The sequence below is a fragment of the Anopheles maculipalpis genome, chromosome 2RL, assembly GCF_943734695.1.
Source record: "Anopheles maculipalpis chromosome 2RL, idAnoMacuDA_375_x, whole genome shotgun sequence".
In the NCBI taxonomy this organism is placed as follows: domain Eukaryota; kingdom Metazoa; phylum Arthropoda; class Insecta; order Diptera; family Culicidae; genus Anopheles; species Anopheles maculipalpis.
In genome coordinates, this window is record NC_064871.1 from 26,788,256 (window position 1) to 26,857,929 (window position 69,674).

The following is a 69,674-nucleotide window of genomic DNA, read 5'->3' on the forward strand; positions in this document are numbered from 1 at the left end:
ATGATCGTCCCATACTATTTTTTGTTGTTTTTGTTTCATTTTTTCGTTTGTTTTAATCTCCTTGTTAATGTTTAATGGCGCGTGAAGTTGGTTGTCAGTAATGTATCGGCACTTTATGAACTTATGGAAAGCAAGTACGATTTGCGTGATTAGTGGGGGGGTAGTAGTAAGCAAAAGGGCGCGTGCGTGAGATGAAATAACAAGAAAAAAAAACCAGTCGTTTAAATCGAGATCGTGATAGTGATGTGTAAAAGTGCGCATGAGAATATGAATGAGAGATTTTTCATGCTGAATGAATGGTGTACAGTGGATAGGCCAGCATTAGTTAGGTGGCTGCAGCGTGGTAGAATTAATGGCGTGGCGTAATCGTACGAATGATTCTGAAGCAAGGTAGAGCAATTCGAACCGACCAACACACACATGCAGGGGGAGTCCTCGCAATATCTGCCCATTGTTCGTGGAAATTTTTAACTCAACTGTCTTAAGCCCGAAAATTGGGAAAGAATTCGCTCTTTTCATTCGTCGGAATGAATCCTTTTCGGAAGCTTTTCCCTGGGCGCTTTCCTACACATAAACACTAACAACAAATACACAGAGAAGCTCATAAAGAAGGAGAGTAGCAGAAATAGCAATTTAATTTTTATCCTGAACAAAACAGACAAGACCGTGGTGCTTCTACATCCGGGCAGCTCCCAGTGGCTTGCCCATTCTCATTCTCAACTCTTTAATTCTAGTTCCCCCAATTTTAACCCACCTTCATCTCATCCCTAGGCTCTCGGCGCTAGTTAAAGAAAAAGAAAAAAAGGCTCGACAATTTCATGCACCTAATTTTGTTCTTTATTTTCTCGGAGCGGTTCCATTTGCTTAATGGTTAAAATTTTCATTTCATTTTATTTTATAGTCATAGTAGGTGTGTTGATGTATCCGCTACGTTCTTTTGCGTACTGTGGTTGCAACCGGATTTGTGTTTTAAATGTTTCAAGCGCAATAGAGTTACAAACACACACCCACACATAGACAGGCTCACACATACCCATACACATGCATACACACAGACACATCTTTACCTATATGTAGATAGATTTTTTTTTAAATAATTTTATTATGTTGTACGTTAATAAAACCGAAAAGTAACCGATGAGTTTATTGTCTCAACCCAACCCGTGTTGTGTGTATGTGTGTACGTGTGACATTAACATCGTCGTCGTCGCCGCCACCGTTGCCATTGGTTGCGCTTTTGTATGGTGCATCTGGTAGTAATCGGGAATGCAGTAAAACCATGACATATTGCTCTTTCTCATATTCTTTCCGTTGCCATAATTTCCTCTATGAATGATCCCGTTTTTCCCCTTCTCTTTCCTCCCAAAACAAAAAAAAAAACGTTTTTCCTTCCACTCCCCCCAGCAGATGCGTGCGGTGCGGCCGTTTTGCTTCAGCTTCGTCTTAAGCACGAGCAGCAACAAGCCAAAAAGAAGCTAATGAAATCCAAATCCTTGCCCGACATGAAGACAATAAGTTAGCTGCTTTACGCACGCACAACCCATCATATCCCCCTACCGCCGATCGTTTGGCACTCCCCACAGCGAGAAGATAACCATTTTGCGTGCGCGTGCCTGTGTAATATCTCTTATTTCCTTTTTGCATCCGTTTGAAAATAAACTTCATCTTGTGAGACACGTCTTTCTGTACTATTCTCTCATCGAATAAATTGGTGTTTTTTTATAAAAATCAGCAGCATACCCGAAGAAAGAAAACGCAGGCGGATGGTGTTTTTTTTTTGCTATCTCGCTATCTCTCTATTTCCCCTTCACTTCCGCTTGTTCTTCTTGTTCCAGCTTCTTCATGAGCGTTTCCCGCTCGACCGCTAGTTGAATTTTTCGCTTTTCCGCTTCGATTGCCTCGAGATCGATATTGGCCGTTCCGAACTTGCTGTGGTGATGTTTTAGCAGTGGTTCCTCCTCCACATCGGTTTGCTTTTTGAGTGAATCGCGTATAACCTGGTCCCGGTTCGTGTGCCATTTGTACTGCCAGAATCGTACCTCCTCCATCGTAGTGCCGGTCGCACGCATAATCCCAAGCGAAAGACCACCGGCTAGACCGCCGAGTACCAGGCCCACCAGCCCACCGGATGCCATCCCGTGGAGACCCATGCTAAATTTGTACATAGCACCCGTAACGCTACCGGCAGCCATGTATTCGTACAGCGAGGACTTTCCCCGGTACACCGAAACCATCGTCTGGATGCCACTGGAAAGGGTATGGATGCGAAACTTAATGTTGAAGCAAATGAACGGATCGTTTGTGATACTAACACGTAGCTCGTGGTAAAGAGTGCCAATCGCCAACCCCATCGGAATGCACCCTTGGCAAAGTTAAGCGTAACCTGGTCTTGTAACTTTTTCTTCGCCTCAAAGCTAGACTGAAACGCCGTTGCCTGGTTACGTTCGAGAAAGTTCATGTACGCGACGCGTGAATTAACGAACCCACCGTAGCAGGCACCGAACAGAAAACCAACAAAACCGGCTTGGTAGATGGAATTAAGCTCGCTCGAAACACGACCAAATTCACTAAAAGGACATAGTTGCGGAAGCATATTAACAAAAGGAGTGGTAGGTGGTGAGTATAAAAGGCAATGTTTCTACTTACTCAATCGTAAACATCATTTGTAACCGCTCCATGCCGGTTTGTTTATCACCGGGCGCCTCCTCGTACATGCTCTGTACGGTTTTGGTGTCAATTTTAATCTGATCATGATCGTTCGCGGTGAATGGCAACAGTCCAGCCGACACGATACTACCCGGGACGCAAATTTTGCGGAATTTCCGCCACAGTAGTATCCTGGATTGCATGGTGCAGAGAAAAACGGAACCGAATCACTACCGTGGAATAGTTTGCATAACAACAAAGCGCGCGTGTGTGTGTTTTCTTTGCTCAACACAATTTTGACAATCAGCTGTTATTGAGCACCGCTGTAATAAGAGTTTAAAGGCCGTACCGCATAGGCAGCCGCTGTAAAAAAGCTCCTCGGTTTTTTAAATCGGGATGATATATTTTTATTTATTTTATTTATTTATAATTAATAAAATCGGGATGATATACTAGCGGTATTTTTAATGTTAGATTGTGCCACTTTTGTAGAATGGTTAGAACAATTTCAAAGTCATGTCCGCACCCAAAATAAGAACTCTTTTTGACCCAATAATACGATCTGGTACATCCATCTTGAAGCTATGAAAGAGTTAACCAATGTCGATCCTCGCCTGTGTAATTGAAGTGGCGATGGAATCCATCCAGTTCCGTCAATATTTTCTTATAAATTCCTTTCCCTACTACCATAAAACCATTTTTCTAAAGCAATCTCACAAAAGAAATGAAAAGTAAGTACACATGGTTGCAGAGAGACATTCTCTTTTGTTTGACCACCTGAATGGTAGGCGGAAGTTACATCGATCGCTGTACACCAATATTGAACTTGATCTCAACTCTCTTCCTGCGTAGAGCATACAAAAACCACACAAGATCGCACATTATAATTATGCGGTGGAAACACATTTTACTCTCCCTCTCTTGTTCGAATTGGACACTTCCAACGGCGTTGTGTCGGAACTGTGTCAACAAGTAACTTTCTCTCGCGGGCCCAAAATGAAACTCAAAGTGTGAACCCACCTTCGTGTGCACCTCTGTCCGGTCAGCATATTTTGGCCAATGGAACCAACGATGATGACGGTGATGATTGTTGTTAACGGCTCTGGCAGTCCTAGGGAGCGTGTCCCATTCAGTTTCGTTTTCGATTTCATTGTCGGTGGATGTGAATCTCGGGTAAATCAGCTACGGAATCGAAAAAAATTAACGAGATGGCTTTCCCCTACAGCATAGACTTTGTGGAGCCTGAACAGAACGAACAGTTGCTGAAAGATTTTCATGGTTTGTGAAAAAAAACACCATCCGCCTGCGTTTTCTTTTTTCGAGTACATCAACTATTAAAATGCTACTTAATGCTTCTTTTGTTTTAGGTGAACGTACCGGATTTGTGCAAGTTGGAGAAAAGCGATGGTTTTTCCCGTCCCGTTTTAAGCAGTATGCGGAAAGTTTGTACTCGTTCGAAGCACGATCAGACGATACTTGGGTAGTGAACGTTTTGCAATGTAGTAAAAAAAAGAAAAATTTGAAATGCTAAAAATGCATTGTTTTCCGCAGATCGTCACCTTTCCACGATCGGGCACAACGTGGTCGCAGGAGATGGTTTGGTTGATATGCAACGAGCTTGACTTTGACACCGCCAAAAGCATACCGTTGACGCAGCGATTTCCCTTTTTCGAGTACGTACAACCGTCTCAGATGAGTGACGGCACTTTAAACTTTCTTATTATTAAAGGTTCCACCTGTTTGTGCATGATGAGATGAAGAAGGAATTTATGAAGGAAAACGCAAACGATGAGGAAAGCATAAAATTCATCCATCAGATTGCTCAGCCCGTCGGTCAGATGCTGTCGGAAATGAAGACTCCTCGGTACATAAAGACTCATCTGCCCATTTCGTTGCTACCACCAAGTGTGTTTGAGAAGAAAGCCAAGGTAGAGATAATGAGCAGCAAAAACAAAAATACATAACATATGCAAATGATAACAATTCTCTTTCGTTATAGATCATTTATGTCGCTCGTAACCCTTCCGATGTGGTTGTCTCCTACTACCATCTGAATCGTTTGTACCGGACCCAGGGATATGTTGGAGATTTTGAAACATTTTACAACTATTTTGAGAAGGATTTAAGTAAGTTTGGTACTTCGTTGTAAGCACTTCGCATGTATTTGTGTAACAATTTGTTGTTTTTTTCCCCTGCTTTCAGCTCCCTGGTCACCGTACTGGACCCACATTAAGGAAGGTTGGGAAGAGAAGAATCGTGAAAATGTGCTCTTCATGTACTATGAAGATATGAAACGGAATCTGCCTGATACCATCCGCAAGACGGCTGCGTTCCTAGATAAATCGTTAACCGATGAGCAAATCGAAACCATGTGCACCCATCTGGACATTCGAAACTTTCGCAACAACAAATCGGTCACGTGCGAGGAGCTAAAGACGGTTGGTATCCTGAACAGTGGCGAGCAGGGATTTGTGCGTAACGGGCAGGTACGGGGCAATGCGGAAGAGATGACCGACGAGATTAGACGGCGGATTAATGAATGGACCGAGCGCAATTTGGATGGAACCGATATCAAATTCCCGGACTGTTAAAGGACGTATCGTTAACAATTAGCAGGTTGTGGGCTCAACATCTAGGATACACTCGAGTGCCTTGAGGATAAAAAAAATATAAAATATAAAATCTTCACTATTACTTGTTTTTATGCTTGGGAATAATATAAAATGTTTTACAAAAAATTGAACAGTAATATTTTAAAGGTGCACAATGAAACTGTTAGGAAGGAAAATGACAGTTGGGGAACTGACGTACGAGGGACAGCTGTCAGAACAATGGTTGGGACAGGTAGCTGTCAAAGATGGGTCAACCCGGCAGTAGCGAGATAAACGGGGGAATAGGTGGCACCGTTTTAAAGTTTTGGACAAAATAAATAACTAAAACCATCACCAAGTATTCTCCGTGCTATTCATTTGGAAGTTGTGACAACATAAAAGCCTTTAAAACGGTGAAAAAAAGGTGAAATGGAAGTGGATCGGAAGGATTGCTGCCAGGCTTGCAGTGATCAAGTGGACGATGCAACTTTTGTGGCGTGTGATAGTTGCGACTCATGGTGGCATTTTTCGTGCGTCGGTATAACGGAATCGCCGGAAGCCGTGGAAAAGCGGAAGTGGTTGTGCGTCGCGTGCACGGGCAGAGAGCGTTCTGGAGCGGTAAAAAGGACGCCGATCAAGCACGTGGCGGCACCAACAGGTCCAGCAACACATAACCTCAAACGGGTTGAGGTTATGATGCCCACGGTAGAAAGCGTCAATCTTTCTCCGCGTGAAACAAGCGACGGCGTGTTGGAAAATCCTAACCTCAAGTTGGTTGAGGTTACGAAACGCTTGGCGGAAGGCTTCAACCTGCACTCACGGAATACAACCGACAGCGTGGCGGCAAATTCTAACCTCACTCTTGCTAAGGGATCCGACAGTATGGCAAACAGGCTAGCCATAATGAAGCGACGGCAAGAAGCGGAGAAGAAACGGGTGGAACTGGAGTTGCAGCTGCGGTTCGTGAAGGAAGAGGAGCAGATTTTGGCTGAGGAACTGGGCGTGCAAGTGACCGCTGAGACATCGACAGTGATACCATCCTGTGCGGAGGGTGGTTCGATGGAACGTGTGAGACGTGAGGAGCGCGGTTATGCCCAGCAGGAGGTGAATGTGCATCGCAACATACCAACCGAATTACCCGTGTTTGCCGGGGACCCGGCGGACTGGCCAATATTCATCGCGCATTATGAGTATACTACGGACAAATTCGGCTTTTCCAACTGGGAAAATATGTTGCGTTTGCAAAAGGCGCTGAAGGGTCCCGCTCTAGAGGCAGTGCGTAGCCGTTTACTTTTGCCGGAAGTGGTACCGCAAGTGATAGCAACGCTGCGCTCACGTTATGGTCGGCCAACGCATCTCATCTCGGCGTTAATCGAGAAAGTGCGTAGGATGGCTGCACCCTGCATGGAGAAGCCCGACACCATCGTGGCGTTCGGTGAAGCGGTGCAAAGCATGGTGGACCATATGAAGGCCGCTGGACGAGAGGCGCATCTGACTAACCCGTTGCTGCTACAGGAGATCGTGGACAAGCTACCGATGACCGAGAAATATAATTGGGTGCGATTTGTACGGCACATCGACGAACCAGACCTCCGGATGTTTGCAGAGTACATGGCCGAGTTGCAGAGCGCTGCGGAGACGTTAACCAACCGGGAGTTACCATCGTGGAAGGCGGCGGAAAGGAAGAAGCCCAGCACCAAGGCTTATGTGCACGCACATGTCGATCATCAGGAATCAACAACATCTGGGAATAACTCAACGCAGGTAGGGAAATCATTGCGTTGTTTTATTTGCGATAAAAGGGGACACGATGTGGGAAAATGTTTTGAGTTTGTAGCAATGTCGGTTAAGGAACGGTGGAATAAGGCTCGTGCACATTCTTTGTGCTTCGGCTGCCTGGGCAAGCACAACTGGCGGACGTGCCGCAACAGGCCAGTGTGTGGCAAAGAAGGGTGTACGTACCGACATCATGCGTTGCTGCACGGAGTGGAGGAGTCTCGGCGAGTCAGCAATGAGATCGGCGCTTCGGAACCCGGGGTTGGAAGGAACAATGGTGGTGCTATTGCGGAAAGCAACCATCATCAGTACGCATCGTCTTCGTCGAAGGCACTCTTCCGGATTGTGCCTGTCACCGTGTATGGTCCGGCTGGAGCGGTGGCAACGTTTGCCTTTTTGGATGAAGGTTCATCCATGACGTTGGTTGACGAGGATTTGGCAGAGAAATTAGGTGTCAAGGGTGTGGTGGAGCCTCTTTGCATTCGTTGGACCGGCAATACAACAAGGGTCGAGGCTGGGTCCAGACGCGTAAATCTCGAGGTGGGTCCGATTGGTTCTACAAGGCGTTTTGCGGTCAATTCGGTACGTACGGTTCCAGCCATGAACCTACCGCGGCAATCCTTCGTACAGGACGAAGGGAGGTGGGAACATCTGAAGCAGCTGCCGATACAGGAATATAAGGATGCGGAACCCAAGATGCTTATTGGGTTAGACAACCTGAGGCTGACGGTTCCCCTCAGGACGGTAGAGGGCGGAGATGGTGATCCAATCGCAGTCAAAACGCGTTTAGGATGGTGTATCTACGGGAAGCCGACGAACCAGGGGGGTGATAGACTACTGCACATCTGCGAGTGCAATAGCCCAAACAATCTTCACGACGCGATTGGCAAATTCTACGAACTGGAGCAAATGGGGGTGGCGTACACACACGTTCAGGATGACCCGGATACCCAACGTGCTCAACATCTATTGGAGGTTACCACGGTTCGTGTTGGAAGACGTTTCGAGTCGGGTTTATTGTGGAAGGTGGATCATTCAGAGCTTCCTTCAAGCCTCGCTATGGCGAAACGTAGGTTCGATTGTTTGGAGAAAAGGATGGAACGAGATGGTCAGCTCAAGCTGCAGGTACACCGTCAGATTCGCGAGCTGCTGGACAAACAGTATGTGCACAAGGCAACGAAACAGGAACTGTCGGAGGCTAACCCGAAACGAATTTGGTATTTACCAATAGGAGTGGTTACTAACCCAAACAAACCTGGAAAGGTGCGTTTGATTTGGGACGCTGCAGCTAAGGCACATGGCACATCACTTAACGACATGCTGCTTAAGGGTCCTGACGAGGTTATGTCTTTACTTGGAGTACTATTCCGTTTTCGTCTGTATGCAGTGGCGGTGTGTGCAGACGTAAAGGAGATGTTTCTACAGATAAGAGTGCGGAGAGAGGACAAGCATGCACAGCGCTTCTTATGGCGGTACAATCCTTCGGACGAGCTGGATACCTACATCGTGGACGTTGTGACATTTGGCTCTACATGTTCACCCGCGACAGCGCAGTATGTCAAGAACCGGAACGCGAAAGAGCATGCCGAGAAATTCCCACGTGCGGTTGAGGGAATCCTTGAGAGCACATATGTGGACGATTTCTTAGACAGCTTTGGGACGACGGAGGAGGCGTGTCGAGTGTCTAACGAGGTCCGGAAAGTATTCAGCAATGGCGGATTCGAGCTAAGGAATTGGAGCTCGAATAGTGCAGAGGTAATTAAACACCTCGGTGAGCAGAACAGCGGAAACATCAAATATTTATCAACCATGGGGGATGATATCGAACGCGTATTAGGAATGCGTTGGCATCCTGCATCCGATACATTGGGATTCTGCACACGGGCGTGTACGGTGATAGCTGACTTCCTAAAGGCAGAGCGGATTCCAACGAAGAGAGAGGTATTACGATGTGTGATGTCATTGTATGATCCTCTTGGGTTGTTGGCGATATTCGTGATTCACGGCAAAATCCTGATACAAGATCTATGGCGAACCGGCACGCAGTGGGATGAAGAAATAAATGGCATCCAATACAGCGAATGGCGCAGATGGATAGAACTTCTCCCAACGATTGGCGACATACGCATTCCGCGTTGTTACTTTACCGAAGCATCGAAGAAAACGTACGAGAATGCCGAATGGCATGTGTTCGTCGATGCCAGCCAGCACGCATATGCATGCGCTCTTTATCTTCGCACGATCGATGAGTCCGGTGAACCGCAGTGCACCCTGGTTGGAGGAAAGGCTAAGGTGGCGCCATTAAAGCCCCTTACGATACCGAAGCTAGAACTCCAAGGTTGCGTGTTAGGCGCACGGTTCTTGCGCTACACGCAGGAACACCATCCAATTCGTGTGACACGACGAGTGCTCTGGACTGATAGCACGGTCGCTCTGTCATGGATAAGAGCGGATCCCCGAAACTACAAACCCTTCGTTGCCCATAGAGTAGTCGAGATTCTGGAGAGCACGGCAGTGGATGAGTGGCGATGGGTGCCGACAGACCACAACCCAGCGGATGAGGCAACGAAGTGGAAGGGTAGGCCGAACTTCGACTACGACGGAATCTGGTTTAAAGGGCCGGAATTCTTGCTGAACGGAGAGGACGACTGGCCGCAACAAAGATCGACCGACACAGGCACGGGAGAAGAAATACGGCGGGTAAATCTTCACACCGAGGGCCCTGATACCAGACTGTTACTCATACCTTATGAACGGTTTAGCAGGCTGGAGAGACTGCAACGGACAATTGGGTGGCTTGTGCGTTATGTAGGCAACCTGGACAAGAAGAGGAGAAGCGAGCCAGTTCTGGAAGGAGTTCTCAGCCACGAGGAACTCTATAAGGCTAACATCATCTTGTGGAAACAGACCCAGTGGACATTCTACTCGGAGGAAATTCGTGTCCTGAGCACCCAAAATGGCGATGAGGTACCCCGCGGGACGGTAGCTAAACAAAGCCGTATATACAAGCTATTGCCATTTCTGGATGAAGAAGGCGTTTTACGGATGCGAGGAAGAATAGGAGAAGCGGCGGAAGTACCCTATTCCGCAAAGTATCCAGTAATTCTACCGGGGAACTCTAAATTGGCTGAGCTAATAGTGGAGCGTTATCATCGAGTCTATCGCCACGCCAATAACGAAACAGTAGTGAACGAGGTACGACAACAGTTCCAGATCCCGAGGCTGCGAGCGTTGGTTGCGAAAACGGTGAGGAATTGTGTGTTCTGTGCAATCCGGCGGGCACTACCACAAGTACCACCAATGGCACCGCTACCAAAGGAGAGACTGGCACCGTTCGTCCGGGCGTTTACCTTCGTTGGACTCGACTACTTTGGCCCGGTATTGGTAAAGAGAGGAAGGTCGAATGAAAAGAGATGGGTTGCCGTATTCACCTGTTTGACCATACGAGCGATCCATTTGGAGGTAGTGCATAGCCTAGCGACAGAATCATGCATAATGGCGGTCAGGCGATTCGTGGCGAGGCGAGGTGCACCGATAGAAATCTTCAGTGACAACGGGACCAACTTCGTGGGCGCTAGCAGACAACTTCGGAAAGAAATCGAGCAGCGTAATGAAATCCTGGCAACGACTTTCACCAATGAACACACCCGTTGGAACTTCAACCCGCCTGGTGCTCCCCATATGGGAGGCGCATGGGAGCGTATGGTGCGCTCAGTGAAGGCTGCGATCAGCACGGTAATGGAGGTGAGGAATTTACCGAATGACGAGACATTCGAGACCATATTGTACGATGCTGAGGCCATGATCAACTCTAGACCGTTGACGTACGTACCGTTAGATCCGGAGAACCGAGAGGCGATTACACCAAATCACTTCCTGTTGGGAAGTTCTTCGGGAGTTAAACAACGGCCGGTACTACCCACTAACTATAGAGACAGCCTAAGGGGGAATTGGAAGTTAGCGCAACATATCCTAGATAGGATGTGGAGAAGGTGGATTAAGGAGTACCTTCCGGTAATCACGCGTCGATGTAAGTGGTTTGAAAATGTCCGAGAGGTAAGGACAGGGGATTTGGTACTGATAGTAGAAGGGACAATTAGGAACAACTGGAAGAGGGGTATGGTAGAAGGAGTTATTACAGGAGTTGATGGGCATGCGCGACAAGCGTGGGTTCGCACCACCACAGGAACGCTAAGAAGACCGGTAGCGAAACTAGCATTACTCGACATAAATACAGGGTGACCATACATAGTTGGTCACGGGCTGGGGGAATGTTAGGAAGGAAAATGACAGTTGGGGAACTGACGTACGAGGGACAGCTGTCAGAACAATGGTTGGGACAGGTAGCTGTCAAAGATGGGTCAACCCGGCAGTAGCGAGATAAACGGGGGAATAGGTGGCACCGTTTTAAAGTTTTGGACAAAATAAATAACTAAAACCATCACCAAGTATTCTCCGTGCTATTCATTTGGAAGTTGTGACAACAGAAACCTTGTTTGAAATGTAATGGGAGGGGAAGGAACAATGAATGAAGCGTTACTTTAGCGTTTCGCTAGAGCTTTTCGATTGACAGTTGTGCGTGCTTACTGGCGGTTCAGTGACGCTTCCTTATTTGAGGTTGAATTGAAATGTTACACTTTAAAAAATTGTTTAAATATACTCTATTTTTCAATTGTAGTTTCGGATGTGAATGTTGTGTTAACTATAATGAAAAATTTTACAATGTGTTTCCAAAACGATAACATAAGATAAGCACTTAAATTAGGTAATGCCTACAAACATCCACTTCATGTCTCGTGTGAAAAACATGCGAGACATGAAAACGCTTACGACCTTGCGCTGTGTACAGGTACCCTATTTGCTAGAAGCCTGATTTGGACCAATCAGCGTTCGCCAAATATTCTTGAAAGCACCACGTAAGAAGGTCGTTCCATACGAGACACTGCAAAAGCACGGGCTACTGTGACGTCTTCAGCTTCAAAGCGTGAGAGTGAATACAACCGCATGATGCACTGTACGCAATCCGGCCTGTAGGTTCGTCTATGGCCGACGGCTTGGCTGGTAGTTTATTTGACAGCGGCTTTCCGTACGGCAAAGTGTATTCGTTTGTTAACTCGCCGAGAGGTAAGCGGCCTAATCCGCGATTCTCGCCGTTCAATTCCCGACCGCGATATTTCATTCTCTGTGTCGTTTCCGGTGGGTGTATAATTGTGTGTAAACTTGGTCTTTGAAAAACGGTGCCACTATGAAGTACTTGCTACTTCTAGTACTGGGTGTGTTCCTGATCTCAGGTAAGTGAGGGTGAATCCCGGTTTTTCTGGCTTTTCCATCACCCTTCGGGTGGTGTACGTGGCCAATCGAACGTTCGAGATGTGTTGCAATGTTCCAGCGCCATAGCGGATTATGTTGACGTGGTTCTGAACTACATATGGGATTAATGCAATTGCAGGAGCTCACCATGTGCGTGCGGAAGCCGATGATGACGACGACACACTGCCATTGGTGGACAATAACCTCGGTGCATCGAAGGAAGGCTCGCGTACTGATGCGGAAGCGGTCAAGCGCGAGGAGGAAGCGATCAAACTAGACGGTCTGAACGTGGCCCAGATGAAGGAGCTACGGGAAAAGTCGGAAAAGTTCACGTTCCAGGCGGAGGTGAACCGTATGATGAAGCTCATCATCAACTCGCTCTATCGCAACAAGGAAATCTTCCTCCGCGAGTTGATCTCGAACGCGTCGGACGCACTGGACAAGATTCGGCTGCTTTCGCTTACCGATCCGTCCGTGTTGGACAGCAATCGAAATCTAGAGGTAAAGATTAAGGCCGATAAGGAGGGCAAGGTGCTGCACATCATCGACACCGGTATCGGTATGACGAAGCAGGATCTGGTGAACAATCTTGGCACGATCGCGAAATCCGGAACAGCCGACTTCCTGTCCAAGATGCAGGAAAAGGAGAAGGCCGAAGGACAGGACGTGAACGATATGATTGGACAGTTCGGTGTCGGTTTCTATTCGGCGTTCCTCGTTGCGGACCGGGTCGTGGTGACGACGAAGCACAACGACGACAAGCAGTACATTTGGGAGTCTGATGCGGCCAGCTTTAGCATTGTGGAGGATCCGCGCGGTAACACGCTGGAGCGTGGTTCACAGATTTCGCTGCACTTGAAGGAGGAAGCGCTCGACTTCCTGGAGGACGATACGGTTAAGCAGTTGATCAAGAAGTACTCGCAGTTCATCAACTTCCCCATTTACATGTGGACGAGCAAGGAGGTCGAGGAAGAGGTGGTCGTCGAGGAGGAAACCACCGAGAAGCCAGCTGATACGAAGGAGGACAGCACGGACGAGGAGGAGGACGTGAAGGTGGAGGAAGAAGAAACGACTGACAGCGACAAACCGAAGACGAAGAAGGTGAAGAAAACGGTCTGGAACTGGGAGATCATGAACGACAGCAAACCGATCTGGACGCGCAAGGTGAGCGAAGTGACGGACGAAGAGTACACCGAGTTCTACAAGAGCCTCACGAAGGACACGTCGGAACCGCTTACTCAAACGCACTTCATCGCCGAAGGTGAGGTCACGTTCAAGTCGCTCCTGTACGTACCGAAGGTACAGCCATCCGAGAGCTTCAACAAGTACGGTACGAAAGCGGACAACATTAAGCTGTACGTGCGCCGTGTGTTCATTACGGACGAGTTCAACGACATGATGCCGAACTATCTGAACTTTATTCGCGGTGTAGTTGATTCGGATGATCTCCCGTTGAACGTGTCGCGTGAAACGCTCCAACAGCACAAACTGATCAAGGTGATCAAGAAGAAGCTTGTCCGCAAAGCGCTCGATATGATCAAGAAGATCGACAAGGAGGAGTACGATAAGTTCTGGAAGGAATACTCCACCAACATTAAGCTCGGTATCATGGAGGACCCAAGCAATCGCTCCCGGTTGGCTAAGCTGCTTCGCTTCCAGTCGTCCTCCACCAAGAACAAAGAGTACACCAGCCTGTCTGACTATGTTGCACGCATGAAGCCGAAGCAAGACAACATCTACTTCATCGCCGGTCCGAACCGTGCCGAGATTGAAAAGTCTCCGTTCGTTGAGCGGCTACTGTCGCGCGGATACGAAGTCCTGTTCCTGGTGGAAGCCGTCGATGAGTACAGCATCTCGGCACTGCCCGAGTTTGATGGCAAACGGTTCCAGAACGTCGCCAAGGAAGGCTTTACGCTGAATGAGTCGGAAGAATCGAAGGCACGGTTCGAAGAGCTGAAGACGGAATACGAACCACTGCTCAAGTGGTTGAACGATGTTGCGCTGAAGGACAAAATTGCTAAAGCCCAACTGTCCGAACGATTGGCCAACTCACCGTGCGCACTTGTTGCTTCGATGTTCGGCTGGACGGGTAACATGGAGCGTTTGGCACTGGCCAATGCGCATCAGAAAACGGACGATCCGCAACGCCATTATTATCTGAATCAGAAGAAAACGCTCGAAATCAATCCACGCCATCCGCTGATGCGTGAACTGTTGCGTCGGGTTGAGGTCGATACGGATGATCTGGTGGCGAAGGATATGGCGGTGCTGATGTTTAATACGGCCACACTGCGTTCGGGCTTCCAGCTGCCGGAAACGGCTGACTTTGCGGACAGTATCGAGCGCATGATGCGCCAAACGTTGGGTGTATCGCTGGACGAGAAACCCGAACAGGAGGTGTTTGTGGACGAACCGGCAGAGGATGCGGATGCTGGTGCGGACGAGGAAGAAGAAGCGATCGATGCGGACGCAGATGGAGAGCATGACGAGCTGTAAAATGCCCAAGAGCCGAGACAGACAACCGAGAAGCGCATTGTTTTTGCATGACTGAGATGATTGATTGAGTGTGTGTATGACTGGAGGCGGTGTTTATGGATGTGTAATTGTATTGTGTATGTAAGTCGCATATGTGTGAACTATAATGTAAGAATTCTAGTGTGTAGCGCGTCGGGCAAAGGACAAAGGACTGAGACATGAACCCATCCGTTTACTTCCGTTCCGTTCTCTGGAAGCCGGAAGCGAGATTCAGAAGACGAAAGCAACAACACAAATCGGGCAACAGCCCACACACCCACACTCACAGATACAGCTAGGTCCAGATAATCGAGTGGGACAAATTTTATTGTCCATAGTGACCCGAAAAAAGAAGAAGCTGAACAAACACTGCTAAACACTCCTTACTAGGATTACGTTTAAGAGTTAATTCCTTGTTTCCCTCCATTAGCTTTGTTCCTCGATGTTTTGTGTAATGAAAATGTGCAATTGATATCTGCACTGCATTTTGTGTTCATCGTGGTGTGGTGTACATGAGTAAAAGACTACTGAAAAATATTTTCCACCCTTTCTTTGCGATTTCCAAGAACAACAACAAAGTCAAGAAGCGAGAGTAATAGTTAAATTAAAGGAAAAACAACAGAGATGTAAAACAGAAGAAGACGACGAACCGTAAATAAAATTATCGTCAAAAATTATAATTGCTGTTTGATTTCTGTTTTCTAGGTTTAATGTGCATCATCCGATACGGTGGTGTATGGCAGAAAAAGGAAATTTATGCACAAAAACCACAAAGCCTCTATAATTATGTTTGTTTATTTTGTTTTAAAATTCAACGGACCACGTGAAGTCACGTGGTCAATATTTAAAATTCAACGGACCACGTGAAGCCACGTGTCAATATTATGTGGTCAGTCACAATAAATGAATAAACGCGGACGAAATAAATTAAAAACGTGGTGCGCGACATGTCCGGTTGGTGACGATTATAAAACAACGTTAAATTCACGGCACATAAAAATGGGTCATAGGGTCGCCAATTCGGGTACGGCGATCCTCCAGGTCGAGCATCGATCTTACGCGGAGCGATCACGGCAGGGCGTATAGGCTAAGAAAAGATAGTAGCACCTTGTGGTAGTAAACCGGGTTAGTTTACGCTCCAGCCGGGCCACCGGACGAACAGCTGATGGCCAACATACAACTGAAGCGTTTTCCAAAGCTCCATTTCTATTTAGGCCTGCCATGGACGGAGGAACGATCCATTTGGTCACCATAAAAAGAGTGTAAAACTAGAGTGTGGCTCTTTAGGTTCCTGTAAGAAATTGTTCCAGCTTCTTCCATGGCGACTGTAACTAACTTCTCACTATAGTGAGATGAGCCTATTCACTATAGTGAGAAATTGCCTGCGATCGTTTTGCCACCCAGCGAGCTAAATCATGCTTCTCACTAGTGTGACCAGATGCTTTTCACTCTAGCGAGAATCAAGATTTTGTTCGCTGTGAAGTGATCGCTCCAAAGGAATGGAAAGAGAGGGCGATAGGGTGCTACATCCTTTCTCTATTCACGCTCACAAGTTCTCCAGCATCAATCATCGCCGTCTATTCCACCTTAACAAACGTAAATTAACCTCACCAAATACCAATCAAGCGCCTTGCTCCAATGTGCTGGAGATATTCCGTTGCTTTTGTCGCTGAATGCTGTGAGTAGCAAGCAAGTGTGGTTTTGATTTGTAACCTGATCCTTTGATCTGTTGCGGGTTTGTCCTGAGCTGCTTCACCCTGTTGTGTGATCTTCCCTTGTAAAAAAGCATCCTGAATCTAAAACAAGTGAGTAAAACACATCAACCGGTTAACGTTGTTAGTGGAAAGCATGTCCAGCTTCTGCATGTATTACAACAAACAATCCCTAACCTCCAAAATTAACCTCCCGGTACATTAGTTCAGCTTAGCTAGCGACAATTAATTCTATCAGCATATTGGCACTATTGCCTGTGCAACTAAACCCCTTCCGGGAAGAGTGATAGATTGGCACAACGTCTCTTCCTCTCTCTCTCTATCTCTCCGGCAAGGACGGCCCGTTGGCAACGCCGTGTCTCCCCCCTCTCTAACAGGCCAACAATAACGAGGGCGCTGATAAGGCGCCCCCGGGAAATGTTTGTTGTTATTGTACAGCCGGATCATACGCTATCGATCTTGTTCTGTATAGTTGCTTTCGATTCGTTTTCTAGCGCTCCGTTTGTGGCCCTTCGGGAACAGTCTACGCGTGACTTCGGTAGTGAAAGGTTTGAAACGACGATACAGCAACACAACTACCATGGCTAGTGGAAAGATTGGTAAGTTTTTTTACTTCTTTGTCCGCTCGGACCGGCCAAACACGCCATCTGTAATCGAATTTCCATTTGCAGCCCTCGTTAGTGTATCGGACAAGTCCGGATTGGTGGAGTTCGCTAAGGGACTAAATGAGCTCGGCCTAAAGCTGGTAGCTAGCGGTGGCACAGCGAAAGCGATCCGTGATCAAGGTATCCCGGTGCGCGATGTTTCCGAGGTTACCGGAGCGCCCGAAATGTTGGGTGGTCGCGTGAAAACTCTTCACCCCGCCGTGCATGCCGGCATTCTGGCCCGTATGAACGAATCCGACCAGCGGGACATTCGCCAGCACAACTTCGAGCTGGCCCAGATCGTCGTGTGCAATCTGTATCCGTTTGGGTTGACCATCTCCAAGCAGGGCGTATCGGTAGCGGATGCGGTAGAACAGATTGACATTGGTGGGGTAACGTTGCTGCGTGCCGCTGCCAAAAATCACGACCGTGTCACGGTACTTTGCGATCCGAAGGACTACCCGAAGATATTGGACGAGATTCGCCAGCACGGCGATACGAAAAAGACCACCCGGCAGCAGTTGGCACTGAAAGCGTTCACACACACCGCCGAATACGACACGCTCATTTCGGACTACTTCCGCAAGCAGTACTCGTCAGGTGTGTCCCAGCTAAATCTACGGTACGGTATGAACCCGCACCAAAAACCGGCACAGATCTTTACCACGCTCGAACGGTTGCCGCTGAAGGTAGTGAATGCGGCACCGGGCTTTATTAATCTGTGTGACGCCCTAAACGGTTGGCAGCTGGTCCGTGAACTGAAGCGAGCGCTCGGCCTTCCGGCAGCTACCAGCTTCAAGCACGTTTCGCCGGCCGGTGCTGCGGTCGGTGTGCCACTCACCCTCGAACAGGCCAAACTCTGCATGGTGGACGATATGTACGACAGTCTAACACCGCTAGCTACGGCCTATGCCCGTGCCCGTGGTGCCGATCGTATGTCCTCGTTCGGGGACTTTGTCGCCCTGTCCGATACGTGCGATCTGGCCACGGCCAAAATTATCTCGCGCGAAGTCTCAGACGGCATTATTGCACCCGGCTACACGGAAGAAGCCCTCAGCGTACTGTGCAAAAAGAAGAACGGTTCCTACTGCGTACTGCAGATCGATCCCACCTACGAACCGGGTCCGGTCGAGCGTAAAACACTGTTCGGATTGCAACTCGAACAGCGCCGTAACGATGCTGACGTCAACAAGGCACTGTTTACGAACATTGTAACCCAGAACAAAACGCTACCGGAAGGTGCGGTACGTGATCTGATCGTGGCCACGATCGCACTCAAGTACACGCAAAGTAATTCCGTCTGTTACGCCAAAGACGGACAGGTGGTAGGAATTGGGGCAGGCCAGCAGTCACGCATCCACTGTACGCGTCTCGCGGGCGATAAGGCCGACAATTGGTGGCTGCGGCAGCATCCACGCGTTACCGGCATGCAGTTCCGGGCGGGAGTAAAGCGGGCAGAAATTTCGAACGCAATCGACAACTACGTGAATGGGACGGTTGGCAAGGACATGCCGGTAGCACAGTTTGAAGCGATGCTGCAAACGGTACCGGCACCGCTGACGGCGTCCGACAAGGAACAGTGGACACGGCAGCTAACGGGCGTTTCGCTCGGTTCGGACGCATTTTTCCCCTTCCGGGACAATGTGGATCGGGCAAAGCTGAGCGGCGTGTCGTACATTGCTAGCCCGGCCGGTTCGACGAACGATGCGGGCGTGATCGAGGCCTGCAACGAGCACGGTATCGTGATGGTGCACACGAATTTGCGCCTGTTCCACCATTAGAAACATTTAGAGAGGATTTTTAAAATCATATCGCAACAAATTGAATTTGTAAAAAAAAGAAAAGAATAAAACAAAACAAAAAATAACAGATTAAAATGGGAAAATAGCTTTCACTTCAAAGAACTACGTCACTAAAAAAAGGTTACGTATGTTGTTGTTTTTCACTTTCGTTTTTGCAAAGCAACCCGGCTATTGCTAGGCAGGGCCTACTGATGCGACCTTATCAACCGATCACCGGTCTTCCGTGTAGTTAGCAACGCAAGATTGAACCGACATTATCAAACTGTATGGCATGCATGTCTGGTGCAGTTGACCGAAAGGGCTGCCACTCTTTCTTACCGGTTCTCGGTGAGTGGAGGACTCAAGTCGCCCCGGGGATATCATATTACACTAAACCACACACGCCGGACTAACTGTAGCCTATGGCAGTGGTTGGCAAACCGTAAGTATTTTCTTATGGTATTGACCAGTACATTAAAAATTTCCTTAAGAGGAAAAACTGAGGCGGAAGACTGTGGTTTTTATTTTCCACTTCCATAGCTGTAATCTTCATGTATCTACGATAAACGATTGTTCGCCGATCGCTGAGAGTTTAGAAGTTACAACCGCTTTGCGATCTTGGCCTGCCGCAGCAGAGTCCGGAACCGGTCGCGGTCCAGCACCGTCGTCCGCCAATCCGTTAATTAAACAATAATGGATGAATAAAACGGAATATGCATTTTTTTTCAAAAACTACTGTTAATATATATACTACAAGCTGTGAAAACAAAAAAAGTAAATAGAAGGCGATTTTGTAATTCTCAAAATTTTTTAAAATTCTCAAAAGTTGTTAGCTTTCGTAACCGGTAAAATGCAAAACTCCCGTACAAAATGTATGAACTACCCGGGGGGGTAGGTGGTTCTAGTGGTTAAGAGTGTATTTTTGGTAATTGAAACGAAGGTTAAACCAAATGCCAGAAACAAGATCCACTAAGATGAGCCTAAACGGTCGGAGAATCAACGACGGGTTATTTAGATAAGATCAAGAAAAGGTAGAAGAATAATTTTCAAGTTCAACGTTGCACTACTAAATTTATATAAAATTACTGAAAACTTCGCAGACCGCAGGTTGTTAGAAATTTAAATATTTTATTGTGGTCCCCTAGCTAGCAAGGAATTGCTCCATATGGCTAAACATTGCTAACCACTGGGTACCCACTAGAGAAAACGGTAGCTAGCCATTCAGCCAGACAACCTTTAGGACGGCCATTCTATAAAATGGTGAAGCAAAAGGAGCAGCAAACACACATGCAGGAGGAATCACTTCAAGTGACGAATGAAGCGAAACGCGTTTGCTGTCTACCCGATCCGAACGTTCCAGGGGTTTCCTGTCCATACTTTAGTTCATTCCCTCGCGAAGGTACGAGGCAACGGGCCGGTCTTATTGTACGCGAAGCGCGATCAAGCAAAAAAGTTGTGTGTTAAAACAAATAAAACAGCATTATTCGACTGATAAGCAGCCATCCCAAAGCATCCCATAACAACAACAACCAACGCACCGCACCGGTGACGAAATCTAGCGCCCAGGGCAGGAGATCTTGATAGTGATGCCTCGAAGTTAGATGAATAAGCGACAGTACAGCGACAACAACACAGCAAGAAATCCCATTCGAAAGACACATTGTTGCGTTTCTTGAGGCCTTTTTGGCTTTTTAAAACCAATCTTACGAGAGTTTAACCGAACCGAAACGAATCTCAAGAAACCCGCTCGTACTCGCCGGCCAACAGACCGTGTGCTGGTGTAGTTAGTTGGCTGATAAGAAGGACACACACAGCACGCCGGCCTTAATCGTGTGGGCAAATATAGGCACCCCTAACGGCCGAAGACAATTCCGGCCAGCGAGCTACGCACACGAACCGACGGGGACAAGTGTAATCGACCGCCCTTCTCAGTATCGCCGATCAGTATCATCTCCGACTTCCCTAGCCAGTAGTGTCCAGCGATGCAACAACCATTTGCTCAGTGCAAATACTAGTCCCGTGCTTCGTTGTGCAGTGATGCCATATTACCAATATTAGTCGGCCAAGAATAGTAACGACGCGGGAGCAGTTTTCGACGGTCGATCGTACGTGTTGATTTCACAATCCAGACAATTTCGACACTGCAATAGTTGGTTGGTCCGGAGCGTAGATTTGTTTGCCGGTTCGCTCGATTATCGCGTGCGGGGACATTCCCGTGCACTAGTCAGCCAGTTGGTCAAACTCGGTGGAATACGTCCCGCCCATCTTACTATCGTGCCAATGTTGCTAACGCAGCTCGAGATTGCAGTCGGAAATCCAACGCTCAAGCGGAAGTACAGTGGGGACTACGGTGCGCTCAAGAAAAAGATGGAAGCCATCAATTGGAACAAGATCATGTACATCGCCCAGGAGGAAAAGGTAAAGAAACAAACGAAATGTTCTTTCCTCCAGTACATTAGCAGTGTTGACCGTTCCGGATTGATCCTAGCCGTAAAGGTCCGTTCCGATCGTTTTTTTAATTGCTCCTTTCTGAACCGATCCTTTGCGATACTTTCATTTCGTTTCGTTTGTTCCGGCTGGAGAGTTTCATGCTTTCCATAATCCCAGTTTGGTCCGATTGTCGTATTATAGTAGAAAAAATGTTGCCGCCAAACCTGCGAAAAGAATGAATTAAAAAGAAAAGACGGTTCCCCTTTTCCATTTCTTTCGCGGCAGCTCATATACTTCGACCAGAAAACGTACCGACTGCCGGAAGCGATAGTGACCATGTATGCCGATCGGGTGATGCATCTCGATCTGAGCCACAACAAACTTTCGGCCTTCGATGCACTCGAACGGTTTCCATTCCTTGTGGAGCTGGTGCTGGACAATAACTACCTAACGGATGAGATTATCTTCCCCGCCCAGCTGAACAATGTGAAGCTGCTTTCGCTGAACAACAACAAGGTAAGTGCGCTGTGATAAGCCCCACAGGCGCAAAAGGCTATCGCACGAACGCAGTTCGCGGCAAACTGCAATTGCAACCGTTCAGTACAGAGGGACTACAGCCGAGCCACCATTCCTCTTTTGCCGGTCTTGGTTTTGCAGTTCAAAAATTTGGATCTACTGCTTACGAAACTTTCGCTGTGCTTTCCCGAGCTGGAATATCTCAGTCTGCTGGGCAATCCGGCCTGTCCTTGCCATCTGCTCAACCTGAAGTACACCGAGTACGACTACCAGAAGTATAGGTAAGCGTAGGATAAGATCCCTTTCAAGCATCCTCCTGAGGCTCCGGTTTTATTTCGCACAGACTGTACATCATCCGACACCTGCCCAAGCTGCGCATCCTTGACGGTCAACGGGTGAAGAAAATGGAGCGCGACTTTGTACGCTGCCAGCTGGAGAATTACGGTGAAACGCTTGACCACGATCCGAACACACTATCCGGCACGGTCAAGCAGCAACAGCAGCAAAACGTCCGCAAGAGCAACACCTTAAAGCATCTCTACACGACCGTTAGCAGTGGGCTGGGACTACGTCGGAAGACTCCGCCGGTTTACAGCCCGCTGCCGGAAACGTTGCGCGAAATAGGGGATCATCGGGGTGCGTATGGCCGGTGCCGTTACCGGTACGTTGGCGCACAATCCGAGGGAAATCGATTCATACTCAACAATGACTTATGATTAATAGTAGTGCGACCGATGCCGCATTTTTATTATGTGTGTGTGTGTGTACTTAACGATTATTAGAGAAAGAGAGGGACAAAACATATCATTTTAAATGGAAAGAAAGATGGAATATTCATACACGAAAACGAAGCGCGGTTGTTTTTAGTTCTTTCCTACACCGGTCAGCTCCTCGATGCTTTTGATAAGCAGCGCATTGTACTCCTTGTGGTCTACCGGGCCCGCACTAACCACCGACGTTTTGTTTCGTGGCTGCTCACCAAAGTATTCCACCTTGGTGCGGAGCTTAAACACGAACGACTTGAAGCTGATCGAGGAGAATATCTTTTCCGCCTCGTCCTTCTGATACTCGAGGATGCTGCCGATCTCCTGTGACGTTTTGCCCAGCATCTCCTCCGCCAGCTCGGTAAACACCGTTACCCAGCGATTCGAGGTCCAATCGCCAATAAGCATCTGGAAGACAAAAGATGGGAAATTTGTGAGACACTAGGGTCGGGAAAAATAGTCGCCAGAGACTCGATTCACAAGGAATGTTTAAACTCATTTGGGATTCGAAACGCAAAGAGTTTTAAAACTCTTTTAGGATTCGAATCAACGTAGAATTCCGAAAGCGAGTTTTTGCAACTGTTATGAGAGGTGATCTGGATGTAACTCCGGATTACTCCCATAGTAAACTTCGTTATTAGAATAAAGTCCCAATAGGGTGGGGCAATTCCTTTAAAGAATTCCCTGTCTTTCTCATCCCTAGTACTTAGACTTACATTGACCAGCAGACGGTATTTAAAGTTCGGAAACTCGGCGTTACACTTCTCGCACCGGTACTGTCCATTCTCCTGATCGATCACCTTCTTGTTGCAGTCCGTCTGCGGGCACGCCTTGTACACCGCGTTGGCCGATCGGATCGTGTGTACCATTGCCTTCACCTGGAAGTAGTCCGGCTTATCGCCCGCTCCCAGGTTCCGGTCCTTTGCCTCCTGGAACGATAACCACTCGGTGGAGAGTCCCGCTGCACCACCACCAGTACGGGCCGACACACTGCTAACCGACGCCTCACTACCACCGCTTTCGAACCAACCGCGAACTTTGTGGGCCATCTCAATGTCCGGATTAAGCTTCATCACACTGCCACCAATCAGGCCGAGCGTTTTGCCGCCTCCGAACTCGCTCACCCGCGCACCCTTCAGCATTACGACCGGGTTCGTTGTGGTGGGGAAATTTTGGGCATCATCACCCCACAGCGTTAGCTGCACGGATGCAGCACTCGAGTCGACCAGCGTTATCTCACGCTTGCGTAGTTCGCGGCCGGATGTTTTCGCGGTAAACTGTACCACCTCGCTCGCCTCCTTGCACATCCCGACCACGTCCACCATTGCGTTCGGTTCCATGTTGGCGATCTGCGAAATTGGCACAAAGTTGTACTGTATTTCCGGCATCGTGCCATCCACGTCCTTGCACTCCTGCACGATCGTATCGTTCGTCATAGTCATCTCGTAGTCGTTCTTCAGGCTCGAGTACTGCTTGTTGGCCGGCTTTAGCTGGCATTTGGAGATGAAGTACACCTTGTCGACCTCGATCATGTCGTAGTACCGGTCGCACTGTTCCTTAAACGCCGTCACACGTATCTCGCCCGACTCGTCCATCACGTCCATGCTGAACAGTTTCCCTTCACCCTTCGCATTACTCCACGTGCGGATGCCCGACTTGGACATTACGCGTGCCTTTATGACCCACTTGTTTTGGTACGGACTGAGCGAGGAAATGGGATGTGTTAGGGAATCGCTAATGGATGCGGTTGGCCCAGAGCTCGATGCCGACATGGAACGGTTCGCGCTGCCATATAACGATCCGTTGCTAATTGTACCGGCGTTTGTGTCCTGCGGACGGGATGCTCCCATGGATAATGAGCCACTGTTGGTAGCCGGCTGCGATGGGGTGTCTGTTATTGGTTGTGGATCACCGATCTTTTCACCAACCAAACTACCCTCCTTCAGTACGGTCAGTTCCACGATGATCAACACCCGCTTTTCACCCTTCTCGTTCCGGTTCACGACCGAGGTGGTGTAGCGATCGATCCGGATAATGGTGTACTGGGGCAGTTTGTCCTGCTTTTGTAGATCGTTCAGCTGCGTGGCAAGCATAGCGAAGCTGTACAGTGACTTCCCATCCGATATGAGCAAACGGAAGCGCTCGGACTGTTCGCCGCTGCCGGCGATACGCTTCGAGCCAAGGATCTGTACGACCGGATTTTGCAGCTCGTTGCCCTGCATTACTTCCTGAGGGAGGGGAAAGATCCTGAATGGTAGTAAGGTGACACAATGCTTATACCCAAACCGACACTTACCGCTAGGAATCCGATCGTCAATTCGGGGGAACTCATCTTGTGCTAAGCGGTATCACTTTTCCTTCGAATATACGAATGTTCAGCTTGTAATTCAAGCAAGAAAGATTCGTTTTTTTTCTGGTGCTACGAATAATTTAACTCTCGATTCTATTTAACAGCACGAGAAACTAGCTTTTTCTTACTACAATCGCAACACAAACCGAATCGTTTTGCTGTACGCGGTCTGCAGAGAAACAAATGAAGAAGGCGCCAAAAAATTTGAAAACTGTCATCGACATGACGCGACAGGAACATTCATGGAAAAACATAACAAACGCGCTGTTGCGCAGAATGTGCTAATTGAAAGTTTATTTTTAGCTTAAAAACATTGGCAAAATATGCTTGTTGATGTGAAGAAGAGTTTTTACATAAATAATGCAGGATAATTCCAAGAAATATGAAAATTAAATATTTGTCGTCCACGCTACCAGCTCTTGCACCACGAGTTTTTGTAAACAAACCAAACGTCAATCGCTGACAGTTGAGCGATGCTAAATTTGGTGACCTTCACCGAAAGGCAAAAGGTCGTCGTTTCAGAGTTTGCTCCTGCACTCCTTTAGCATTTACGGTGCTATTCGTATCCTTACCGGGTTTGCTCGAAACCAGCCCAGTTTTAAAACAAGTGAAAAATTTCGCTACTAAAAAGAATGGCCGGAAAGTATCGTATTGTGATGGTTCGCCACGGTGAATCGGAATGGAACCAGAAAAATCTATTCTGTGGTTGGTTCGATGCTAACCTTAGCGACAAGGGTAAGGACTGCACGGTGATAAGGTGGCTCGTGTTTTGTTGTGATGTAACTATGTTGTAATGTTGCACCCTACATCCGTTCTCACAGGCAAGGAAGAAGCGCTGGCCGCCGGAAAAGCCGTGAAGGAGGCTGGTCTCAAGTTTGACATTGCCCACACGTCGCTCCTAACCCGCGCCCAGGTTACGCTCGATTCGATCCTGAAGGAGTCGGGTCAAACGGCCATTCCGATCCAGAAGACCTGGCGGCTAAACGAGCGCCACTACGGTGGGCTAACCGGGCTAAACAAATCGGAAACGGCCGCCAAATACGGTGAGGATCAGGTGCTGATTTGGCGCCGTAGCTTCGATGTACCTCCACCAAACATGGAACCGGACCACGCGTACTACGATGCGATCGTGAAGGACGAACGGTACAAGGACGATCCGAAGCCAAACGAGTTCCCGATGGCGGAATCGCTGAAGCTCACCATTGCCCGTACGCTGCCGTACTGGAACGACGTTATCATTCCGCAGCTGAAGGAGGGCAAGAACATTATTATCGCGGCCCACGGTAACAGTCTGCGCGGTATTGTCAAGCATCTGGACGAGATGACGGACGAGGCGATTATGGGCCTGAACCTTCCGACCGGTATTCCGTTCGTGTACGAGCTGGACGAAAACCTGAAGCCGGTCGTGTCGATGAAGTTCCTCGGCGATGAGGAAACGGTTCGTAAAGCGATTGAGTCCGTCGCTAACCAGGGCAAGGCAAAGTAAGGTGAATGCCCGGAGGATGCTGTATTCGAACATATGCTCTGTTTTGTGTTTTTCGTTCCGTTTTGTGATGCGTCCATCGTTAAAATCGTTGTTGAGGAAGACCCGAACAGCAGTCAGCCAGTCTGCCAAGTCAGTAATTTATTTATAGCGTAGTCGTGTTATATAGAGTGCACCACTCTAGTAAACGTGCATCTACGGCGTGTGTTCGGGTGCGTACGTACGTACGTACCGAGACCAGATTCCACGAATCGTAATCTTAATAATGTATTGTTGAGGAAAAAACCACGAAATAAAAATTTCATTTGTTGACTGTCTGTAAACCACTAGGCGTTTATTATTCGAAGATTCAAGCAGTTTTTCAAATAGCACTTACAATGAAAAATAGACTTATTTTAACCTTCTTTCCATATGATAGACTTGAGTACTATATGTGGGTCAGCCCGGTGGTAAGGGCAACAGCGGCGCCGGTTTTGCAGCGCTGGGGTTCAAATCCCATCCGGACCCGTACATCCTTAGTGAGGACTGACCATTCAATTACGGTGATATGAATACTGCTGTTCGTAAACCATTAGAAAAGGCTGGTATGACCTAGCAGGTCGTTAAGCCCAGTGGCAGATTAACCTATGGTGTAGGGCGGGGTTTTTAACCTAGGGGTGTAGGCGGACATGGGTTCCCGGCGGCCAGAGAACCCCTTTAGCTTTAGAACGATTGAACCAAATCAGACCGCCAGAGCAGTTATGGATCCAACAAAGACCTGGCCTTTGACCCAGTAAGGGCCTCCAGTCGTACGGTGAAGATCTACAGGCTTGCCCTTGGCTTGCCAACTGCCCACCCCCGGTCAATTTTTTTGATTTCCATGGGCCGTGATTTCTATTCCGCCTAGAGCCTCTGAACAGCTTAATCCGGTACTGGTTAAACCAAGAAGCCAATGATCGATCACTATGTGTTGCAGGTGCGCTACCATTTCGTTTTTAGTTCGTCAGACAAAAAACTTCCGACATTTTCGCAGAATGGGTTCCAGACGCTCCTGGAAACCACACAACGTTGGCCTCTACGAATGCGTACTCAACCACGGTTCGAACCAGCGAGCAGTAGAGTATTCCAACCAATTTCGGATCTCGTAGATCCCGCGCCAGGTCGCGCCTAATGCGATAACCACCGATAGATCTCCCATTTCCCGCATAAGCGGAGTAGTCATGAGTCATAAGCAGCATAATAAGAGGCGAATCTTCCTATAAGCGGACTGAGCGACTGCGTGATGACCTACCTCGAAAGGGTAGATGAGACCATAGACGAATTAGTAAATTATGGCGAATTTTATGGCATCACACGATGCACTCTAGTAGCGGCCGGATTTTTTCTCACATTAGAAGTGTATATTGTGAGAACCTTTCAAGAAGACAGAAAGTGATGTAATTTGCTAGGACACACTGTCATCAAATAATAAAGAAAATGTTTAAAGTCAGGTAATGTTCTTTCACATTTATTTACAAATTTACATACAAACTTTATTTTCATGGCAGTATAAATTGGGTCCGTTTTTTTTTTTAAATTTAAATCTAAAGTGAAGTAAAGAAAGAACACAGTTCGATTATTATAACATTTATTTTTTATTTTTAGTTTTCTTTCGTATATAGAGCAGTTTACAAAGGTGGTTGATCTTTTTCTTTTATTTCTGTCCCTTCCCTAGCTAGCTCCTACGGTGTTCCCTTCTCTTGCTAATCCTGCGCGTTGGCCATTTCCACCGTTTCCCTACTAAACTGCCCCCTTACCTAAAACGCATCCTTTCCTCGCTCCCTACAACTGCTGCCTGCGTGGCGACTCTTTCGCCTCCTCCTGTCGTCTGTCGGTTGTAGTGTTTCTGTTTGTATGTATTTGGGTGAGTATGTGTGGTGGTTGTTTTTGTTTTGTTTTATTTGCTTCGTTCATTAATTTATTCATTTTTTGTTTCCACTGTTCGGAAGTGTTTCAAATCTGTCTCACGCCATTTTTTTGGGGATCACACCATATCACACTACTTCTGATTATTTCGCCATTTGTGTTTGTGTGTGTGTGTTTTTTTTTCTCTGGTTGCATGCATTTTATTAGTTGGTGTGTGTGTATTTTTTTTGTTACTTTTTTACTGTTTACATATTTTTTTGTATGTAAAGTTGTTAATTAGGGCAAATTGCTCCTGTCTGCTGTCTGTTTTACCAGTATTATTTACTACTATTTTTTGTTATCCATTTCTTTTGTCCTGTTGTTTGGTTTGCTCGCAGGCTTCCGTTCTTTTGTACAACAGCCGACTGTTGTTCAACAAAAAAAAAAAAAAAATTAACTCATACTTTAATTCATTGTACAATAACGTGTTATTAGTATACCTCGGGAGCTTTCTCTCTAAAAAGCCTGTGTTTCTCAGTACTCTCCTGCAGTATTGATCATTCAATTGCCGTTTGAATTTGATTAGAATTTGCAAATAAATTTCGCGTAGGGCTGTTTGATGTAATCATTTTGTTTTTTTTTCAGTCGGAAAAAGAGCTGTCCGAGTCAACGGATACGAGTACAATTTCTGTCCTTACATCAGTACACGTTGTTTTCGCTTAGCTTACAGGCAGTTACAGCCATACAGCCAGGCTTCAAAATGGCAAATGAGATGTTTCCTAACCGATCGTGTAGAATCGTTAAAAAAAAAAGATATAATATGATGAAAATGTATAAATGGCGACATCCCTCGACTCGACTGCCGTTGTGACAGACACTACTACCACTGCCCGATAGTGTCTCCGTGGGTCCTCACTGGTCTCTCTCTCTCTCTGTTGGTCTCGTTGGTATTTGTTTTTATTTCTTCGCGGATTTAATCAAGGGGACGTTGGGGCTGATTATGCTCTGCATCTGCAACCTCTATCTCTTGCTCGACTATACCTTCTCGTTTCTTACATTAATATGTTTTCATGTTTATGTAAAGATGCGGACCTTTCTGATGAAAGACTTCAAACTAAAAGGGCAAGACTTCAATAGGAAAACCACTGATCTGCAACATCCTCTGCTGGTTGTGGATTTTGGAGAACAAACGGAAAACGAACCATATCGCCATTTGCGTTCTTCTATGTGTTAATGTGAATTGCGTGTTTTTTTGTTAAGCCTATGTAAAGACGGGGGACATTTGGGGGTGTTTTAGTTTTTACTATTGTTTGTTCTAGTTTTGCTTGTTAGTTGCCGGCTGACTGCAAACTATTACATGGGGGGAAGGACAAAAAAAAAAAACTTAACATAAATGCTTATTACAAGAGAGTACTGTTAAAATGAATGTGTATGCGGGCAAAGCGATCCTCCGAATCGTGGGATTGCTTTTTTGTTTTGCGTCCTATTTTCGATTAAATATATTGAAGTTAGAAGAAAAATTTCTTCAGCCTAGCTAAATGTGTGGCGTTTGTTATGTATGAAACTTAGTACTGTTTCTGTTTATTTTTTTCCATCAGTTTTGTTGAACAAAAAACCTCTCGCTGCTCTTTCCATTTGCTTGCTACTGCTTGCTCATGGCTTTTTTTAAAGGTTTGTTTTTCTCTAACTAAGATTTTTGTTTCCTCTTTCCCTCTCTACTCCTTCTGTCACCACCAAGATGCTGCTGCTGAGCTAGTATAATCTTATATAAAAGTGAAAAAAAAAACAAAATCAACGATCATATATATATTATATGTAGGGTGTAAGATTTATATATAAAAAAAACATAATCGCAACACGTACAAAGTGTCGCAAGATGGAAAATAAGATATAAAATACAAAAAAAATATTTATATGTATGTAGCAAATTGGACAAAAAGGCGTTTGCTTTCTTCTGCATGAACATTATACTTTTGCAATGTTTTCGTTAATTGTATGTTTACGTTTTGCTACTGCTAATTAATGAAAATCTCAAACTGGTAATTGTTCCATTAATGCTTCCCAAATGATAAGATTTTCTAATCGAGAGCCGACACTAGAGGAGTTCAAGTTTGATTTTAAATTTTCATTCGCAAAGACCCTGCTCAGCACTGCTTATAATTGCTTGACCGTTTAATGATAATAGTTATAGAAATGGTGTAACACTCAAATATTTAAATTCTATGTGATTATACAGCAAACACACAGGTGTGTGCACACACATGATTTATCGTACTTTAGTGTGGTATTCTCAATCTGTAATGTTTACTGGGGCGTACGCACAGTGGCTCTCCGGATAGCGGTTGATTATTTTGCTTATTTTGATTACACAAAAAAGAGGAGAAAAAATTAGTTGGAAGGGAAATTTTCCTATGCAAAACTGCAAGAAACCATCGATGGACAAAAACAAAAAAAAAAAGAAACAAAATATGAATTAATAAAAAATAAGAAAAATCAACATTGAAAAGATTCGTAACAAAAAAAAAGTAACAATTCCATATGGTAATGGTAGAAGTAAAAGGAAACATGAATAACGAATGAAATAATGTAAGAAAAAAGCCTTTGATAGGGAAGCCTGCGAGAGCTTGCGGGAGGAGAAAAAATAATTCAAACAGCGTTCGAAAATTTCCCTTCCTTATAGACAAAAGAAAATGAAACAGATTGAGCAATATACCGAAAACCACCTGGCACAAACACTAAATGATTCTGATTCTAATGAAAGTAATAAAATGAAATGACCTTTTAATGCAAAATAAACAAAATTTTCTCTAGTTTTAGTGTACGTATCGGACTGGGGATTGTAATTCAATCGAAACGGGTGAATAATTATTCAAATTAAGGGTTCGAAAATAAGTTTAAAAAAACACATTAAACAGCGTGTGTACGGGAGTGTACGGATTGCGTTTAAATCAACCTGCAAGATAGCAGCATTTCGATCTATTGTTTCCTATCCTCCTATCACTCCTAAGCCGTGTATCGAAATTTTGCGTTAGGCTAACAATAGTAATAGTAATAACATAAAATAAACTTCAAATATTGCATAATTTATCCTCGTTACCCATCGTTTTGCTTCTTTTTTCCTATGCTTGTTTTTTTTTTCAATAGCTTTCAATGTTTTTTAATATGGTGTAGTTTAGTTAGACGAATTCTCGATCATCCGAAAGAATGTGATCTAATTGGATGTATTTGTATGAGCAAATTGTTTTTGGTTTGTTCAAAAGGTTCCTACACTACTGTAAGCTCTGATTTGGATTTAAGTAAAGGGTTTCAAGATTGTATTGATGTTGTTTGCGTGTGGTTGTTTGAGTATCTTAGTATACGATGGATATAATGCGAAAGAGTAACTGTTTTTCCCAACAAAAAAAACTCCCTACAGATAGCTGTTCTGTGACTGTGATTTCCACCCTACCTAAGCTCTCATGGAACGAATGCTTAGCCTAAAAAGAAATGAACGAGCTTCTGTCGTCCACCCTTACTCAAATTGTTGCATCTTCTGCGTCCACTATCGTCTACTACTGGACAACAACAACAACAAAAAGCATGAAGTGAGTAGTGAGTGTCCCTTACTTACTTCGCTGGAAGCATACATCGTTTGCTTCGTGAGCACATCCATCATTCGTCATTGTTTTATATTTCAATCAGTCTTTTCTCCCGCTTTGCTTTTATAAGGCAGCTCGCAATTATTGGGCACCGTATTAGAACTTTGTCCTCGTCCTCGCGTTTGAATCTCTTCCTTCCACTATCCCCCAAAAGCTGTGGGTGTATGCTTCTATTAGTGCGATATTCTGGCACCAACCTAGCGACTAAAGTTTAGCAAATGGAACAGAAAAACACAATCACACGTTCGTCGAAAGGTTGGCCTGGCTTTCCTCGGAGGTTCTTTTGCGGAAAGCTCTGGTTTTTTTTCCTCCCCGCCCGTGCTAGTCTTATATCACTTTACAGACGCCCTTACCCTAAATAACAGTACGCTAGCAGTATTCGAATTTTATCTCTACGGGTTTGAAGTGTTGGATGATGTTTTTAGAGGGTAAAAGTTAGATTTTGAAACTGTTTTTGTGTTTGCTTTTTTTTGGTAATAAGACTTTTTTGTTTTTTTTTTGCAGACAGGTTTCAATTATTACATTTTATTGATTACAACTGTAGTTAGTATGTTTACATTTTATAATGCTCGTTTTTCGCCTTATTAATTATGAAACAAAAGCAGACGGGAACAGTGCAAAACTGAACTTTAGGAAAGTTTGCAATATGGATGAAAAAAAACCAGCTGTTGTTTTTGTTGTAAAAGCAAGAAAATATTTGGGAAAATGTGATGAAACAAATGTTAAAACGTTAAAAGAAAATAGCTGACAATCTAAAATGTTCAATAAACAGAGAACAATACGCTTAAATGGTGAGTAAAAATAAAAGTGAAAAACAAAAAACAAAACAGACAAAGAGGTAAAATAAAATCTTATTCAAATATGCTAAAGATGATAAGTGTATTGTTGTTTTGTGTTTCCTATTTTGATAATCATGTGTGTGCGCGTGTTACATACGATGAGGAGGTTTTTACTATTTTTTAAAATTATTCTTTGTTAGGTGTTGCTATTGAAAGGTTTTTGTGTTTGTTTTGTTATCAAGCGGCAATAGAAGTACAAAAAAAAAAAAAAATGAGTGTGAAATACAATGCTAATAGTCGATAAGGTTCGGGAGTTCGGTTTCCGTTTGTTGCTGTAATCCATTGTGTGTGTGTGTGTGTTTCCTGTGTTCTCAAGCCCACGCCCCACGCTTGATCTTGCATTTCTAGTCCGCTAGAAATGCTTGCGATATTATTTTTTGTTTAAGTTGCAGGTAAAATAACAGATTTATCCACGACAGTAGGTAAGGTTTTTGCGTATCAACAATAAAAACGGAAACAAAGAAAATCCTCGTTGTTGGGACAGTATGTGTTGCGTAAAACTAACAGTGTTTAGCCTTCTATGTTGCAGCAGTAGTAGCAGCAGCAGCAGCAGCAGCATTCCCGACGCTATGGGACACTCTTCCTGATGATGGGTTTTTTCCCCTGCTCTTCCTTACACCTTTCCTTGCTATGCTTGGTCTATCGTGTGCTTACATATGCTTTCCTATCCATTCCGTTGTAGTTTGCATTAGTTGCGCGCGTGTGTGTGTGTATATATATAATAATAATTTTAATGTTCGTTTCACTTTACGTTATTCACTTGTATTGCAAAAACATTATTCCTCCTAGTATGCGTTTCTAACAGAACAGAACAAAAAAAAAAAACCCTCGAAGCTTTTATAGCTCCTTCACTCTCATTCTTCAGTGCTTCAGTTTATCCATTGTTATGCCTTTACGATGTGCTGCTTCGTTTTTCTTATTAGGTTCTTTTCTTCCATTTAAACACCACTGTTTTGTTCTAATATATTGTCTTGATGTATACACCTTTTTTTTTCGTTTTTGTTTTGTTTTGCGTTCTTTCTCATTATTCGCACTGTTACGCACTCTGTAAACTCGTCCCTGGAGAGTATTTCCTTCTTTTTTTTTTCTTTAAACAATGCTATCACTTTACCATTTTGCTTTTTGCTCATGAAATTTTATCTTCTACCAAACCTGCTGTGTGTGTGTGTTTGCTTGTTTTTTCCGAAACAAAAAGAAACTCGTTATTCAGCTTACAATTTTGATCATCCTAATCATCCTAATGAACACGGGAATAGTTTTCCTTAATTTTCCGATCATAATTTTATATCGCCCTAACCGCCGTTCACTTAGTGTGCTAGCGATAGAGCGCTGGTGGTCGCAGCACAGTAAAAAAAAAACATAACGAAGATACTGCACACATACAACGTGGCCGATGACATAATTTTTGCTGGTTTTGCTGGCCAATTCACACCAATTTCACAGAATAACGTTTTTTTTTGTTTCGCTCCCGAATAATACTTGCTCGCTCTGTCGCGCGTAATGAATGCCACATTACAAATTTAATCACTTTATAATTGTAAATTTTTCCATTTTCTTCTCAATAAATTTGAACACTATTTGCTGAACTGTTTTTTTTCTCTTTCTTCTCTTCGTTCCTTTTTTCCCTTGTTTGCTACACTGTGTTTACTTTTTCTTTGCTTTTCCTTCACATTACGTTTAAACTTATACAACCAAAAAATAAGCCTAGAATCAACTTTATACCCTCACTATGGGTTTATCATATAAATTTACACTTTTTTTACCGTGATTGGTTTCATTTTCGTTTACTGTCAGTTCTTCGCCTATCGTTTCTGCTGCTTCTTTTCTGTCTGCTAAATTTTTTCGACTTTTTCCGAATATATCACACCACAGATTTAAGGTCAGTTTCACTTTACTGTTTTTTTTTCGTCGAATCGGCCTTGAATGTACACACATATAAATATTTTCCTTCGAAAGAACAAACAAAAAAAAAACGAGTTTCAAAAACAAAAAAACATTCCTGTGTGTTGTTATGTTATCTGCTCGTTATTACGATTTCGCACACCGTGCAGACGATTTTCCTTTTTCATCAATCGGATAACTTTGCTCTCTCTCTCTCTCTCTCTCTCTCTCTCTCTCGCTCTCTTTCTCTCTCCTTTCTCCTCACTTTGATTCGATTTTTGCATTTGCTTTCTATATACACACTTGTCAATATAATGCAACATCTGAACATGTTTTGCGCTTTGTTTTGTCTCAAAAAATTAAATTGGAGGAACAAGAACAATACAAAACAAAATTCAACACATAACTCAAAAATAAACTTTTTTCTCTTTTCACGATTTTTACTAACGAAACATTAAAAAAAAAAATTCACCAATCGAATGCTCGACCTTCACTTACTATCACGATAAGAGTTTTGCGGTTTTTTGCTTTTCAGTTTAACTTTTTTTTGTTTGTTTAGTTTAGTGTTTAGCCTGACTTGGGATTTTTTACTTCCGAAAAAAAAAGTGTTTCCAATTTCTTCTTTTGCCGTTTGTTGTTACTTTTCCTGCTTCACTCACAGTATCCGAAACACTAGTCCGAAATTAAAATTGAAATATATCGATAAAATAATCTTAATCACGCTTATTTAACATCCCTTTACACTGGCTGCACATCATGCCGCGCCACCATTTGCTACAACACCCACACACGCACACCTTCTCCGTGGCTGGCCACTCCTTTCCTCTCTCTAATCCTTCTCTTTCTCTCTCTCTCACTCGCTACGTTCTTCAGCTTACACACAAGCAATTAGAAATAATTGGTAATTATGCCTTGGGGGGCAGGCAATATTTTCACTTTGTTTTGTTACGCGCGCGCATCTACATATCTATTCTTGCGATTTATTGATTTTGTAAAACGGTGGAGATCTCGATTTCATGTTTGTTTTGCATTATCATACTTTTGAATTGCTACTCATTTTTTTTTTCACGCACGTATCCTGTTTATCGTGTGGCCTTTCTACACCCAACCCACTCAGCGCGGAGTTATTTAACGCGAGTAAACCATTTTATTTTGTGGATACTAAAAAAAACCTACGTCAATTTGTCTCTACGGTTTCGAATGGTAGTAGTGGTGGTGTAATAGAGATTTAAGGGAAATCATTCGAATTATACTTTTCATCCGCAATTAATTTTGTTGCTTGCTAGACTCCCGAAAAATATCTTTTTATGTACATTATCGTACTCACACCACAACAAAACATTCCTTTCTTGCTGCACAACGTTTTTCCCTGTCTTTGTGTTTACTTTTAAATGTTTAAATTTTAGCACTGATTTATTTTACTTTTTTTCACGTGTATCCTTTTCCTTAAAAAAAACTCTTTTTCGTTTGCGCTGTCTGCTGACTCTCGACACTAACTGTTTATGAAATGGTACCTATACTAGAGTTTATGATTTCAAAGTGCATTCAAGAATTTCTTTTATCCGAGAGAACGTTTCTTTAGAATAGTGCGACGAATAAAATCAGTCAGTTTTTGTTTCGCTTAATTTTGTAATGTTCCTCTCTCCTCTCTAAACGTCACGCTTACTGCACACATGCACACACGAATCTTCCTTTAAAATGTATTCGTCACACATTGTTGTGTTGTATACTCTTTTTTTTGTAACCTTTTCTTAGTGGCTTTAATCTCTTCATTGTATTCCGATTTTTTCTCGCTTCCTCAGTTTCTTCTCAACAAAATTTTGAATTATATGTGTGCATGCCTATCTCAATCAATACAGTTTACGGGTAAAAGAGTAGAATTTGGTGTCGAGTACATCATAATTAACACTAAACGCGCTTACCGTGGACACCTGCCTTTACGAACAAAAGCGCATCACAAAATTCGCCGATACCGTGGTTTTTATTTATTGCTGAGCAGTAGCGAATTTACCAGTAGCTTAATGTTGGTGGGTTTTTTTTTTTATAAATGAGTTGCGGACGACGGGTGTTGTTGGGGGAAAAAAGTAGGTATTTTGTGTGTTTAGCTCCACGCCGAGTAGGTGTCGGTGTACCACTGTTCTCCACCGTTTGCCCCTAGTGGCTGCTGGGGCAATGGTTGGCTGCCCCAGTTATTACCAAAATTTGCTAATGCTCCATAGCGTCGTTTTATGTCCCCTTGATTGTGAGGACCTCCTTCGAATTTGCGCTTACCGATTGCTGATTGGACGAACATGATGCCCACGCGGTGCATCGCATTCGAGGGTGAGGGGGAAAAGGGAAGAGATAAAACAGTTCATTAGTATATACGTTGTAGAATAAAAATACGCATCGTTGCTTATGGTAAGATAGATGAATTCACGCAATACTGTATACAGACTCTGGATTACTGTCCAATTAGATCGTTTTTATCGGTTCCTGGTGTTGAAATGATTCATAAATGACTTGAGTCGGTTTCTTCGATCTTATGTATGAGTGCGCTACCAGGCGCCTCCATTAGCGGCACCGTATTGCGCCTAAAGTTAGATAATAAGGCAAAGCTTCATCTGTTGAATAGAGAGCAACGATTTTACGCCGCCAATAAGAGTTGTAAAGTACAACTCGTTTTCAGTTTAAAGCACGTACTATTATTACATTGTATTTGTTTCTATTTCGTTGATTAGTTTCGAGATTCTTACGGTTGGTTGATTGGTATCGGTTTTTTTTTATGCCATATTAGTCTACTCCTAACATCTTCTCTCTTCGTCATTGAAATTCTCATATTTGAAAGATTAATTTTATTCAGTACAAATTCTTTGAAGCAACTGAGTGACAATCCGAATAATTGCGAAACAAAACAGCCAGACAAATTGATTCTACGTCCATATTGTTCTTTCCTGGAGATACACATCGAAGGACCCAGCTGTTTTGTTTGATGTTCATCTGTTCAACTCGTTCGTCATTTTCATTTGCACGATTTCTAATATATTGGAGATGGATACGGATGAGGATTTCGAGCGTTCACATAAAATCCGGTATCTTCTATTAGATGTTGGCCAGGTTTTGTAGCCAGATGTTTTGTACTTAAGTGCCATAAAACGAAACAAAACATAAAAAAGAAACAAACGGATAATGATCGTTACACTATTGTGATAGGATAAACTGTGTTTGCAAATGCGTTTACAACAACGGATACAGTATCTCTCTCTCTGTTCCAATTCGCGAGTGCTAGAAACATCAACACACATGACTGCTAATAGTGATTTTAAAAAACTCACTTATAAAAATGTACTAAAAAGTTAAATTCGAAACTACTTACCTTTGATAGTGAATATAAAGAAACCGTCAAATATTTGTTGCAAAAGAGGCTTGTAACAGATGCAAAAGATAGGCTACTACCAAAAACTAATTTAACAACAAGATGTTTCTAAAGAGATGCTGTATCCGAATGTCTTGTAAAACTGGTAACAGAACAAATCAAGGAAAGGGATAAAACGAAAGAATCTTTGCAGCTTTACAAACTTTGCAAGTCTTGCTCCAAGGGTCTCATTTTTTGATTGAACTTTATCTCCACCGAACAACTTTCGTTTGCTTGCTTTGCTTTGTTTTTGGATCTGTTCCTCTAGATTTAACCGGTTCAACTCTCTTCGGCATTTTTGTTGCGTTACCTTGTAACCAACCAAGTGGTGACGTAAAGAAAGCAAGTCTATTTTCTTGTCACTTTATTGTTGTCGATATTTCCGTTGTACATAATACATATTTGCATTGCTACTAAAGGTACAAATTTTGTGTCTTATGTGTAAACCTGCCCTATACATCTTGGTTAACTTGCGCAAAGAATAGTAGTTTGCAAAGAAAATAAAATAAGAAAACAAATCAAAACTTTAAATAGGTCTCTACCACTGATTCGTGTCGTCTTGTCTCGTGCTGTGTTTAATCATAAGCTTATCGCTCTATCCTCTTATCTTAGCTATCGAATCGATTAGTATTAATAGTGCCGCATTATCCCACAGTTAAGCGGTATCTGCTTGTGCAGATGGTCTTGCACAGATTGCTTGATTTACTTTCAGTAGACAGAATTTGCGGATAGTATCTCCATCGTTTGTAAACTATTGTTGTTTATTATTTGTTTATACTATTAGAAATGAGAAGTGTGTTACTCGTTCCTCGGTCAAACATTCCATACACTATAGCTCTGGTTTATTTTCCCCCTAGCTTTGTTGTTTCGTTCAAATGTATAGATATATATTTTTTTTAATCAGCTGTTATTGAACGATTAGGGTAGAGCGGAGAAGTGTTTCCTATTCCTGAGGAAGTGATTGGTTAATATGATAATAAAAAGCGATTGTGTCATGTGCAGCATATATGTAACTTTGGGGCAGGGGAGTAGAGAAGGAAGAAAGCATTAAAATACGCACAAATATCGATTAGAGTTGTTATCTAAAAAATGTTAGTGCTGTTCATATCGATTTCTTGATTCTTCATTTTGTGATTCATTGAATGTGTCAAGTGTTGCAAAATGACGTAATGCTTATGACGTTAAAAAGTCCCCAAAATGTTATAAAAGGGTCGGGCCGGCAGATTGAACGCAGAGGATTTACAATACTTGTTAAAATAGAGGTTTGATCAGCTTTTTTTTTCTGGTTGTCAAATCATAATGCAAGAAGATAAGATCAATGTTTGGAAAAATCAACGGAAAATGTGACAAACGGAAGAATAACATACACTAAGAAAAGAAAGAAGTTAAGTAGTTCGCTTATTACGTCAAGATTCGAAAAGAAGCCATGTTTTGAATGATATTTGTTCATTATAATGCCTTACCAGACATTATGCTTTGTGAAAGAAACTATGAAACCGACAGCGTCACATTTATTCTTAGAAATTATTCCTGAAAGACAGTGTGACGTTTGAAGGGAGTAATTGGAGAATATGTATACCATTATAGAAGATTGTTCTTTTCCCTACATAGAGTATATGAACCTCTCCTTTCCGTAATCAATGTTATGCGTTAAATTCTGTTGATACTATTTAGCAGTTATTTAGCAGTTAATAATATTGCTATTCTGCTTCGTTCTTGTATCAGACCTATAAATACTAATCGATTCTATTGCTGCCCTCACACACATAATGTTATATTCTCTAGTATTTCTCTAACTATTTAGAGACCCTTCCTTACGATATGTTTTATATGTTTAATTAATATAAGACGACCACATTTTAACGCAAAATCGCTTAATTCTTCGCTTCGTCAATGCATTGCATTGCATGAATGCATTTCTGTTTCTTTTGCTTTAGTTATGTGTTTCGCTGCTTTCAATTTAGGATCGAACTATAGAACTATGTTATGTCCTAGTTTTGTTTTATGGTCTTCCACTTTTAGTGCTATTAATGCATAAACCCTAACAATTGCCGAAGAGAGAGATGCGTAAAGTATCCTTGCTTTAAAGGTTGGTTCTATTCATAAACAGTACATTTTGTTGGCATAACTTGCCCGTAATCCATGGATCCATTCTTTTATGTTTTTCAATTATTGTTAAATATATTTCTAGCCCTTCCAATTTTACGACGAATTTATTAAACGATAATGAAACGAAAGTTCAAACATGTGTGCAGTAACATTCCGAAAAAAAAAAAAACATAGATGTAATGATTACACGATTATCAAGTATAACAATTGAATTTTCTCATAAACGAGTAATGCAAATACAACAGACTTAATCATCTAATGGCGAACTAATCACAATGAAATAGAAACAAAACAATCGTAATATGCGTTCACAATCAATCGAGTAAACAAAAGTAGAATATTAAGAAAATAAAACAATTGAATCAAACGATGCAAAATTGAATAAAACAAATTGTATGCAAAAATAGCAAAAAAGGAGGAAACAAATTTGTAACATGGATAGTAATTATGTGGTGCTACTTTTTTTTTCATGGTGAAAGTTTAGCATCAAATTTGAACCTACAATCCGTACCTAAATCCGTAGGGATGAGAAAAAACCAAAAGAAAACAAAAACGATCGCATCGATATTAGCGATTGGTGGATACACACTCACACACACATACCTATCCACCGTTCATGTTTGCATCGTTCTATTGCTGTATTACTGTGTAGTTCGTTCTTAAATACATACAAAAAAACTCTATCTATTTAGCATTGACTTTAACCTGCATTGATGCGCAAACTGCATATAACACGCAGCGGACAGGGGGAAAAAACATGCCGCGCCTTAAAACGAATAGGAATTGACAAAGAAGAATATTACACTGAATTGGCAGTAATCCTTACGAGCAATGCTAAGATTAATATAGAATAGGACTAATTCTGAATACTACAGACACGCACACAGACAGACATATCAGTTGTTCCATGTTGGAGCTGTCGCTGCTTTATCGATTGAACATCGGCTGTTGGGTACGATCTAGAGCTATGAGCAGTACGCGTCGATATAGTAGTTGGATGACGGGCGATGACGTCTCAATTTTTTTTTTTATTTCCGTAACACACAATATTCAGTGTATCGTTGTTTAAATTTACTAGTTACTGTGCGTAAGACGGGATTTTATTTTGTTTGTTTGTCTGTATGCTTTAAATTACCGTTAATGTGTGTGCGTGTGTGCGGTTACGTATTTTCGCTTAAGACTGGGGCCGTCCTCACCTGGTATATTTGGTTTGACGCGCAGAGTGCCAAGCACGCTGGGACGAGTTTGACCCAGCCCATGGGCCACCGCCCCCGCGACTTGTTCCTGAACCCCCGCGGTGCCCACTGGCTGACCCGGTGGGGCCGCCTGGTGGCTGTTGTTGCCAAGGTGCCCAGCGATTCGGCCATGTGCCATGGTTCCACGTCCATGACCATCCTCCTGCAGAGGGAATTTGCGAACGAGGGAGCACGCGAATGTTGTCGGTTTTTTTGTTTGTTTGTTTGTTTTGTTTTGTGGTTTTATGTTGTTGTTCATTCAGTTTTACGTGTTTTTGAGGTATCGCATGGTTTCAGGGCAACGATGAATAACGTTGATCGGTAGTTATCGGTTTACGATTTAAAATTTTACAACGGTTTTCAACAGCAATCATTAGTATGTTTCCGCAGTGTCGTTCGTTGATCGTATGCGTATCCACGTAAACACAGATTTTCGTATTTTTTGTACCGATTGTAATTATAATGCATTGGCGTCATATCCACGCGATCGTACAATTCACACGATGTAGTCGTAGTTGTTTGTTATTTGTTTGGGCGTTTGGTTTACGGGTTTTTGGTCCAGATGACGATGAAGACGATCGAGTATGTGTGTTGTGGAGTGGAAGATGTGTTGTTAGACACGTTGTGATTCGCACGCAGTATGTTGAACCGGTTTTTAACAATGCATTGCAGTGTGGAGATCATTGGTTTTTTGTTGGTTTTGTTTGTTGTAGAAGAGTTTAACGATTGTTTCGTGTATTTACGCGTTTAACGCAACAACAACACCACCCATCGGTGGCCCGATTCCACACAAACATACACAATACGCGTGTAAGTTTGTTTGGGTTTTACAGTTTTCACGTTACATGGCATTGATTGTATCGTTGCAAAACAGTAAAGAGGCGGGACGATTTGAAAGTAGGGGGAGGGATATTTAACATAAAAGAAAAGAGAACGAAAAAGAAAAAAAGCAAAAAACGCGTTAGAAATATAAAAAAGGAACGAAACATAAATTAATCATCAACACTTAAATAATTGCCTGCAGACCCTACGCTTTTCCTACAGAAAGCGGAAATGATCGTTTCATGGAAAACGAAAGCTTCCGCAAATTAACATACTTTGTAACATGGTCTGTGCCCTATGGCTGGTTTTTGTGTTTGAAAAGAAAACAACGCATAAAGTTGTACCAGTTTCCACCAAAGGATGTGCTTGAGTATCAACTTGTCCTAACATATTTTTTTTTTCCAAAAGTGTGCTTTTTTCACAACGAACTAAAAAGAGTCCAGTTTCTTTATGATGCCGAAATAGTATTTGTGTATGTGTGTGTTTTTTTTCTCGAAAAATGTTATTAGTTTTGCCGAAAAAATGGTTAAAATTTGATTAGTTGAATTAAAACGTATGCCAAAAAGGGGGAGAAAAGTGCTTAATTTGATTTCGTAGAATGAGAAAGCTTAATGCAGTAGATCAAAACTAAGACACATGTTAATAAGGGGAGCTCTATCATTACATGAAGAAGCATTATTGCAACACTGAATTGCATCTTAAAAGGAAGGAAGGAAGAAAAATAACATTAAACATTAATAAAAATAAGAAATGCAACGTTAGTTGGGAATTAATTAAAAAGAAAACCGAACTAAAAAGCCAATTAGTAACTAAAAGCGGTATAAAGCAGAAACTGTCAACTAGGACGGTAGCTAGAAAGCGTTTAAAAAGTGGAAATATTACTCCAGCATCTACGGCGGAACGGCATATCATGTAACGAGCTAGGCTTGCTTTTTCCTTTTGATTTGGTTGGCTCAAACAAACGAGGGTCGAGCCATCAAAACAATGAATCTGTGTATTGCATGAATGATTGTTTTCTTCCTTAAACGGCGAATGAACAACACGTCGGGTGCTTCGCTCAAATCAGAAAATTGGTGACGTTGTTTGCACATACACCGTACATACGCTCTATAGGCTCTATAAGGCAAGTTTCGGCAATGGTAAGTGTGTGTTTGTGTGTTGACACACAACAGCGTACCCTAGTAGTACCCTTTCGTCCTGATTCGTCTCACGATGTTGGATAACGCTCGCCGCGGGCTGTGGTGGCAATTATATGGTGGCTTGCGGCTGCCAGGCGCTTTAGAACAGTTTCAACCGTCGTCCGAGCACACCCATCGCACTACTGTTGCGAGCACCGGCGGCGGCAACGGCTGCAGCGGCAGCGGCACTATGGTGATGATGGTGATGATGATAGTTGTGACTGTGGTGACTGTGATGATGCGAAGGTGCGTGATGGTGATGATGATGGTGCCCGGGACCGGTGGAAAATGCGGCGGCGGCGGCAGCCGCAGCAGCTGCCGCAGCCGCCGCCGCCGTCGCACTCGACGCGTAGTCGAGATAATACTCGCCGGCATCACCGTAACAACCGCCGCCTCGGTAAAAGTCGTCGTAATACGAGGATGCCTCGTAATACCCGGAGGATCCCATGCTCCGGTGCGTATAATCCGCATACCCGTACGCATCGTAATCGTGCTCTGCGTCCGTCCCAGTGAGTGTTGGTGTCCAAGGGGGCCGAAAGTGTGTAGTAGTTCGAAAGATTTAACGTATTTTTTGGAGTCCATTTTTTCATGTGTAGTTGTGTATAAGGCACGGCAAAGTGTGTGTAAGGCAAACGTTAGTCGAATCCCCATCCAGTACCGTGCACGTATGTCCAACCGTGAGATGAGTAGCCACGTGAGTTGCATGTTTTAGTTTTGGATTGCATGAATGCATTTTTGTACAGTTTGTTTAAATTAAAGGCATCGCAAGTAATCGAACGACACCGTGGGCCAGAGAAGTTAGCGGAGCGGTAAACCCCACAGTTGCATGTGTAAAAAGACGACAGAAATCAAAAGAAATTGGAAAATAGAAACACAGATCAAAATGGAAAACAACTAATGATGCACTCGCTTCATTCAACATGGTTTGTGTGGTACTCAGCATCGTACTGCCATGAACGTAACGGTGATACGGATCGGATTGGAGTCGATTTGCAAATTTAGAGCAGTGGTGTGCACTACTATACACATCTTGTTGGTCATGTTTTAGATGCTGTCGCTGTTGGTGCCGGCATGCCCTCAGCGTTACGTCCATGCGCGACAGTGCACGTGGTGAACAATGTGGCCTGTACTTTTCATAGCGAAAGGGGAAATTTTGCCCGCAGTTTGGTCCTAAAATGTAGAATTTAGATTGGCATAGTTTGCGCATATGATTTTGCAGTTGGCGTACAGTGGAAAAAATTTTGTCTACAAAAGGAAATTTCGAATTTTGAAACATGAAATGCAGAAAGAAATCCGAACTAGAGTTTTCAACCGAGCTACAGAGGTTTTGCCACAATTTAGAGGGTACATGATATAGCGTGTTGTTGTCTTCTCCCACCTTGTTTGTTTTAATTTTTTTTTGTGGAGTGTTTGTTTGCAGTCTCTAATGTTCGTAACGTAACATTTTACACCAATGAGTAAAACTATAGACGGTACGTTCAACGAAACAAGGAAATATACCAAACGAAATCGTAAAACAAAGGACTTAAATGAACTCATAAGCGAGAACCCCTTAAAATGGCTCGACGGGAGCACCACTCTAAATGATCTACTTGCTTGACTACGCAAAGTGTACGGAAACACGGTAGAGCCGTATGTGTTTGTACAAGAAAAATTACTTACCCAAAACATACATGTTGGGAGTGTTCTTAAAACCTACTTGGCAAACTAATCGTTCGGTTGTATTTGATCCCTTCTTTTCAGTATTTCAGCTAGTTGTGCACCTAGTTGCACACCCAAACCCAAACTAAATACAACTGATCGATATGGTTTTGGAGCGCATTTTGCATAAATTGTAGTAAAGGTAAATGGGGGAGATAAAATCTACTCATGCAATACACACATTACAGCTACGTCTTGATAATATATGAACCACTACAGTAGTAGACTCGCCGGCTGGATAAATGCCATGGTTTGATGATGCAAAGGTGGAAATGTAGCATTCTTTTAGTGAAAATGTGAAAAGAAAAATAACGAAAATAGGCAAAGTAGAGTGCTATATATTATTCTCTCGAAGCTAATCGGTCGCTTCCATTGTGTTTCATTAGTTTTTGCACTTAGTTTCTTAAGTTCTTAATTTGTTTATCCATCTAGCTTGAGGAGCATTAAGTGCAACCTTAGCCATACTCAGTTTAATTGCTCGAAAGGTTTCCTCTTTTGGACACGTTGTGCGTTCCGTATCTTCCAGAAGGGATAAAAGAGGTATTATGCTGTTATGGAGAGTGAAGCGGTGTTGAAAAGTTGTCAACTCAACGTTTTCTCGTTAAACATAGTTACTTCCAGCATTGATACGCGCTATGTAGTTGGTTTTTCCTACCTAAAAGTGTTGCTAAGTGTTTACTGCTACAGCATAAGGGGTAGGGGGGGGGGGGGGGGGTGGGAGGAGAAATAGAGAGAGAGAGCTCGAACTATATTTACAAATGTTTTACAATCTTGGCACATCATATACCTACGTAACACAGCTACTTTTGATATGTTTGATTGCTCGTTTTGATTGCATTTTTGCTCGGTAGAACATACGCTTCTCATTGCAAAAGGTATAATATAATAAACAACAACAGTTTCTTAGTTTTAGATACTAGGTTTTGTTTTTGCGTGTGGTGTGAACGGATTTGGTCACGTCAATTGCGATCGTCAATTAAAAACAATAAAAAAATTATCATGCAGTATATGCAATTTGCTTTCCCTTAGCAAAATGGGAGTTATTGTTAGGCCGGAACGGAGAGTTTCCTGACATGAAGTTGAACATGGAAGATTTACAGTCTACTGGTCTATATATACGGGTTCTAGACGTTGGTGACATTCGTCCGAAATTTTAAACATCGACTCACAAATGCTGAAAGTCCAATGTTTTGCTGTGCCTGGAGGTTTTCTTTACTGTAGGATCACAGAGGAAATAGTTTAATGTAAAAGATCCAGATAATGCTGGACAAAAATGCTATCGGGGGTATAGGTTTATGGGTAGACATGCAAACGGACTAGATCCTTTTGAGAGGAGCACAGTTGAAATGAAAGATATAAAGAAACATATTGCAAACTTCATGTTCAACTTGCATTAGTTATTGCTTTGTACAACTACTGCAAAACATGTTTGTATCACTGTACAAGTTCTCTCACAACTGGGACGTTAACAAGTACGAATTAAACACAACTTAAACATATGAAAGGAAAAAAAGAAATACACAATAAAAGATAGAAATGAAACGAATGTATCAAAAACCAAACAGAGCGTTACATAAAACAAACGATTATTTTTGTTTTGCTTTTGCTAGCATTTTGTATATCAACAACAAGTTCCTAATAATTTTTCCTCAGTTTTGTTTTTGCTTTGTTTTTATGTGTGCTTTTGCTTTTCAACGGTCTAATTTTGTAGTATCCAGTCTCGAATTGCTATTGATTTGATTTGGAGCATTGTGACGGTAGTATAGCGTTAGGCAGTAGAGAGAAGATACAAGATAATTTTGAACCATTTAGGAGCTAATCAAGGATTTTGTTACTTATTCGTTGTCTTTTGGCGCTAGTACACAAGTAGCAAGTCAAATGTACACAAAGTTACTGTTTCTTTCTCGCTTAGTTTTGTTTATGCTGTGTTCAGTCAATCCGGGGGATGTTATATTATTGCCTTATTGATTTTTGTCTCTTGCTGGTATCTACTGCAATCGTTCAACATTTGCATTTACATCGCATTAGGACAGCAAACTAAAACGCGCAATGCACACGCGCGTGTATGTAATAAATGATTTATGCAATGCAATTTCTAATTCGGTTCATTTGCGCCAACATTTTTCGGAGCCATTTTGCTTTTGATTTGCTTTCCGTTCATACGTTTTAACTAATTTAAGGTACAATAGTTGCAACATTCTAGGGTTCCAATGGTAACAGTCGATTTTCGATGATTACGATATTATAGATATCACTACGAAGGTTTTTTTTTTAACGGGAGTATGATGGTAAACAATACTGCCAATTGTACGGCACAAAAAAGTACAGATAGATTGTGTGTTTTGTTTGGTGGGAAAAAGGTTTGATTTTTCGGTGTGTAGTTTTTGGATTAAAAGAGTATAAATATGAGGGAGAGTTTTCTGTTCACTTACCGTACTCGCCCCGACCGCCCATCGGGCCACCCCGCATCGGAGCACGTGGACCTCCCGGTCCGCTAGGCACTCGCATCGGTGGCATCGCACTGGCCATCATGCCGGCGTGCTGCGGCGACATACTGGGAAACGATGGAACCGTACTAGGGAGGGTAAAGAGGACGGTAAGATACAGTGGTTAATTTGCAATCATATTTGTAACTACTTGTTGTATTTCTTTGTTGTATTAATAAACTTTCAACGGTGTATGTACTGATCGAACCCAACACTTACTTCACCAATCCTATTCTAGTCTGCAGAAACTGCGTCATGCGCCTTTCGCGAGCTCGTAGTATTTCTTCCTTTTTCTTTTTGTCGGACGGGGGTTTCGCTAGCGATACCTGTGAGATGAATGTGGATGAAAATGGGAACAATATTAGAACCTGTACCAAGGGAGCAAAGATCCCATCATGCCAAATACTTACTTCTATGTTAGATCCACCGATCTCTTTGCCATCCAGATCCTTCATTGCTTTCACGGCATTGTCGCGATCCTCGAAGTGAACAAATGCGTAGTCTTTAATCTTCTTCACTCGCTCCACACGACCGAACTGCTCGAAACTTTCCTGCAAGGTGTGGAAAGCAATGTAAAATGTAGTGACCGTATGTAGTCATTCTTTTCAGCGCATCCGTCTTCCCTACCTTCAGTTTTTCTTCGCTCGTGTCTTGTGTTAGGTTTCGTACGTATAATACTTTGACCTTGCTCATCGTTTGTTCGTCCGGTTCCTCCTGTGGATCGGCCCAGTCTACTATTATATCACAATTCCATACCTGCTCGAAAAAAAAATATTAAAGAATAAAATGAGAATTTGCCGTATTGTGCGAACAAACTGTTTAAAGCCCCCATTACCTTTATTCGTCCGGTGCCTAGTCGCCGCTTCGCCAAAGAGGCTGCCTTGTGTGATTCGTACTCGAGGAAGCAGAAACCTCGGTTCTTTTTCTTGTCGTCTGGTGAGCTATAAATAATTACCTCCACAAGTCCCGCTGTAATAGTTTTAGATAGCATGTTTTTGGAGGTTTGCGTTTTTGGAGTGATTTTTTTGTTTTTTTTTGTTTACGGGGACGGGATGTGACATATCAATTCACCAGATCAGAGCAATGATATCACGCGAGAAGGAGGGAAAACAAATAGAAGAAAAGAAAGCATATTAGTATCGGTATACCATATTTCGATAAACAACTTGAGCATATCTTAATGCATACAAGGCTAGGAGATTGAAAAAGTTTACGACTAGAGGTTAAGAGTAGAAATTCTTCGTTTCCTAATTGTTTCCTTTTTTTTTTTGTTGATTATTTGGTTTTAGTAGTCTACCATTTGTAAACTGAGCTGAGTTGCAAATTTCAAGCAAAACTTTCCACTGCTTACTTCAACTAAGATCAGTGTGTTTTTGAGATGGTTTTTAAAAGTTATTTTTGTTAAATTTCCGTTGAGCATCATTAGCATTGTTTGGTTGAACCAGATTGCGGTACCGATTCTGTTTGCCTGATTCGTGACGAAAACACACTGATTCACCCTACTAGAGACCACAAACCCTCAGTTCCGATTCGCTCCACTTGCAAGGGTACAAAATAGAATCCAGTGGACAGTATTTAGTTATAGTTTTGGTACTTATTTTGCTTCACAAACGATTTCGTGTTGGGTTGAATTTGAATTTGTTACATTTTTGTCACAGCAGTTTGCCAAATTCATTTGCCAAAATATGTTAACTGATTAGCGGATTGCTAGGAGTATGCACCTCAACGAACGCATTTCCTCACACACTTATCCTAGAATTGGACAGGGGTTGATTTTCTTTTTAAAAAAAACAATACTCATACACAACATACACATGTGTGGGGATTCTGGTAATGGAAAACAATAAAAACTGGAGAGAGATAGAGACAGAGAGTATGTGAGAGAGAAAGAGAGACAAACGAAAAGAACAATATATTTGGTGATGGTGTTGTTTCTGTATGGTTTGGAGATAGGAAATTGAAGTGTATTGGTTAAAAAGAGGTAATATGGGTACAAGATCTTTAAAGTTGTTTAAGTTTTTTTTTCAAAATGTTACAGAAAAAGTGAACAGTTGAAAACATTTATGTTAAAAAAAATGTACGATTAAGGATAGGTTCACTGGGAAAAGACAGCTTGAGATAAGATATAGAAAGAGACAGTGAAGAGAGAAAGATAGAGTTGGGGTTGGCATGGTTGGGCTAGGGGGGAGAGCACAATAGGTGGCTAACAAAAAAAAAAAAAAAACAAAGACTCATCCTGTACACATGATAGTTATACTAGACGGAAAAAGTAGGGTAAAGCATTTACAACACACCACTGTAAAATAAAGTGTAAAACAAAACACAAAGAGGGAAGAACCGAATATCACTGTCAAACTACGACTTCAAAGCAAACGGTCTCCATCTATAACAAAACAACTGGTGCGATGGTGGTGTTTTGCTGAGAAATATGCTGCATGGTAAGCTGTACGGTCTCCAGTCATTATAACGTATCGGGGGCGGAGAGGGAGCCCAGAGAGGGAGCAACACCAAATGAGTATCCAGATGGCCGAGCAGAACTATATTTGAGTAAGCTAGTATAGGGGGCATTCATTTCAAATTGGAGTGCAAAACCGAATTCATCAGCATTTGGTGGATAATCGAGGAAGGGCCGGGTACGCTATTTACGTGCTGATATACACCAGGATCCGTCAAATCCCTCAGTTAAGTTGCAAAGCTAATCCGGGAGCCTGATTTGTACAGTACACTAGGAGCATTTAATTTTGCGATCGATTAAACCGCTAAAGGAATCTCTCCGTCGGCACAGCGTAAGACTTGGGTGTAAAGGACGGACCAGATATTCGGAGGTGGTATGTGTTGTTTGGTTTTACTTGGTACTGTAGCCAGACAATTCTATGATTGCCAAAAGGGTTGACCAATTGAACGCTTTTCAATCGAACATAATTGTTGTCACAGCAGTGTCCAATTATTTTACCTCGTTTCAGATTGTCCAACAAAATTCCGCATCCGCGAGTTGCGCTTCACGTAGAGCCAACCGTGCGTTAGGGCGTTCTAATCTAGGCTACTTTGATTTTGGCAAATGAATTTGAATGTATTTTTTCTTTTCTTTTGTAGATTTCCTTGCGTTTTGGATTCCGTATCGTTTTAACGTGGAAATTGTGAAGCTACAGAACTGAGGGGAATGGAAATTTTGAATTTGTATGTAGATTTAAATTTATTTTTCTTTTTCCTTTGGCACGGTTATAGTCGCTGAAAGAATTTTTCATAACCCTACTGTCACGTTACGTTTCCTTGTCGTAGTTTTGTGCAACCGATTCGCTATCCGTGTACTCTACTAACGTTCTACGTAACGGCACGTGTGCCAAGACACGTTCCACGACTGATTCGGAGGGCACACGTGCCGTTGCGTGGTTCGTTAGTACAGCGAGCTTTACTGTTGGAATGTTGCAATAATTTACAGTTTTGACAAGAAATTTCAAATTTTGCATACAAATTTTGAGAACACACACACACACGCACTCACAATAATCACGCAAACAGACGAAAGGTGAACGACGAAAAACCAAGAGCTTCTGTGGGATCGATTTACTCTGCGAGCATTGCGAGCTGGCAGACAAACACGTTAGCATTAGCGTTAAGCCGATGGTGGCATGTGTTGAGCGGCAAGCAAATAAGGGAAGGGAAAAAGTAAGTATAAAACACAACTTCACTCGCTAAAAAAAAACACACAGGCACTAGAATTTTTATCACACAATTATCACGCCAAAAAGAAAAATCAATGCGTACAGATTGAAGAATGCATTCAACACACACACACATACACACACTGCCGAGTTGGTTGTTCGTTTTTCATTTCGTCCTGGATGCAATTATGTTTTGTAATTTTCATTTGTTACATTAAACTCTATCAAATGCGGTAAAACCAATGTAATAATTTAAATAAAAACCAATTGAAACACATTCGTTCGAATAAGAAAAAAAACAAAGATGAATAAAAACCACAAAACACGAAAAAGTGTAATAAGGCAATGCAATGAAACAAGAAAACAACAATCAAAATCCAATAATGCCAATTCCTATCGCCAATGAGAATACATGTTCGGAGGGTTCGACCCAAATGATGTGTTTTTTTTTTATTTTTGTTTGGTCTTGTGAGCAATCAGCGGGGAGTATTGAAAGCTATGTAAATAGATAAAAGAAACAAATTGATGAGTTTTACAATTTCCTGTAGGTATCAACCCTACTACTGATTCGCCCGGTGGTTGTTGTTGTTTTCTCGAACAGCAGGTTTCTGTTGTAGTTTTGTTTAGGAAGATGCCAATTTACTATCGAGCGATTTTTGGAGAAAAAGGTGTTCAAAGTCGTGCTTCCGTCAATTATATGCCAATGCCACAAGTCTACCACACACACACACACGCGCGCATCCCAATGTTCCGAATGTGGGCAACAGACACAGAGATCAACATTCTTCTTGCGTAGTGTAGTTTTGGATGTAAATCTCTTGCTTATTACAAGCTACATATTCTACTGTGTGTATCGGTCGTTATAGTATTAGAAATTCTCGGCAAATCAACTGCTCGGTCGGTTCGAAAGTGTGGTGTGTAACTAACTTTAAATTAGGGGGAGGGGAAAACTTTTTTTCCCGTCGTTCCGTATCGGCCGTTTGAAACTTACGTGCATGTTTCGCAAATTCCTCTAACAACTCATCGCGATCTCTATTCTTAGGAATATTGCCGACAAACAGTCGGTGATTGTTAAACGATATCGTTACACCAATCTTTTTGCCATTCCGAATTTCATAATCATTCAGCTGGAAGCGGATATCGCGGTGAAGATGATTTGGGAGGTTTTTGTTTTTGGTTTTTTATTTGGAAGAGAAAGAGAGAGAGACATTTCATTCACTTCTGTTGATGTACAATAATTATTGGTAATTGCTGCTTTCGGGGAAGATTTTTTTTTTTTGGTTTGTGGTAAAAAAAAGACCATGATATAGTACATGTTTTGAATGTGGAAAAGGAAAAGAAAAATTCTATATCGCTAGCAGTGTTGAAATGAATGTAGTACAGATGAAGCAGATAACAAATAAATATGACTGCGTTGTTGGGTGGCATAAAGTAGACGAAAAAAAAAAGTGTGTGAATGTGGGAAAGGTATGATAAATAGCGCCATGGATGTTTAATTGTTTCTTTGGAATGATAACAAGTGGATGATTTGATTAAAAGTTATAAGCTGATGGTATGGACTAAAACAAAAAATAATTGAAGGATAAAACTTGAGTAAATTTAAATTAAAATAAAAAAAAAACTATGGAATGACTGGAATGGAGAGGATTTTTTTTTGAAAGATGATGTTATCCTACTGCTGTTTCATATTGGATAGCGATGAGATGAAACGATGTAGCGCAAAACAATTAAATAAATCAAGCAAATATACGTATTTTTCGCACATATGGTATTGGTAAAATTTTGCTCTTTTTTTTCGAACCTCTTGAGGCTGTTTTGTATACATTTTCAAAAATATATAATGACTGGAGATATTTTACAATAACGCCGTTCGTAATGTTGTGTATTCAAACACCAAAATGAAGCAAACGAAAAACGATGTGTTGATTGGCCACAAGATGTAAACAACGAAAAACTATTGTTAGCAACAATATTTGTTATTCACAGAGTGCAGAATAGAAACGAGCTAACGAAAGCCATCGCGCATAGTTGATTAAGAACAATACACATAAAATATTTTAAAATTACATGTAGAAAACAGAACAAAAACTCCTCCTCGTCAACTGGCAATGAAAGAAGTATGATCGTTTAGCCCATGAACGTAAAAAAAAAAAACGCTTGCGGTGTTGTTGAATCGATGATCGGTGTAAGTGTGAAACGAGCTTTATGAGGTGATTAGAGTATGCTGAAGACAAGGGACAGGACGCATAGTGAACGTGTACGAGTAATAAATAAAGATGATGAAACACGTGTAACACAAAACTTCTGCACACTCAACTACCAACTGTGTTTGTGTCTGTACTGATGAAACCATTGGGCACTGGAGATGAAAATTTAAAAACAAATTGAAAGAAAAACTGTCGCCGAATGCTGGTTGAAGCTGGATACCGTGGAGGTTCACTTTAACGCTTTGTGAGTATGAAAGTTCTCTTGATAAGCTGTTCATCGGTTGAAGAAATAGACTGAAAATGTCTTAGCGTATTCGGTATTCGGCAATCAATACAGCTCCAAACGCTGCGTCTCAATACAAAAAAAAAAAGACAGAAGAAGATTGTATGCGATCAAATGATTGATTCATATTCACACGATTATGATTACTGGCTGTATGAGAAGCGTAGAAGTGGTCGCAATATTTGTTTAAGTTAGTTTTTGAGAAAATGATTCCAAAATAATTCCGACAATGCATAAGCCTGCAAAACCTAGCAAAGCATGTTTCTGATTGCATGGGTCTTGAGAATGGAAAAGCTTTTCCGAACTAATTGTAATATCATTCATACAACTCTCGCTAGTCCTCCCTTATAGTTGAGGTTGATATCGCTGCAAAATTCTTATCTTAGCCAGCATTTAACTTTACAGCTTATATGTGAACGGGTCGAACAAAGTAATGGCTGTTTCTTTTAACTTTGCGTGATCGGTTGTTCTCAAATTGTTGTGTGTTTGAAATTTCAGTACCATTTAACATAACAGCTATCTAGCGTTCTTACGATCTATATCGTCATAGAATGTAACAGTTCGTTTCGTTAACTTCCTTAAACGGTAGGGCAGACAAGATGCTGATATCTCTTTCGGGCTTCGTCCGATTGCATAGATAAAGGTAGGAAAATAATATTAAAAACTAAAAAAATAAAGCAAAAATGTATTCAAAAAACGTAATGAAACTCAACAGTAAAACGGAGGAAACGAAGAAAAGTAAACGAGAAAAAAAACGGTGTGTTTTTTTTTGTTTAGTACAATAGTAAAGAATAAAGAGTAATAGTAAATAAAAAATAAATAAACAAAGAATATAAGAAAATTTTGAACATGATTTACCTGTTAGTTTACCAAATTCATCTAAAATCTCTTCTTTTCCTTTAGATTTAGGTATGTTGCCTACAAAGAGGCGCAGATTCGGCACGCTTACATTTATTTTCAAACAATTGCCAGGCTTTATTTCATAATTATTGAGCTGTGGGGTAACAGATATGAAAAAAATAATGTGGTGAACATAAGAGATGTAACAATTTTGACCGAATTGGTGCGGCGGACCGGCGTACCCAGCCGTGTTTGGCAAACGGTTGCCACGACAGCTGGCCGGTACCGCCGTTGGGAGTTTGGATCAGGATGGAAAAGATAATATCGGGTGATGGTAATATTGGGAAACAGAGAGTATAATGTTGAGAGTACACGGTTGTGTAAGGGAAGGATGTGGATAAATTTTGAACTGATTCAATAGACAGTGGATGGAAGGAGAAATGATAATCTAAACAAAGGCTAAAGTTTGTAGAGAACGAACCAGAAAAGAAAGTTGGTGAAACGTGTGTTCTAAAGTACATTCCTAAAGCTTAACTTAAAAACGCATGTTACTGATTGCGTTCGAAGAATATGTGTAGTACAGTAGAAGGAAAAGTTAAAAGAGCGGGCTAGAATGTCTAGTAATTAAGTCTATTTAAATATGGTCATTAAACCGAAGAGACTTAGGAATTATCTTACTATCATGCTTGTGAGAAGAGAATAGATACAGCAACCCGCATTCCCACTATACAACGTAATAAATCAGTTGTCACTGCTCTATATAAGCTGATCTACCATTATTTACTAAGCTTTGATGGTATACCGTTTCAAATTCGATCATCAAACGGTTATACATTGTTCTTCTCTTTGCGCACGTTAAATTATGACAACTTCCAGCGTTGCTGGAATAGTTACACTGCTTGTGTCTTTAGGCCCTCGATAGCGATCGCATTATACACACCTTTCGCATCCGGGTGGGGAACGCAAAACGGATAATTCTGCTGAAAGCGGTAATCAACTGCACCCGGCCCAGATGCAGCTGTATCATCGTCAAAATAAAGTATTTAGTTTGAAGAAGTGAAAACAAAAAAATGGCACAGAAGAAAAAACAAATGGTACCACCAAAAGCCATTCTTTACGAACACGAAAAAAAAAAAAAACAAACCGATGAGCATTCATTAGCAATTCTTGACGACACACGGCAGCACATCGTGTCGATATGAAGAGTAAAAGAACTGCGAACCAACGGCAGCCGGTGGTTTAAAAAAGGTGGCCAACAGCAACGGCAGCTGGTCAACGAGACAAATGTTGGGAGAAAGTTCGCATCCAATGCAACCTTTCTCCACAGTTCACAGAATTGCAACCGGAACCGATTACTGTTCGTATGGCGCACAAACACACACACACACACACGCGAAAACGCCGTTAGGTTTGTCTTGGTCGGAAGTGCATCATATGGGGTTGCATTCGGTGTGCTACCTTTAAACCCAACAAAGAGAGGTTGGGTTTGTGTGCAGTTTTTGTTTGTTTGTTTTTTTTTCTCTCGAAACCTAATTGCCGATGGTACAAGGGAGAGCCGATTTGGTACCGTTATTTCATCAGCACCATCAGCACGAAAAACAGGAAGTATGCGGAAATCGCATTTTTTTTGCAATCGAAAAAGAAATTCTCCTGCGAGGGATACGGGCGGAGAGGTGTGTGATCGATATCTTCCGGTCGATGCCTGGGGATCGGTAAAAGTTCGTTCTACAATATTGCAATACGGTCCCCAACCCCGACTATAGAAAGCAGTCCCGTATGTCCCGGGTGTGTTCGGAAGGGATTAATCATATTTTGAAGAATTCTCCTCCATCCGCATGTTTGCTGCACAGGGCGTGCGCGAGGCACGTGCACACTAAGCGGGCGCACGGATAGCCGATAAAAAAGTGTGCTACATTTGCTGACTCGTTTGGCGTCAGTCCGCATGATGCGTTCTTTTTTTTCCCGAACAAATAAACGTGACAAACGAGCATGTGCACCATGTGCGCCAAATGATGCCACCGGACACAGATGGTGCGGGGTGCATGCTGTTTGGGCCGAAAGGATCAAAAGCCATTTCTTTTTTTAATTTTTTTTATTCAACTTTCGCGATGCATCTTAGGAAAGTGCAACAATACCAGGTTGAAGGGTGCATCAAAAGAGTTAGCTAACGGTACATTATGCTGGTTGTTTGGGGGGGATATAAAAAAATGTATCTTGCTAAAAGCGAAAAGGACAACATAATGCTATCAACATTGTAGATAACTAACAGCAATTCACAATGAAACTGAAACATTATCTCATGGTGCCTAAGTCTTCCATAACTCGTGTAGAATAATCCTACCAAATGAGAACTTTTCCTTTTTCACCCAAAACGCAGTTATAATCACCTCCATGCGGTAATAAATACGTTGGTGTGTAAATGTTGCAAATCAATCAGTTTTTGTTTTTTTGTTTTTGACGATTCCAATTACTAAATCAGCAGTGCCAAATGTTGGAGTATGCTTTTGTTCCAATCATATGTGAAGCAGTACAAACAAGAAGAGGGAGCCCACTAATGTTTCCTACCGATAAACAACGACATACATTTACGAGTAAGTAATAAATAAATAAATATATATAATTAAAATAGTTACCAATCACCTCTACTCAACACCATCATTGTCAAAAAACAGAAGTCCACCATTGCATAATGTTATAGGGGATATGTTTTGCTTTTGCTTGAGTTTTTACTTTTTTGTTGGGGGCAGTTGTTTTTTTTTTGTTATAGCATGATCTGCCAGATGGGAGTCCGTAAAATTTTGCGAGTTTATCAAAAATGTTTGCAAAATTAATTTCGTTTGGTTTGGTGGTTATGTAGCGCAAAAACGAAATTTTGAACTACATATACTTTTTATGTTCCAATCGTATATTAGTAGGGAACGGTTTGTTTCTGTTGTGCGCAAACGTATATTGACAAAAAGGCAACTACAAAGGGGTAGTAGGTTGGATACATACTAAAAGAGTTGTTGAAGGAGAGCATGTGGGGAACAAGAACAGAGGATTCGAAAAACAATACTGTAAAAGGATACGTTTTAAAGGAGAAGGTAACAGTTTTTGGTTTAGGACAGGGTAGAAGGATTGTGTAAATAATATCAAAAATTGTAACTAGTTGTTGTGCTTGTTTCAAACAAAAAAAACTAAAGCATTAAGAGACAAACTACAAGAAGGAACAAATAAATAAGAAAGGGGATTCTTTATACGAAACGTGAAAGATCGTAAAACTGGATTGTATTGGAAGGTGTCTAAAGGTTTCGAGACAAACGATATAAACAGGACGGGATATGCATTGTGAAATGGAGCGATGGTTATCCAGAGAACGTGGTGAGTTGGGAGCAGAACTGGAGCATTGGAAAAAGGGTTATAATTATACAGGTATCTTTTAACACAACACACGACCCAGTGCTCCACAATTCGGAGCAGGGTTGGGTAGAGCAGTCCCGGGAGGAAGGTGTGATCGTAGACAAACAGAAAAAAAACAAATCAAAGAATAAATCGCAAACCAAAACAACTTACCTCTCGTACGGCGTTCGAGGCCGCGTCCCGTGAGGTGAAGGTAACGAAGGCATAACCCCGGTTGGTGCCGGTCATCGGGTCCATCATTAGCCGAAGGTCCCAGATTTTACCGCATTTTTCGAACAGCGGGATCAGCTCGTCCTCGTACATATCTTTTGGTATTTTGCCACAGAACACTTCGCAACCGTTCCCGGGCGTGTTGCCCGTCCAGTTCGGAGGTGGTCCACCGTATTTGCGTTGCCCTATTGAGATAGTGCAAGGGATATAGCAGGATACAGACGTTAGTCATCGAGAGAGCAAAAAGGAGCTATTAGGTCCACCAAACGTACCTGTGGTGACGTCCAATGTGTATCCTGTTCGCTCTAGAATTGCTTTAATTTTTTCCTCATCGGGCCCTTTCGCTTGTACTGTGACTGCAGGTGCCGGTTGTCCTTGTTGTGTGGCCCGAATTTTTTGTCTGCGAAAAGGGAAGCGGTCCGACGTTAACATCCCGGTGTCTCACAAGGCGAGTGTGCGAGCGCCTTCCGTTCCCATGCTTACCTGTACGTTTTCATGACACCGCAGAGGAACGCCGATTTGTTCGAAACATGTTCGAGGTTAGAGTCTAGGAACTGGTCCAGTACATCCAAGGCACCTTCTACGTGGAATTCCTTTAGCGCATCCAGCGCCCTCTCATCTAGTTCCGAGTGGGCAAGCTTGCCCGTTTTGTAGATGGCGTCCAACCGACCGGCAACCTGTAAATAAGAGTCAAATGGTGGATTTTTTTTTCTTGATATCCATCATTATTGCATCCCGTACTCACCATAACGTTTAATCCATATTCCAGTAGCTTTGAGTAGTCCTGCGTTCGTTCGCCGTCGCCACCCTCGCCAGATTTTTGATTTGCCATCTCTTCTACAACCTCACCATTACCTTCGGCCATTTCTGTAGGATGAATAGAAAAATAAAATGGGGTTAGTTTAATAAGTAAAATAAACGCAAATAAATATAATTTTCATCTATTTCTCAATGTAATTCTCATTGTATTCGCCGTCATGTTTAGCGGATATAAAAGAGCACTTAAACCTAGACGATCATAGCATGCTTTTGCCAAGTGGAGCACCAAAAGTCTTCACCTCATATAACGCAAGACACACAGAGCGAGAGTGAGCGAGCCCTCACATCATGCGGCTTTACGCATCGTACGCAAATGTCATGCGTTCTCTCACCGCAACGCAACAGTCGGCACGCGGCGCGTCTCTCACTTTTGCTTTTCTTGTGAGTGCTTTTTCACGCACATTCGCAAACCGGCTGAGTGCGGTGGATTCGTTTTGCAAACTTCGATTCGCGCGACCCACCCGCTCACCTCGTTCCACCCTCTGCCCTCATCTACTCACTCTCAACCATACGCACAAAAAGTGGCGGTCTATGTTGAAAAAATCGCGATACCTTCTGCTCGCCATAACTCTCGCGCTCTTTCTCGCGCTTTGCGTACGCACGCACCGTGCGTTGGTCGCTTGGTCGCTTTATCGCTGTTGCGTAGCACACGGTCTATGATGTTAGTCACCCAGCGAACAACGGAGGGAGGTTGGTAAGATTATGTGTCGAGTGCGTGCGTATGGAGGGGGCAGCGAGTTTGCAAACGCGCGGTACCATGCCGGTGCGTAGGCAAAAATTCGCGCGTCTGCTCGCAAAGTAGGTCACGCTGACAGGGACCGCGTGCGCACCCGCGCTCGCTTGTAGTGGTACGCACGGGCAGTGCGTATAGATTATAGCAGGCAGTGTGGTCGCGGTGGCCTAGATCAAGTGAATAGAGATGTGTACAACCCGGTGCCCATGGTTTGTGTTTGTTTGGGGGATGCGTGTGCGTTTTTTTTTTGGCGCATGCTATTTTGATGAAAGAAGACGCTGATGATGGTATGTGTGTTGCGGATTTTTTTTGTACGATCGTCTCACAAGAATCGTTTATGTTTTTGTATCGTGTTTTTTTGTTGTTGTTTTATTTTTCAGGAGTTTAGTTTTGACGGTGACGGTGACGGTGACGAACCCTCATACAGGAAAGAGAGTGCTTTTTTTCCTGTGGTTTAGTTGTGTGAGAAAGAACGCATCCAATAGCAAAAGGGGTGCGTGAGTGCGTTTCGCGATTCGCACACGCGGTGTTGCTAACGATTCGGGGCCAAGTTGCCGGTCGCTTGTATGTGTGATTGCGTGCGCAAATAATCATATTTCGGCGGTCCAAAATCAGGCCAAGGTCTCTGGGGCAAATGAAGCAAATGTGCGGTATTTGAGAGCACGAATATTGGGGGTGAGCAGCACAAATAATCTAGTCGCGCACCAGCATGAGATGGTGCATTGGTGGTGGTTGTTACCATTTTTTGTGTTAGCTTTACTGTGGTTTCTTTTTGCAAACTTCTGCTTCAAAGCCACGCACAAAGACGACGTTGACCTTCGCCACTACTTTTGCATCGTTTTCTTTTTGCAGTGAAGTTTGTGGCAGAGCGCGAAACGGATCGAAAGTGAAAACAGCGTTGTTCGGTTTGCAGTGTGTTGCGTGGCGTGGTACAGGTTAGTTGGGTGGTACTTTTTTGAGTTATCACAGCGCGCAAACAATTTAAGGTATCTTCTTCATGGCTTAATAAATCGAATTACAACGTGTGCAAGAATAATAAGTTGTGAAGATTACAAGAGGCTGTATGAAAAATTGTTTTTTGACACATAGAATGTCAATTCATCACAATCAACTATTCCAACGTTACATACTAGGAAATACTATCCGCAATGTTATTTTGTTTGGCTCTCATCGTGATAAAAGTTTGAAGAACAGTGTAAATAAATCTAATATATAGTTACGTGCTAAGTTACTCTTGTGGATGTCAGAATATAAAATTCGGCTGTTTAGTTTAAATGTATGTGCGGGTATTGTTCAGCACATTATTTGACAGTCCTCAAAAAATCAAGAAAAAAAACGTGTTTTAAAGAAATGCTGATTTTGGTTCCCTGACATGACAAGCGGAACTGTAAAAAAAAGGTTTTTTGTGAGTGCCTGCGAATCTTTTCGTATTGCGTGTATTGGATGAGTGCGATAGAATTGAGTGGCCGGGGTGAGAGTGCGTATGATTCTTTTTGCACACACTACCACAGAAGCAAAACCTCCTCCACCCATCGCAGCCTGAGCAGTGCGTTTGAGTTTGCGAAAAACTTGCGCAACGGGCTACTCATCTCACACGATCCCCGAATCGCCCCACCCCACACTACTCTTCAGTTCTTTCCAATCATCCACGTAAAAAAAAACCATTAGAGCGTGCAAGTGTGCGTGAGAATGTTATAATTTAGCTTAAGGGTGAGTCGAGTTATGCGACTTGTTGAACGCCAGTGCTTTATCTGCAAAACATCCTGGAAAATTTGTGCTGTCTGGGTTAAAAGCTACGTTTGTGTCACGTGAAAAGTTGACTGCTTTTATAAATTCTACAAACTTTACTGTGGTCAAAAGCATGGGAATGCGTGATTTCTGCGTGCCGTGAGTGTTTGATAATGTTGGTGATGTGGAGCAGTGCCTTTTCAAATTAAAATGGTTCAGTATCGACGAGTCCACTCACTCACTCACGCACACACATTCCTCTTTCCAACACACTAAACCAAACTAACCACCCCGCTTGGGTGGAATGTGTAGCGATGTGCAACAGATCGCAGTGTAGAGTTTTAGTTCTTTTTGAAGGAAAATGTTTGCAAATTTTCGCCAAACTACACACATCCACACGCACACACTTGTTCACTCCACGTGGGTTCATCCAACGGCCGCCGGGAATAGGAAATGGAGATACGCAAAACATCTAATTGCGAGCATTGCGCATAGTGAATAAAACTTTTGCGCTTGGACCATTAGAGACACTACCACTAACACCAGCATCAGTGTAGGTTAGGTAGGTGTACAACATGGGGAAACACGAAAACACAGCAGCAGCAAGCATAACATCCACGCACGTATATCGTCAAACATGGGAGTTCAACCTATGCCACACACTAACACACTTCCTCACGCACACACACACACAGGAAAAGAGAGGTCAAAAAACTTAAGTCTAATGACCTTCAGATACGCTGTTTTCTTTGATTATTTCTCATCAAACGCATGGTGTACCATTTGACTTTGGTCCTGCGTGAGAGAGAATCCTTTCCGAATTGAGCTGTGTACCTGTTGTTTTCAGATGATCGTCCAGATCACCCCGATGATGATGTACGATGCTGCTTTGCACTGCTGTAAAGCACGTAGGACTTCTTTGTTCAACACACTAATTTATGAAACAACTGTGCTCGGATTACTGTGGTACTCAGATGAATGGAAGTTGTTGTCATTTTGCACAAATCCCCGTTATTTTGCAGAAGGGTCACACACACACACGAAACACACTGGAAAATGACTCGTTTTTGATACTTTTTTTTCGCTTCCTCTCCTAGTCGATCTCACGGTACTGTTCCCTATTGATCCTTATTCTGGAGAGCACATAAAAACGGTGTGAATCTGGCAGCAAGAATCAGGCGCGCGCACCGGTGGAGAGCATTCTATCGTCACTACACGCCGCTGCTACACAAAACACACATCACACTCGCCCTAGCGACCGCTGACGACGATCTTCTCGTGTCCGTTACACACTCGTGTGAGGCACACACTATCTTCAACCGTGACACCCTTAACTCATCCGGCACGGTACAACCCATCGATTACTAGCCCGCGCACAATGAGTGTATCGGTGGTCCTCCTCACCCGTACCGTTCTTGTTCTGTCAAGGGTTGCTATGTTTCGTATCTTTTTTTTTGGTACCCAAGCAATATCACACAGCATGATCAAAGTAGGTGTTTCTGAACTCCCATCTGCAAATTCGCACAATGGAAACCCACCTTCCCTGGTACTGACACTAACCCTTTACATATCCTAGTAAAGGTGATAGGCACCACCCACGCATAATTCGCAAACAAAAGTGTATGTGTGGTAAAGAGGAGATCAATATTTTTTTTGGTATTTATCAGATAACACCGGCACCACAGCTAAGCTTGATAATAATGTGACCAGCGGTAGGTGGTTGTGCAAATTGCCAACCGTATCCAAAAAAAGATTGTGGACTTCAACAGTCGAAATAATTGGCAAAAAATATGCGTCCCTTTACACTAGAGAAAAGGTTGCTAAAAGAGAACTTTTGTACGATCACCGAGAGTATCTTTCCCTTACTTCATCCCGTCTTATAACTTCTAAATCAAGCGGTGAAACGGTTGATTCCGAATCCCGTACACTCCCTTACCTTACTACCACTGTTATATCGCGTTGCTACACGATCTGCCTAAGAAGCGGCCAGCGCACTGTAAAGAAAAGCAAGAAATTCGCGCATCGACGAGGGCACGTCCACACACCAAAAACTACCCCATCTTCACACAACCGGCCCCAATCAGAACCAGCCGGTTGCGGAACGAGAGATTTGCGAAAAAATTTTCGCGAACTAATTATCTTTCGCGAGCGACGCGCGTGGCCAACCACCCTTGTGATTGATTGTGTGTGTATGTTTGTATGTGAGTGCGTGTGCTGGGGTGGTTTTTTCATGCTCCTCTTACTGCCACCTTTAGTTGTGTTTGTTATACTGTTGCTTCAGTAAATTCGGTTTGCATCCCTCTTTCGCACACAGTACAGATGAATGGGGGGCGCACAGATTGTGATTGTGCTTGTGTGTACACGTTGCTCCCGAAATGTGAGATGGGCTTGTTGTGGCAAACGAGGGGCCTCCGAAATGGGGAGGGGGCGGTGATGATGGGGATAATGATTCAAAAAAACGCCGATTGAAAGGTGGTGTCGGAGCAGAGGCAAGCAACGCGAAAAAGATCCTCAATTCTAACACACACAACATAAGCTCGCGAATTTGAGTGTGTGTGTGTGTACGTGTGTGTTTTGAAGGTTATTAACCTTACTCTGGACGCTTGATTCTGTGACGCAACGCGAACGATGGACCGTTTTAGCTCGCTTTCTCACACTCACAGCACGCCGTCTCGCTTTGGCATTCCTCTTTAGGCGTCTTGAGTTTGGGGGGCCACTGTGCCAAAAGTGTACGACTAGAGAAGATAGTAAAGGGGTGGTTTTCAATCGAGGGAGGAAATAATTTCTTAAAAGACCTCGTACAACTGTTCCTGTAAACTGTATGAAGTTTCAAGAAAGAAAATGTAAGATCCCGAAAACAAAATTAAACATCAAGTTACCACTGTTAAAGTAATGTCACTTTGAAGGCAATTCATTTTTTGCCCCTAAATTAAACCACCGACTCAGGCTTAATCGAGTTCCAGCGCGAAAAGTTTCCATCAAATATCCCAAACGTATAAATCACGGTACAGTGGGCTACACAATTCACCTTTCTTGGTTGGTCTGTGCAGCCTTTCCAATCGCTTTTTCATGGTCGAGAGGGGTGTATGGTTCAGGAATGCTTCTTCTCCCTTCTTCCTCTCGAAGGTTTTTCTTTCTTTTTTTTGGCACCACTATTTCCTAGCCACTCGGATGTGGTCAACTCACACAGTAAACTCTATAGCACTCCCGACAAAAGTTTTCCTTATTTCCTTTCTTTTTTGTTCTTTTCTTTTGCAATTCGGAATTTAAGCTATTTCACCGAGAGGACAAATACACACGCACACGTTATGGTCGAGATGTTTGCCCTCTGCTCACACGCTGTAATTTTTTGCATCAGACGACCAACCACACCAGACGACGGATATGGAGGCGACAATCGTAGAAAGATTGTGTGGACTGATGATGTTTCACCGTACTAGTTGCTTTACTAACTGGCACCGGGTGGTTTGATGTGCCCGTAAGTCAATGCCTACTATTGCATAGTCGCGGCGAAAAGTGGTTCCGTCGACAGTGCAGACGGCCTGTTGCCATGGAAGCCACTTGCGAGCTGTCAAAAGTGTAAGTTGCGTGGTGTGCTGCAGAATATTCTAACCAAGTTGGAAACTAATTTTAACCGGTTCCGGTTGTTTTTGGTGATTTTTAATTACAAAAAAGCTTCATGTTTTCCATTTTAGACGCTGAAGGAGGGGCGCCTAGACTACCCGATCTTGGCCTGATGGGTACATTGGCAAAGGCAACCGACCAGCAACCAACATAACTAAACGACGTCAGGTGAAGGAAACGAAGCATTCCTCCTGGCCAGGCACCGCCGTTTCAACGTGAACAATCGGTGGGTCTTTTAGGATGGAGAAGGAGCAAAACTTTGTCAGCTGTATATAAATCGATTTTCTCCGCAATGTACCCGGAATGCAAGAAAACCCGGAAGCGGTCCCACACAACCGGGTTGTCTTCCGATGGGGAACGAAGAAAATGGGGAAAATTCGTCGCACTGTTAGCTATGTACGCGACCCGGTGTTGTAGCACTCCCGGTGAATTCGCTCACCCACACAGATAAAAGTCAAAAACATACACAGGAAAATGTGCAGGTTGGTCGATACACAGGTTGAGGGCGAGGAAAAGCCCTGGGTGGCGGTACGTTGTCTTCCTCCGTCAGAGACACTAAACCATCCCTTCACCCACCGGACTAGACGATTCCTCGTACAGTAGAGACGTCCCGGAAAAGCCAACCAGTCGTCGAACATGTGGGAAGTGGGTGCCCTTACCCAACCGGTAAAATGCGCACCACGGTCGGGAATTTTCCGACGCAAGTGTTCACTGTCACACACACACACTTACACACCCACGAGTACGAATTTTCACGACTGCCAGCGTTAACGAACGATTCCAGTCGGGCATTGCGTAGGACATGAACAGAATTATGTACGATGGGGAAAAAGGACATTCGTACATGCACGCATACAGTCACAGGTGCGTTACCGTTAGTAGTGTGTTCTGCCGCACACTAAACAGGCGCAAGTCGCGTTCTTCCTTGTACGACCACTAGGCGAATTCTATGTGTTTGTCCTACAGAACCATAAAGACTCGTTTCGTGTCTTTCCTTTCCCGATACAAACACGCAGACCCACACACACACTAACTAACTTTCTGTATCGTCTATTTCAGTCTCACCCACTGCATCTATGACACACGCGTTCTGCAACGTGCGCGAAGGCTATGACCAACCCCAACGGCTAGACGGCGTTGAGCCCACTCGTCGGCATCCATCGGATGCCGACAGCCATCGAGGTGTTTATGTGCCCCACCCACCCTGAAGGGCGAAGGAAGGAAGTGCCTTTTTTTGTTCCTGGCATCCTTGGCTCCCTTTCCGCAGACATTAAAAAGCGCAGACAAAATCGATATTTTTAGCCGGTGAGACATTCGCTACCGAATCGGAAAGGGAAAAGCGATGGGTCACGGAAGAAACTGCAAGCCGAGGATGTCTGTGCACGTATGTGTATGTTTTTGCGTGTGTGTATGTGTGTGTGTGAAGGTCCGCTTCCATCACACTGGCGCATTGTGGGCCGCCTGCCAAAGCAAACCTGTGCCAAAATTGGAAAAGTGTGCAGGTTGATAGTGCACCACAACAACACTACTATTAAACATGGAAGCATAAAGCCATTGCAGCCGGGTTAGACACTCAACGCGCATTTCCAATCACCGTATTGGAAGGAAGCAAAACCAACATCTAAGTTCATTTTTTTGCGGAAATCAAACGAGCTGGAGAAATTCGCATAATCTTTTTCGGTTCAGTGCTGTTTTGCAACCAGGCGCACACTTCGCCCACTATAATGTTTCCTGGGAAAGGATTTATGATGTTTTTCTGTACTTCCCAACATCACCCTCGTGCACCTGCTGCTTGGAGGAAAGCGGTTTGAGAGAGGTGCAGTCTAACACGCCACCGCTCTGGCATGCTGGAGCCATTTTCACCCCGTTGAACGATAAATTCAATTTATGACTACGGTCGATAAATAATCGTTTGAGTAAGAAGTGTTTCTAATGAATTCAACTAGGGTTTTAAACCGGGTTTGCTTATCTGGTAGATCTCGTACCACCATTGCGATGGAAATTTTCTCTTAATGCGTAATGAGCAAAGCAAAATTATAATTTTATCTGACATTCGGTTGAGGGTCCAACAATATAAAAGGAAAATTGCATTTTTTTCAATAGGAAATGATGTTTTTTTTTTAAAGATTATTCAATTAAACATGCAAATTGAAGACCAAATCCTTTAGTAAGAGTTGTCCTACACTTTCGTAACGTTACCACGTTGGGCTGGATTAGTAGAAATGAAATGTTCTTACTTGAGGTCTCATAGGAAGGAGAGTCAAAATCCCTTGCGTAACCAGCCTTATCTTACACACCAAGCTAAAGGTAAGTCAACAATGCTTTAAATTCATGTAATTTCTTACTTCTACGCTACTAACACGATTTTTTGTTCGATTTTTTAGTAACAGCTTTCAACAATCTCACCTTCAAGTGCTCTCTCTAAGCAATACACGCACACACACTGTACTTCGACGATGTAGAATTTTATCTAGAGACAAACAACACCCCGGAATGAAGGATATAACACTTCCAAGCTAGCTGACCACTAGCTGGAATCGTAGCACTCACTTCCTGGCGAAGTACGTCAAACCACTAGGATCGCTTGCGACGAAAACGCACGTGCTCGTCTGCTTCTGGTACTGTTGACCTGGCCTACATACAAACCCCTCTATCGGTTGTTGGTAGGACTTCCCGCAGTGCGGTGTTTGCCGAGGCGTCAAAATTTAGCACCGAAAACCAAAAACCCTCTCGCGCATTGAAAATCTCAACCAGCACGCCCGACACACCCGGCCGTAGCACTGGCAGTTTTACGGAGCAGGACGACTACGGAAAACTACGGCACATTCGGCTTCTGGCAAGTCGCACGTACACACACCATGCGCGGCAACCACGGACGATCGAGTACCACTACCGCGACAACCACTACCGACGGGAACACACCAAACCGGACTGGATTCGCGTTTCGCGGCAATGCTACGGGGTTGGGTGTTATGGGCGCTCGACGCACACTGCTAGAACTAAACTGCTCGAAAACTGATCGACGGCAGGAAAAAGATGGACGATAACCAGAGCGAACAATCACACACACACACGAGTATGTATTCGCGCGCCACGGGTACGATGGAGCACGATGGAACAAGAAAAATCTACCAACCAAAAACCTCGTGCGAGATTGTGCCGGATGATAGAGGGGTTTGGTCCGTGTATCAAGTCAGCAGGTATGCACATGCAGCTGCAAGGGCGCAGAAAATCGTACTGCTGCTGTTCGCTCTACGTACCGCCGTCCGAAGATGACGAACGTTTCGGTGCGCCGAAGACGAAGCCTCGGGAAGACGCGGTACGCCCGGAAGGAGCCGGCAGACGTGTACCACGTTCGTACACGCGCGCAGCAATTGCAATTGTATGTGCATGTGATGCACTTTCTGCATATACAGCGGCGCACTCGTATGTACATACGGCAGGCTGTGTGCAAACGCTAACAGCTTACGTTTCGTTATGCCGGCAATGATGTGTCGTTGTGTGTGAGAGCAGCATAGGGCTGGGCAAGAGACAATGGCCATTCACTAGCTCGCACACTAATGCACAGACAGACCCAGTACGGTCGTTCGTAGGAATGTGGTAGAGAGCCCGGCAAAAAAGTTGTATAAAATACAATTTGCCGGCCTCGGACGATAGAGCGAGAGAGGTAAAAAAGCGACTATGTAGAAGAAATAGTTTTTGTTCGCCTACAACTTCCGGGTTTCTGGGAAATAGGGAAACCACACCATTAGAACGAGCACTGTTCCGGGAATTTATCGCACACCGTACCGATCGGATTGTTTAAACACTTTATAGGTAAGCCGAATTTGCCACCGGGCTTAGGTAGAAGGTAACCTTTCGGAAAGTTGGAAGATCCCTAAAAACCACCCTCGGTAGACCGGCCTCAATAAAGTGTGCGTGTGAAGCTACGACCAGAGAGGAGGCGAGGAGACTCTCGACACGGACCCGGAATCGCAGCAAACGCAAGAAAACGCATAAAGCAGAAAATATAAAGGGGCCGAGAAAATGAAGCGATGATATCAGAAAACTACGGGAAAGAGAGAAAATGCACCCGGCCGATAGAGATGGAGTACGCGTGCGGGGTGGAGGATACCGTGTGCAAAGCGCACAAAAAAGGTGACGATTATGAACGAACGTGAGAAAGAGAGAGTGGCCCTCTCTGCCCGGCCATGCACACACAGCTAAGGAAGCCAAATCTGCCACCCCGGCAAGCGATGAGAAGCGGCGGGGGGGAGAAACCCGGGCAAGAAGAGACGCGAAGAAAGCACCTCAAAAAACGCGCTGCATGAAACCCGAGCAAATATCAATACACATCATGCGAAAAAACAAAATGGCGGCGCACATGATGGGGGCCACACCGCATAAAGAAAGATGTGTGCGCTTCTGCTGTGTGTTGGACGATTATGCTGCTCATCGTCATCCACACACATCATCGGCATCAATTTTTAGGCCGCAAAGCGCGCTGGTACGATCTTGCCAGCAAGA

At 43.3% G+C, this 69,674-nt stretch overlaps 8 protein-coding genes across 10 annotated transcripts; 5 read left to right on the top strand and 3 right to left on the bottom strand.

Annotated features, from left to right (window-relative positions):
• Positions 1-1,796: 1,796 nt before the first annotated feature.
• On the bottom strand, positions 1,797-2,849 carry LOC126558642 (RPII140-upstream gene protein). Its single transcript, XM_050214693.1, has 3 exons — positions 2,647-2,849; positions 2,313-2,567; positions 1,797-2,247 (listed from the first exon to the last, which is right to left on the bottom strand). Exons 1-3 carry the CDS (start codon positions 2,847-2,849, stop codon positions 1,797-1,799), a joined length of 909 nt encoding a protein of 302 aa, XP_050070650.1.
• Positions 2,850-3,854: 1,005 nt separating this feature from the next.
• Positions 3,855-5,237, top strand: LOC126558601 (luciferin sulfotransferase). Its single transcript, XM_050214641.1, has 6 exons — positions 3,855-3,924; positions 4,014-4,126; positions 4,198-4,319; positions 4,376-4,574; positions 4,646-4,772; positions 4,849-5,237. Exons 1-6 carry the CDS (start codon positions 3,855-3,857, stop codon positions 5,235-5,237), a joined length of 1,020 nt encoding a protein of 339 aa, XP_050070598.1.
• Positions 5,238-12,234: 6,997 nt separating this feature from the next.
• On the top strand, positions 12,235-14,819 carry LOC126557143 (endoplasmin). Its single transcript, XM_050212819.1, has 2 exons — positions 12,235-12,304; positions 12,463-14,819. The coding sequence occupies exons 1-2, from the start codon at positions 12,259-12,261 to the stop codon at positions 14,817-14,819; spliced, it is 2,403 nt and encodes an 800-aa protein (XP_050068776.1). The 5' UTR covers positions 12,235-12,258.
• A 2,186-nt stretch (positions 14,820-17,005) lies between these two features.
• On the top strand, positions 17,006-18,997 carry LOC126557513 (bifunctional purine biosynthesis protein ATIC). Its single transcript, XM_050213308.1, has 2 exons — positions 17,006-17,148; positions 17,221-18,997. The coding sequence occupies exons 1-2, from the start codon at positions 17,130-17,132 to the stop codon at positions 18,972-18,974; spliced, it is 1,773 nt and encodes a 590-aa protein (XP_050069265.1). The 5' UTR covers positions 17,006-17,129; the 3' UTR covers positions 18,975-18,997.
• A 2,239-nt stretch (positions 18,998-21,236) lies between these two features.
• LOC126558682 (leucine-rich melanocyte differentiation-associated protein-like) lies at positions 21,237-22,637 on the top strand. The gene is made up of 4 exons (XM_050214732.1): positions 21,237-21,392; positions 21,690-21,920; positions 22,062-22,201; positions 22,264-22,637. The coding sequence occupies exons 1-4, from the start codon at positions 21,255-21,257 to the stop codon at positions 22,634-22,636; spliced, it is 882 nt and encodes a 293-aa protein (XP_050070689.1). The 5' UTR covers positions 21,237-21,254; the 3' UTR covers position 22,637.
• Positions 22,638-22,783: 146 nt separating this feature from the next.
• Positions 22,784-24,925, bottom strand: LOC126557472 (replication protein A 70 kDa DNA-binding subunit). Its single transcript, XM_050213260.1, has 2 exons — positions 23,401-24,925; positions 22,784-23,092 (listed from the first exon to the last, which is right to left on the bottom strand). Exons 1-2 carry the CDS (start codon positions 24,904-24,906, stop codon positions 22,784-22,786), a joined length of 1,815 nt encoding a protein of 604 aa, XP_050069217.1. The 5' UTR covers positions 24,907-24,925.
• Positions 24,926-25,640: 715 nt separating this feature from the next.
• Positions 25,641-26,544, top strand: LOC126558844 (phosphoglycerate mutase 2-like). The gene is made up of 2 exons (XM_050214918.1): positions 25,641-25,769; positions 25,856-26,544. The coding sequence occupies exons 1-2, from the start codon at positions 25,667-25,669 to the stop codon at positions 26,518-26,520; spliced, it is 768 nt and encodes a 255-aa protein (XP_050070875.1). The 5' UTR covers positions 25,641-25,666; the 3' UTR covers positions 26,521-26,544.
• A 10,284-nt stretch (positions 26,545-36,828) lies between these two features.
• On the bottom strand, positions 36,829-59,138 carry LOC126557596 (heterogeneous nuclear ribonucleoprotein R). Of its 3 annotated transcripts, none has more exons than XM_050213419.1 (12): positions 59,010-59,138; positions 58,748-58,941; positions 58,537-58,664; positions 58,208-58,449; positions 54,674-54,809; positions 48,499-48,632; positions 48,291-48,419; positions 48,074-48,214; positions 47,883-47,989; positions 47,610-47,752; positions 41,438-41,639; positions 36,873-37,015 (listed from the first exon to the last, which is right to left on the bottom strand). In XM_050213419.1, exons 1-12 carry the CDS (start codon positions 59,127-59,129, stop codon positions 37,006-37,008), a joined length of 1,686 nt encoding a protein of 561 aa, XP_050069376.1. In that variant the 5' UTR covers positions 59,130-59,138; the 3' UTR covers positions 36,873-37,005. The 3 variants fall into 3 exon arrangements, with proteins under 3 accessions (XP_050069375.1, XP_050069376.1, XP_050069374.1); XM_050213417.1 differs by lacking the exon at positions 54,674-54,809 and adding an exon at positions 52,317-52,452 and having other exon boundaries at positions 59,010-59,129; XM_050213418.1 differs by lacking the exon at positions 41,438-41,639 and having other exon boundaries at positions 36,829-37,015; positions 59,010-59,129.
• Between the last annotated feature and the right edge of the window lie 10,536 nt (positions 59,139-69,674).

Coding starts and splice junctions, on each gene's coding strand:
- LOC126558642 (XM_050214693.1), bottom strand. CDS start 2,849: ATGCAATCCAGGATACTACTGTGGCGGAAATTCCGCAAAATTTGCGTC. Junction 2,568..2,646: donor CAAATGATGTTTACGATTGA/GTAAGTAGAAAC, acceptor ATGTCCTTTTAG/TGAATTTGGTCGTGTTTCGA. Junction 2,248..2,312: donor CTCTTTACCACGAGCTACGT/GTTAGTATCACA, acceptor TACCCTTTCCAG/TGGCATCCAGACGATGGTTT.
- LOC126558601 (XM_050214641.1), top strand. CDS start 3,855: ATGGCTTTCCCCTACAGCATAGACTTTGTGGAGCCTGAACAGAACGAA. Junction 3,925..4,013: donor GTTGCTGAAAGATTTTCATG/GTTTGTGAAAAA, acceptor CTTTTGTTTTAG/GTGAACGTACCGGATTTGTG. Junction 4,773..4,848: donor CTATTTTGAGAAGGATTTAA/GTAAGTTTGGTA, acceptor CCCTGCTTTCAG/CTCCCTGGTCACCGTACTGG.
- LOC126557143 (XM_050212819.1), top strand. CDS start 12,259: ATGAAGTACTTGCTACTTCTAGTACTGGGTGTGTTCCTGATCTCAG. Junction 12,305..12,462: donor GGGTGTGTTCCTGATCTCAG/GTAAGTGAGGGT, acceptor ATGCAATTGCAG/GAGCTCACCATGTGCGTGCG.
- LOC126558682 (XM_050214732.1), top strand. CDS start 21,255: ATGTTGCTAACGCAGCTCGAGATTGCAGTCGGAAATCCAACGCTCAAG. Junction 21,393..21,689: donor ACATCGCCCAGGAGGAAAAG/GTAAAGAAACAA, acceptor CTTTCGCGGCAG/CTCATATACTTCGACCAGAA. Junction 22,202..22,263: donor TACGACTACCAGAAGTATAG/GTAAGCGTAGGA, acceptor TATTTCGCACAG/ACTGTACATCATCCGACACC.
- LOC126557472 (XM_050213260.1), bottom strand. CDS start 24,906: ATGCAGGGCAACGAGCTGCAAAATCCGGTCGTACAGATCCTTGGCTCG. Junction 23,093..23,400: donor AATACCGTCTGCTGGTCAAT/GTAAGTCTAAGT, acceptor TTTGTCTTCCAG/ATGCTTATTGGCGATTGGAC.
- LOC126558844 (XM_050214918.1), top strand. CDS start 25,667: ATGGCCGGAAAGTATCGTATTGTGATGGTTCGCCACGGTGAATCGGAA. Junction 25,770..25,855: donor TGCTAACCTTAGCGACAAGG/GTAAGGACTGCA, acceptor CCGTTCTCACAG/GCAAGGAAGAAGCGCTGGCC.
- LOC126557596 (XM_050213419.1), bottom strand. CDS start 59,129: ATGGCCGAAGGTAATGGTGAGGTTGTAGAAGAGATGGCAAATCAAAAA. Junction 48,215..48,290: donor CGAGCGAAGAAAAACTGAAG/GTAGGGAAGACG, acceptor CACACCTTGCAG/GAAAGTTTCGAGCAGTTCGG. Junction 47,753..47,882: donor ACTAGAATAGGATTGGTGAA/GTAAGTGTTGGG, acceptor TACCCTCCCTAG/TACGGTTCCATCGTTTCCCA.